The sequence below is a fragment of the Aulonocara stuartgranti genome, assembly GCF_965226115.1.
Source record: "Aulonocara stuartgranti genome assembly, chromosome: 2".
NCBI classification, from domain to species: Eukaryota; Metazoa; Chordata; class Actinopteri; order Cichliformes; family Cichlidae; genus Aulonocara; species Aulonocara stuartgranti.
Window position 1 is genome coordinate 10,528,681 of NC_138940.1, and position 50,634 is coordinate 10,579,314.

The 50,634-nt window shown below is 42.4% G+C and overlaps 1 protein-coding gene across 2 annotated transcripts; it reads right to left on the reverse strand.

Moving 5' to 3' along the window:
• Positions 1–10,949: 10,949 nt before the first annotated feature.
• Positions 10,950–42,787, reverse strand: LOC309687166 (TBC1 domain family member 2A-like). 2 transcript variants are annotated; one of them, XM_082501912.1, is made up of 18 exons: positions 42,511–42,787; positions 42,080–42,169; positions 36,148–37,153; positions 35,948–36,062; positions 27,611–27,731; positions 27,389–27,504; positions 24,069–24,328; positions 23,717–23,986; positions 22,084–22,212; positions 21,778–21,888; positions 21,478–21,650; positions 21,189–21,300; positions 13,351–13,551; positions 13,053–13,240; positions 12,845–12,965; positions 12,575–12,760; positions 11,829–11,950; positions 10,950–11,499 (listed from the first exon to the last, which is right to left on the reverse strand). In XM_082501912.1, the coding sequence occupies exons 2-18, from the start codon at positions 42,109–42,111 to the stop codon at positions 11,298–11,300; spliced, it is 3,465 nt and encodes a 1,154-aa protein (XP_082358038.1). In that variant the 5' UTR covers positions 42,112–42,169; positions 42,511–42,787; the 3' UTR covers positions 10,950–11,297. The 2 variants fall into 2 exon arrangements, with proteins under 2 accessions (XP_082358038.1, XP_082358037.1); XM_082501911.1 differs by lacking the exons at positions 10,950–11,499; positions 11,829–11,950; positions 12,575–12,760; positions 42,080–42,169 and having other exon boundaries at positions 12,785–12,965.
• Positions 42,788–50,634: the final 7,847 nt, after the last annotated feature.

Genomic DNA, 50,634 nt, shown 5'->3' on the forward strand with positions numbered 1-50,634 from the left:
AAACAGTTTTGAGGCAGCCACTTAAACTTACAGTTTTCAAAGGACAAATTAGTTGTAAAGTCAGCTGCAGGCCACACAACTGTACAACAATTAACTGCCCCTTTAGAACTAGTACATACAGCAAGTGGCCGCAGGTGCTTTATTAAATGCATATGACCCGTCGTTTCCAGTAACTTTGCTAGGTAGAGACGCTCTGACAAAACTTAAGATAGCAGTCATGCCATTCTTTTCTGGTATTAGCATTTGACCTTACAGCACAGGCCGAAATTGTGTAGGTTATGCAGTAACCACAGATAGTAAAATAATAGAAGCAAAACCATTTTCTTCTTCATGTTCTGCACAGAGCGCTGAGCTGATAGCTGTGATACGCGAAAGCTAAATACACAAAGACAAACTAATAAACATACATACAGACAGCCAGTATGTTTTCTCTGCTGTGCATCATTTTGCAAAAAATTTGGCATAACAGAGGAATGATTACACCAACTGGAAAACCGGTTCACCATGCCAACCTCTTACAACGCCTACTGACTCTTTCATTACTACAGGCAACAATTTTGCTGACAGAGCAGCAAAACAGGCGGCACAAACGGCAAACATCGCATTGATGGCAGTAAACACACATCAGATTCCACTGGATGTGTTGAAAAATGAACAAAAAGCAGCAAGCACAGCAGAGCAGGCAAAATGGCTAAAACACGGTGCAGTTCTGACAAACGACTTAATGATGTGTTATGGCAAGCCAGTGTTGCTAAAAATTCCTCCACAAAATGGCGGCATTAGTGACTCATGGCTGTACGCATTTGTCATCGGGGGGGAATGCCCTGTATTGTCAACTCTCATTTCTACACTATAAATTTTGAATCTTCAGCAAAACAATTTGTCAGAACGTGCATGACGTGTCAAAAATATAATGCTCAGGGTAATCTGCGACCAAAAAGAGGCCGTTTTCCAACTCCACCTTATCCTTTTCACACAATTCATATGGATTTTATTGAGCTAAGCGAATGCCAAGGGTAAAAATACGCCCTAGTGGTAATAGACGTGTTCTCAAAATGGCCGGAAATCTATCCAGTGAAAAAGGCAGATGCAATTTCAGTAGCAAAGTGCCTGTGCAATCACTTCATACCCACATATGGCATCCCAGCTTTGATACGATCAGACAACGGCACTCATTTTGTAAATGATGTCATCACTAAGGTCTCTGAAGCACTCGGTTTCAGCATAAAACACCACTGTGCTTATCACCCTCAGAGCGCAGGCCTTGTAGAGAGAACTAACGGCACTATAAAACAAAGGCTCAGGAAATGCATGGCAGAAACAGGAAGGCCGTGGCCTGAATGTTTGGGTTTAGTGAAAATGTGGATGCGCTTAACACAAGGCTCCCATAAACTAACTCCATTTGAAATCATTCATGGCAGGCCGTTCCCACTACCGATCACCAGTCAACCAATAGACAAAGCAATCAGAGAAAACACATTAGCAGAATGGATGTCTAAGCTATTGGAAAACAAAGAGATCATTGTACATAATCAACAACCTGATGATGTTTCTCCAGTGTCTTGCAGACTAAAGCCCGGTGACTGGGTTCTGATCAAGGTGCTCCAAAGGAAAAACTGGAGCACACCCAGGTGGGAGGGGCCATACCAAGTCCTCCTCACTACACTGACCGCTTGCAAAATTGCGGAACGACCATCCTGGATCCATCAGAGTCACTGCAGGCGAGTCAGTGAAGCCATCTAAACACAGCTGACAGCAGGCTTGCCCACTTGTTGTGATCTCGCCCGGTGGAGGGGTCAGCTTTCCTGGCCGGGGGGTCTACTCGCGACAGGAGGGTGTGTCCCGTCGTCATGAGGTGGTGGCTCTTAATAACTGCAGTGGCCCTGACCATGGCCGGGCTCCTCATCTTTGCTTCCGTGAGGGACAACAAGTCACGCAATATGAAGAAAAGGCAGACACTGAATGACAAAGGAAAGTACACCAAGTTTCCCCATGGCTACGCCACTAACTTCTGGTGGCAGTTTATGAACACTACAGCTCACTGGAATAATAAAACTGACTGCTATGCATGTACCCATATGCCCCTATCCTCGCAGACGTCTGGCCTGTGGCCGTACAGCATACCTGAAGATCGCAGTTGGTGTCTGTTGGGCCTGGCAACACATCCAGGGTACGGTACTCTTTGGTCCAAGGCCAACTACAGCATCCCAGCAAAAGCAACCTGGAGGTCATCATCACCCACAAATGTGAACTGTTCCGGACAGACCTACCTACTGACCTGGCCCCAAGTCTCAGACCCACTGCCTGATGTAATTCTACTGAACAAACTGAACGCATCACAACTGCCAGTATGTGTGATGAACAATGGATCGCGGGCAGTGGGGGAGCTGCCTACTCACCTATCTACCGGATGATACTACAAACAAAGACTCAGTACCAGACAGGATGTGCACGGACGGCACCAAGCAGTAAAGGAACCAGAGTTTCGCATCTGAGGAGGAGTGAAATTCTTACAGAGCTTGATCCCCGGCATTGGAGCTGCCGAGGTGCGGGATCATGTGGAGATCAACCGATATGCTCTGCTACGACACATCAACTTGACTAAGACCCTGGGACCGGCTTTAGCAGGAGAACAGAAGGCCATCAGAACGATGGTGCTGCAGAACAGACTGACTCTAGACCTGCTAACAGCATCACAAGGAGGAGTTTGTAAGCGGAGACATTTATGAAGCTTTGCAGAATTTGACCATTCTGCAGAAATATGTCACTGACCACACATCTGGAGCAGCTACACCGCCATGTCTAAGAGTAATGATTTCAAAGATGATAACAACTACAATGACTGCTTATGTTGCCGTGCCTCAAGAAGAACAGCATCCCGTTGCAATTCTGTTAGAGGAGAACTTGTAATAACTGCTAATGAATGATGTGGTGATTAAAAATGACTTGTCAAGTGATCATGCACTGATTAACACATTAGTAGTTTATGCAGGTACAATATAAGGTTTTCATCATTTTAAACATAAGGTTTTCATCCTTTTATTTTTTGTAGTTTTCGTTTTAAATATAAGGTTTTTATCCTTTTATTTTTTGTAGTTTAGTTTTATTATTTTTTCTTGTTTATTCCACTTGTTATTTCATTTACTATGATTTTCATTTACTATGATTTTCATTTACTATGATTTTCTTTGTTCTTTTTATTATTTTATTTTGTTTTATTCTTTAGACCAAATGATTTCCATTTCTGCTATGCTGACATTTTGAAAATTAAAAAATTGCTTAAGATACTTAATAAATAACCTTCACAGACAATTGTTGTATACATTTAAAATAAGTTAAAACAGGAGGGAATGTTACAGGAAAAATGATTCTATGTTTCTTTACCTTCTTTTAAATGTGCAAGCATGCCCTTTTGTCTATGGTTAGATTAGTTTAGAATTATCTTTTTAGACTTTCTCAGCAAAGACATACTGTTTTGGGACATATTGTTTTAGATTGTTTTATCTCTCACAGCTTTCTCCCAGCTCTCTGCTGACGAGACTAGCGCCACATATGGAGTTGTTTATTTTATCTGTTTTGTATTTTCTTATCCTGTTCTCACTGTCTTTCCTATAAAAAGTGCCCAGCCTCTGTACACGTGTGAGTTGTTCTTGGCAGCTCACCCGTGTACACGTTTGATAAAGAAAGTAACTTTGTCTCATTGTGTCTTTATTTCTCCTGGGTTTTTTTACAGAGTTTTCCCCCAACATTGTTATTGTTATTATTGTTGTTAGTACTGTTGTTGTTATGATTGATATTGTTAATGTTATGATCAGTTTTATTATTATTATTATCATTATTAATTTTTTAATACATTTGTTTATCTTTATTATTATTAGTAGTAATGTTGTTGTTTATGTTGTTATTGTTATTATTATTACTGGTATTTTTGAAACTATTATTATTATTTTGTTGTTATTGTCATTATTAGTAGAAGTAGTATTAGTTATATCATTTTTATATCAGCCTGGAGTGAACAACATGAAAGCATGGATCCATCCTCCCTCACATTCACAATTCAGGCTGCTGGTGTAATCGTGCGGGGGATATTTTCCTGGTACACTTTGGGACCTTTAAATGCTACAGTCTGAGTATTGTTATGACCACAGTGTACCCTCTTCTGATGGCTGAAAGTAAAAGGGGGTCCAGTACCGGTTCCGGTACCAGGCCTACTGACAATTTAACATAATGTAAAATGGTAACATCGTAAACATAATGTTACAATTTAACATAATGTAAAATGGTAACATTGTAAACATAATGTTACCATTTAACACAATGTGAAATGGTAACATTGTAAACAGAATATTACCATTTAACACAATGTGAAATGGTAACATTGTAAACAGAATGTTACCATTTAACATAATGTTAAATGGTAACATTGTAAACAGAATGTTACCATTTAACACAATGTAAAATGGTAACATTGTAAAAAGAATGTTACCATTTAACACAATGTAAAATGGTAACATTGTAAACAGAATGTTACCATTTAACACAATGTAAAATGGTAACATTGTAAACAGAATGTTACCATTTAACACAATGTAAAATGGTAACATTGTAAACATAATGTTACCATTTAACATAATGTGAAATGGTAACATTGTAAACAGAATGTTGCCATTTAACATTATGTTAAATATAACTAACGGATTTACTTTACCAAATGGACCATCCCGGCCTTGCCGTATTGGTCTATTTGATTCACCTTTGTTTTTATTGTTTATTTTATTTTCACTTGCTACACATAGGACAGACATGACTGGGGGAAAGAAAGGGGAGAAAGAAAGAGGGAAAGAAAAACAGCAGGGAAGAGGAATGGTGATAAAGGGCAAAAAACAAAAACCAACAAAACAAACAGACAAAAAATATATATATCAGTCACTTCAACTCAAAGAAGTCCAGACGCTTTTCTTTCCAAGCTCCTTTGACTGACTGTTAGGACAACTTATTTATTGCAAGCATGCAGTACAAGAATAACTCGATGTTTCTGACTTTGCATTACGAATTGTTTACCCACTGACAAACATTTCAAATGAAATTAAATTAAAAAACAATTTGTGGTAACCTGATTTTAATTCAAAAAGAATCATTAACAACACTTCTTGTAATGGTGTCAAAATCAGCCCAACTTTTATTTTCAAATGCAAAAAGTAAAAGAAAATGAGCCAACATACTGGACACATATAATTGTCAATATAATTGTTTATAAACAATTATACTGTCATCATTGTTACAGATATGGAAACTTTATTAACAATTTGTCCAAGTAAAAAATGCCCTGCTAATTGTTGGGGTTTTCTCTCCTCTAGCCCTTTCCTTTAAGCTCTTCTTTACATCCCCCCACCCCCACCTTTTCTTTTTTCTTAATAATATAACAATAAAAACAATTGGCTGCATTTTAAATGTGTCAGATCAATGTCTTTATTCAAGAATACAAGAAATGGTAATAGCTGCATGTGTGTTTGTGTGTGTGCATAATATGCATACTTTACTTGTTGGATCCAAATCCCACAAGGAATCAAATAAAACAAGAAGACAAATTATCCTTTCAAAAAAACAGAGATTGTGGATGCGTCTGGCTTTCATAACTGGATGCAGGATAATACTTAGGCACTGGAAGTCATCCAGCCCCTGTTCTCTCAGGGAATGGACTGAACAAATGTCTAAGATGGCATCATATGAACGGGTTATGTACAGAATTAAGGGGAGAGAAGACATTTTTGAGCAGGTCTGGGGTCCTTTTTTGGTGTACATCGACAATGTCTCCTAGATATTATGATAAATGTTCTTTTGGGGGGGGGGGGGGGGGGGGGTTTCATGTGTCATTGGTATTTTTGTTGTCTTTTTTTTTTTTTTTTTTTTTTTACTTTGAAAGTCAGTAGAGGGAAGAAATTGTCTTAATGTCATCAGTGGTCAAGGTTATGTTTTGTTTTTAGGCACCTGGGTGTTTTGCCCCCATTACTTTTGTTTTTGCTGATGTTTCCCAGGAGGCGGTATATCATTTTGTTTCTCCTGGGTTTTTTGTATTGTTTTGTTTTGTTTTGTTTTATTTGTTTGTTTGTTTGTTTGTCTGTTTGTCTTAGTTACTGTTAGTCCTTATTTGTTGGTTGTTGTTAAGAAACGGACAGAGAACTGACAGTATGATTATTCCAGTTGTATATTTGTTAACGTTTCTGTCCATCCAAAATATGAATAAAAAAAAACAAAAAAAAAAAAACAAGAAGACAAACAAAAACAAAACAAAAATATATTTCTCTCCCTTCCCAGGTCAGGTTCACAAAAGCATTGCAGCTCTTTATTCCTCTTGTACAGCTCCAGAGTCTGTCAGCCAAAAAGAAACTACTGAGGTTCCAACACCCAGTGTTTCTGTAAACACAGATGAAAATGAACAGTCATCCACATCTAAAAGATTTGTAGATTTGAGGGACCGGTATAATACATCTAGTACATCTTTGTTTAAACCTCAGAACACAAAAAGGGAACAAACCATTGTATACAGATTTAAAAGTGCGCAAAGCAACGAACAGTCACCCTCTGAAACAGCTGAGGTTATCACAACCATTGTTTCTGTAAATACACAGGAACAGTCACCCACCTCAAAAAGATTAGTATATTCAAGGGACCAGTGTATCTACTCTGGTCAAAAGAATCCATGCTTCGTACTGATGTCCACAATTCTTTTTTATTCCTCTCACAATCATGGAGCACCGTGAAAACTAGAAACGAGTAAAATAATATCAATAGCACATATGACATCCATCTCAGCCACTTATTTCTTTTCACAAGATGCACAAGTGCTTAACAAATAACAGCATAATGTTTTTACCGTGTACGCCTTGTAAAACCAGTAGTAGAAAAGTTGTAGATTCGTGCTCTTGTGGGGGAGACGTATGTTATCCACCACCTCGATAGCTAGCCGAGAGTTCGAGGGTCACTAGAGCCGCCGAGAACGCATGAACTACTTACGGTAGGACGTTTTGCCAAAGTAAGACGTTTTGTCAGAACACCGAGTCCTCAGGAGGATGCAGCCCATGAATTTGGACACGATCTCAGATGCACTTCTGGTGTTGTCATGGCAACCCACACAAACATTTCAGCGTCAGCTACAATGAGGCGGAGCCCTTACTGAAACACTGAGCTCAGGTAGAGTGAAAGACAACATTTTTCCGCATCCAAAACAGCAGCGCTGTTCCTGTGACCTCTAGTAAAGCCTCTACTTGGGAAAAGGGAGTCTTTCATCAAAGCATCCTGCAGAAGTTGAATAAAAATATGCAAATGTTTAAATGATGCAACTTAATGAAGGCTGACAGCAGTTGTACTATTTTACATTGCAGCGAACAGGGGTGACCATTATTTTCAACGTTTTTACAGAATTTTTCACATTGAAAGTGAAATAATATAAATAATGTCTCAATTAAATTGCGTTAATATTTAAAAATACAAAAACTACAGCTTTGTTCACAAGCCAATAAAAATGTACTTGGGCCAGTGGTAAATGAAAATAACACTTATTCAGCACCTGGTTGTTGCGGCTGCATCAGGACACCAGATGTTCAGCCTCCATCCTGTAGGCAGACTTATCCCCGTCTGAGAGGAGTCCAATAATGGTGGTGTCATCTGCAAGCTTAATTAATTTGACAGACTGGTGGTTGGAGGTGCGGCAGTTGGTGTACAGGGAGAAGGGCATAGAAGAAAGAACACAGCCCTGAGGGGAGCTCGTGCTGATGGTCCGGGAGTCCAAGACATTCTTCCCCAGCCTCACTGGTTGCTTCCTGTCCGTCAGGAAGTCAGTGATCCACCGGCAGATGGGATCAGGCACATTCATCTGGGAAAGCAATCCTTGAAGAAGGTCTGAAAGGATGGTGTTGAAGGTAGAGCTGAAGTCCACAAACAGGATCCTAGCATAGATTCTGCAGGACAAAGTGTAGGGCCATGTTGATGGCATCGTCTACAGACCTGTTGGCTCTGTATGCAAACTGCAGGGGGTCCAGGAGGGGGGCCGTGAGGGTCTTAAGATAGGAGAGAACCAGGCGCTCAAAAGACTTCCTGACCAGATGTCAGAGCCACAGGTCTGTAGTCTTTTCGTCCAGTGATCTTTGGCTTCTTGAAAGCTATATATGATATAAAAATTATATAAAAACTGTTAATCAGCAAAAGAAATGATATCATAGTTCTTATAAAGAAAGCCTCTATCAATCAAACACCAGCAGTGTAGCAATGTTGTTCACTTACACTGTATATAAAACACTGATTTTGGCTACATCCAGTTTTTACTGTATTATAAACATTTTTTACCATGAAGAGTAAAGTGTTTGGCATTTTTGTCATTGTTATTGAGCTCAGAGATCAGGCCCAGCCCAGTATCTACCTGGTTATGAGCAAGGAGCTGGAGGTGATAACTCAACAATAACCAGGCCATGCATGCATGGATGGATGCATGGATGGATCAGTTTGTAGGCTGTGTGTGGTCAGCAGCAGGCTGCTGGGTGTGGACCAAGAGGGAAAGCCCAGCATGTGAAACCCATCAGCAGAAGGCCAGAACAAAGGTGCACAGACAAACGCAGCCCAGACACTCAGGCAGGACGAGTAAAATAAATGGCAGCAAACACAGTATGATGTGGTAAAATGTGCTTTCTTTCACAAACAGATAGCACAAACAAGAATCACAAGAATCTCCTTTGTGGTTCTTGTTTTTCTTTTGAGTACATTAATAAAAAGTTGAAATAAAGTGGCAATAAAATTCATGCACTGAAGACCACACGAAACCCTAATTCACCCTACTACCTGTTGCCTTCACATTCCATTTGCATCCCTTGTCCACAGAATCAAAAATGACCCTTCTTCGCTAAAGATCGAACATAAAGCAATTGCATTTTAAATGGAAGCCCATTTTGCATTAAGAAACACTATCAGCAATCAGAAATTGTGTATATCAGAGTTCTCTGTTTTTACTGTCCTGAAAACTGCATTAATTCAGTGGATGCGGTTAGGTTCAAAACAACGTAATATAAGAGGGCAACCAATTCAATCTAAGAGGGATCCAATTTTTATCCATTCATGTACCAGCTACTGGCTTTTTGCTGTTATGTTCTCATATCGCGTGAGAGTTTATTTGCCAGGTGTCAGAAGTCTAATAATAAAGCTCCGGCACAACGTGGTCGAAGTTACCCGCATATCGGATCGCATCATGTCAGTGAAGATCGACGCCGACCCGACCGTCCTACGGATTATCTCCTGCTATGCACCACAGACCAACTGCCCCGACGAGGAGAAAACAGAATTCTGGCGCACCCTCGACGACCACCTGCAAACGATTAGCCCTGAGGAACACGTGGCGGTAGGCGGCGACCTAAATGGACATGTAGGCAAGGGGAGAGACGGATATCACCGATTCCATGGCGGCCAAGGATTTGGGACCAGAAACGACGACGGTTGCCGGGTACTGGACTACGCAGAGGCCCACGATCTTGCCGTGACCAACACCTTCTTCAAAAAGAAGCCGGCACACCTCATCACGTACTCCAGCGGCGGCAGAGACACCCAAATCGACTACTGGCTAGTCCGAAGACCCCATCTCAGCCTAGTCACGAACGTAAAAGTCATACCATCAACCAATATTGGCCCTCAACATCGGCTACTTGTGATGGATCTCCGACTCAACCTTGGCCAACGACGACGAAGAACACCAACCACGACGGTGGAGAAGATCAAGTGGTGGTGCCTCCCTGAGGGATCCAATTTTTATCCATTCATGTACCAGCTACTGGCTTTTTGCTGTTATGTTCTCATATCGCATGAGAGTTTATTTGCCAGGTGTCAGAAGTCTAATAATGAATAAAGTTCAGGATATGCTTAAAAACTCACCTCAGTATAGCCGTCATCAGAAGGAAGTGCGCTTCACTGACTCATCAACTTGTCTCAGGCTTTCCACAAAGTTTCACAGTTGACCTTAAAGTAAGATGCTGCAAGCTTACCTTGCAGTGTATTCCTTTTTAAGGTCTAAAGACCTTAAAGTGCGCTATAGCTTGAAGTGATTTGAACTGACAACAGGGCTAATTCAGCACTTCAAGTTAACATCAATAAAAGTTTTTAAATTTATTCTGATTTCCGTTTGTTTTCATTGCCTGTGCTATCTGTTATTTAGTTCAAATTGTGGGTAGATAATGCTGTGCTGTCATGTGACCTGTTCTCTCATGTGTGCCTTTCTCTTGTTTTGTATGTATTTCTCGTTTGTTATTTATTCCTATTTTATTCCTGCAATTGGTATGGAATTCATTTTTTTTTTAAATTGATCAGTGTTTTGAAATTAGATGTGATGAACATGTGACCTTAATTTACAAAATCAACATCATGTTGGATTCAATGAGACATGAAACTAGTGCATGAAACAGGTCTCAGTAAATGTTCTCATAGACTGCAATACACTGCCCCCTGCTGGTCATTATAAAGTCTGCAGATGTCATTTGACATGAATGTCATATTTGTGAAACAAAATAAAGGACTCTGTAAAATAAATGAAAATCAAATATTTATATACAGAATATTTATGTACAAATGCTGAAAAAGACATTTGAACAAGATGCACACCCAGTAAAATTTAAAAAAAAAAAGAAAAGTCAGTTTTATCATGTGACTATCATGCTGTCATTTCTGCACAATGCACTTTACACCAGATCAAAATAAAACACTGTGAGGTCGTTCTAACCGGAAGCCCAGAGAGCGTCGACAATGCAGCACAATGCCCTGAAGCATCAGCATCAAAATATACTTCAAGTACCAAAAAGTACTCATTGTGCAGAATGCCCTATTTTTGAATAGCTGGACATTTTAATTACTTTATCACCAGCTGTGACTACAGGTGATAATCAACCATGTTTCATAGGGATGTGACTACATTTAGAAATGTCACGCATTTTTAGGTATAAAGCAAAAGATGCAATGAAATAAATAAGCTATCACATATTAATCCAAATGAATTCACTGAAATACATCTGCACATTTCTGCAGCCTGACTTATTACACACGTGAACACAGTACACATTTGTTTACTGCAAGCTTGTTTCAGAGATGTGATGCAGTTAAATCTGTATGCGTCTGTTTCCTTGTAGTGTTAGTAGAGATGGTGAACCTGACACAATCCTGTGTTTAGTGTGAAGGAAACCAGTTAACAGCCGGTTTAGTAAAATTCTCTTGAACTCATGGAAAACTCATCGTCGTCTCGAAGTGAGCAGCTGAAGCGTCCCGTGTGATCAGAGGTCCTCGTCGTCCTCGCTCACCACGATGTCGAGCTCTTTGTCTTTCCGTACGACGCTCTCGGTGATGAACTCCTTCTGCTGCTCCTCCAGCTCACGCAGCTCCGCCTGCAGGCGCTCCAGGTGGAGCACTCGCCGGTTCCTCAGCAGCCGGCTGGGGAATGGGTTCATGTCGTTGAAGGCGATGCTGGTCAGCTTCCTGCATGGACACACGCAGGTGGAAAGGACTCGATCACCAACACAGAGGAACTGGAAACTGATCAGCTTGAGTGTTTCTGTTTTATGCTGCTTGATACTTCAGGTACTGCAGTTTGAGCAGGAAATACTGGACTGACTGGACCACATGTATCCGAGAGCTGCAGATACTTAAAAATCTTTAAATCGTTGTTACTGTGATCAGGGAAATTTAAACTTCTCACAAAATTTCAGTAAAAAGGGTTTGAAGCTCAAAGATTCAACAGCTACATCCGCTACACTTCTGAGAGTGTAACAGCTCGTAGATTAAGGCGGGTGGAGGCGAGTGCGTACCTGGCATTGGAGACGGTCTTTGTGAAGAAGCGTAGGTACTGGTAGATCTCCACGCTGTCGTGAATCTTCAGGATGTCGTCCTCTTTGTATTTGAACAGAGCCAGAGTGTATCTGAAGATCACCTGCAGCACAGACACGCATTTCATAACAGGACACTCACGCCACACAATTAATTGGAAACTTTGAGGAGGTGAGTCATAAAATTACTCTTTCAGTTGTGGTGCAGTTGGGCCCTTTACTCATTACAGCTCTGATCGATTTCCAATAAGCCACTTGGTTCCTCAGTTGCCAGATAATATTAACTTACTTGGTAGTTGAGCTTTAAGTTTAAATTAAACTTTTGGGTTGGATCTACGTGGCTGAAGCTGTTGTCAGCATTTATCCCTGTGTGGTATATATTTCTGTGTCTGAACTGTGATTTTATTTCCTGAGACAAACGATGTAAAAGCTGTGCTGCATTTGTCACATTGCAGAAACAAGCCCAAAGCCATTGTCCCGCTCATCGTCTGGATTTACGCTGCTTGTGGTAGACTGTGAGGTCGTTACTAGAATGATCTGCTTTCCCACTCCTATTTCATGTCACATGACAGTTCCCCATGCTTAGTAAACAATGTCTTATTACTCCTAAAATGTAAATAAAGACATCTAAAGGTGAAAACAAAATCATTTTTGTTTCCATGGACACTACTGTGGTGCATTCAAGTGTTGTCTGCATTTCTGTCATGGTGTGTTCGGGTGTATGGTACCTTGGTACCCTCATACAGGAAGGCGTCCCACAGAGGCATCAGGATGTCGCTGGGCAGACTCTCCACAAAAACCACCAGGAACCAGTTGAAGGTGACCAGAGAGACGTCAATGTTGTGATCCTCAAAGTGAGATGCCAGGCGAGGAAGCTTCTCCGCCATGAAGTCCTTCAGCACGCGCTGGTCCGCCTGAGCACAAAGACTCACAGAGATCAGCCTCACTGATCACTAAAACAGATCACAGCAGGCAAGCAGGTGAGTGTGTCTGCTGACCTGAGAGGCCACCAGATTCTTGGTGTAGTAGTCCTGAGGCATGATGGCTTCCACCACTGCCACCAGACACCAGAAGGCATCTTCTTCACTTTGGAGGACCAGCAGAGCGAGGGCCGCTAACCTGTGGACATTGATGGAAGGTGAGGTTCTGCCTGGAAGGCGGGTCCACATAAGAACTCAGATATAAAATTTATACTTTTGTTCTGACCTGTTTAGTCCCTGGCAGTAGCCAATGGCAGGGTTATGCCAGGAGAAGGCCAGAAGGATGCGGCGGAGCTGCTGGAGGGCGGGGCTGGACGGCGAAGAGAAGTGCTGATTGGTCGTCAGGGTTCGGTGAAGGTCCAGCTGGACCTGCCTGGAGGCAGGATTAGGAGCTGTCCGACTCTTCTCACACAGCTGGAAACAGAACAGGATTACTGAGTGCTCGCCAGCATTCCCAACAGGAAGAAGGAGGAGCCACCTGTGCTCAGGTGCGGATAAAGCACTCTCTCTCTCTACAGCTGTACCTGCTGATAGCGTTGCGGGTGGCGCTCTTGGCTTGTCAAAGTTCTGGCTCGGACCAAACAGCGCCACACTCTCTGCCGATACTCCCGAGGGACGCCTTCACGCACCAGAATTTTGAGCTCAGGTGTGATGATGAAGTCATCGTTGGACCTGCCTGCAAGGTACTGAGCCCAGCGGCTCAGCAGGGGGTGCTCTAGACACTCCTACAGGGACAAACGAGATCGCCAGTTACTGAACATCGTAGCTCTTGATCAAAACTGGAAAAAGTTTCTTTGTAGGAAACTGCTTTCCGGTTTTGGACTGTCGGTCGGCTCTGAACAGGACATGATGGGCAAATAATATAAAACATAATTAATAAATAGCATTAAACATACAAAATAATGTTGATTATGACTATAAAGACTAAATCTTTAATAGGGGACATGTAACCACGGTAACTTCTGACCCCACTTCCGCCAGTCCCTTTATTGTGGCGGGAATGAACCCTGTATAAGTTCCGGGTCAATCAGCTGCATGTCCCTGCTCCTCTGGCTGCTGTTGTCCCTGTGGTTGGCGTACTTGTCAGATATCGACAAATTTTACACTACAGACCAGTTGACAGCGTGCAATAACCCGGCCGATTCATCCATCTTTACACTACCTTACAATCGACGAAGTCTTCACCTCCTGCCGGACAGGTTTCCACTGACCAGCAAGGGGCACGACCGCGTCAAAGCCAGACTGGACCAACTCCAAGAGTATAACTCACAGCCCATGATCTCAACCCACCACAAATACAAAGGGTTGTTGTTGAGCATGTGGTCCGAAACCCAGACATAGGCACCACAACTTCACTACGTCTCCGTGCTTTTTCAGGAAGGATTCCTAAGCCAAGTAGTGAAGCAGATTTTGAATCATGGCGTTCCCAAATTGATCTACTGCTTGCCGACCCCAGTTTGTCAGCTCTATACGTCGCCAGACGTATTATAGAGAGCCTGTTGTCACCTGCTGCTGATTTGGTTAAAGGTCTAAGTCCCAACACATTGCCTTCAGTCATACTAAGTGTACTTGACTCCGCTTTTGGAACAGTTCAAGATGGTGAAGAATTGTATGCTCAATACTTAAATATTCTTCAAAATCCAGGTGAACGACCATCCGCTTACCTCCAAAGATTGCAGCTAACCCTCAGCACTGTTGTAAAGCAAGGAGGACTTGCAGCTGCTGACATGAATAAACATCTGCTGAAGCAGTTTTGTCGTGGGTGTTGGGATAACACTATACTAACCAAGTTACAATTAGAACGGCAAAAGGACAACCCACCACCTTTCTCTGACTTATTGTTGTCGTTACGGACAGAAGAAGACAGACAAATTGCTAAGGAGTCACTTATGAAAAAATACATCGGTTCATCAAAACAAAAAGCCAACATCCAATCCCAAAGCACTTGTTCTTGTTGGCATTCTACAGCCAATGAAGAGCTAAAAGAAATGAAAAAACAACTCCAAACCCTCCAACAGCAAATGTCCCAACTTTTGTCCCGAAAAAGTCCAACCGAGTCAAAGTTTAAGCCATGACAAAACAAGTCCAGTCATTCTTCACCTCAGTCAAATACCAAACCCAAGCCATGGTACTGTCTTAACTGTGGAGAAGATGGCCATGTTTCTTCCACCTGCAACAACAGAGCAAACTCCAGTCTTGTTGAACAGAAAAAGAACCAATTAAGGAAAAAACAGCAAGAGTGGGACGCTAGAAATACTTCATCTTTAAAGTAGAAGGAGCTTCTGCGGTGGGACACACAGGAGCTGCGTGCACTAACAGTCCCAGAAACCACAAAAAATTTCCATTGCTGCCAAAAGGGCTTGTGGGGACCAAAAGCACAGGACAAATTCAAATCAAGGGCAACCATTTCAACTGTCTTCTTGATTCTGGCTCTCAGGTTACTACCATTCCTTATTCCTTCTATAACACCTATCTTTCAGACCATCCAATCAAACCACTGAATGATCTGTTGGAAGTAGAAGGAGCAAATGGACAAGCCGTACCTTACCCGGGATACATTGAGATTAACATGACGTTCCCAGCTGATTTTCTTGGTTCATCCATTAATGTTGATACACTTGCTCTTGTCGTGCCTGACGTCCAGCAATCACCCCCAATGATACTTGTTGGTACCAACACTCTTGACGTTGCGTACAGCAAACACTGTGATACCCTCTCTGAGCAGTCATTCCTGCCAACTGGTTCCGGTTACATTGCAGTTTATAAAATCCTCCAGTGTCGCCACGTCCAGAATTCGAATGACCAGTATGCTCCTTGAAGTCAGACCAACCACATACCATTACTGCCGGCCAAACCACTGTCCTTGAGGGATGCCTGGTCACAAGGCTATTCCAAGGTGAGAAAGCAGTTATTCTGGAACACCCCACCTCCAGTTCTCTGCCTGGTGGACTCCTAGTAAAAACCTGCCTTGTGGACTTACCTAAACATCAGCCATGTTTTCTGCCTGTTGTAGTGAGTAATGAGTCTGACCATGAAATCCACATTCCAGCTCGAGCTATTATTGCAGAAATCAGTGCCTTCCAGGAAGTCATTTCCAAAGAGCAACATATCCAGTATTCAGACCAGTCTATAGAGTCGTTACCTCCATCTCAACCACAATACAACTTTGGAGATTCCCCTTTAACTCCAGACTGGAAAGAACGCATTGTTCAAAAACTCAACAGTATTCCTGAAGTATTTGCCAAACACGATCTGGATTTCGGCAGGACCGACAAAGTTAAACACCAAATCAAATTGTCCGATCCAACTCCTTTCAAGCAAAGACCCCGACCAATTCACCCTCAAGATCTTGATGCTGTAAGGAAACACCTGCAAGAACTTCTTGACTCTGGCATTATCAGAGAATCCGACTCACCATTTGCCTCTCCAATTGTGGTTGCACGCAAAAAGAACGGGAGTGTACGTCTTTGTATTGACTACCGCAAACTCAATCTGCAAACAATCAAAGATGCTTATGCTCTGCCTAAACTGGAAGACATCTTCTCCGCACTTGTAGGATCAAAGTGGTTCACGGTGCTAGACCGCAAGTCAGGTTACTACCAAATTGAAATGGAGGAGAAGGATAAGACAAAGACTGCCTTTGTCTGCCCATTAGGATTTTGGGAATTTAATCGGATGCCACAAGGGATTACCAATGCACCAAGCACATTCCAACGGCTGATGCATGGGAGAATTAAATCTAAAAGAAGTCCTGGTTTTCATTGACGATCTCATTGTTTTTGCACCAACTCTTGAGGAACATGAAGCTCGCCTGCTGAAAGTTCTCACCAGACTCAAAGAGTTTGGCTTGAAGCTTTCACTTGAGAAATGCATGTTCTTCCAGACATCTGTGAAGTATCTGGGCCATGTAGTGTCCCAGGCTGGTGTTGAAACTGATCCGGACAAGAGTTCCACACTCACTTCTTGGCCAGTGCCAAAAAACTTGAAGGAATTAAGATCTTTCCTTGGTTTTGCTGGGTACTACAGACGTTTTGTCCAGGGATATTCGGCCATTGTCAAGCCGTTGCATGATCTCACTGCTGGTTATCCACCTTCCCAGAGGAAACTGAGACGAACTGCAAAGCCAGAGAATTACCTCAACCCCAAAGAGCCATTTGGAGGACGATGGGCGCAAATGTGTCAACAAGCTTTTGAGTCCATTATTGACAAACTTACGTCTGCGCCAGTTCTGGCATTTGCTGATCCCCGGAAACCATACACACTCCACACTGATGCCAGTGCCACAGGTCTTGGTGCGGTGCTGTATCAAGAGCAGGATGGAAAAAACAGAGTCGTAGCATATGCCAGCAGAGGTCTTTCCCGGAGTGAGTCAAAGTATCCCGCCCACAAATTGGAGTTTCTTGCTTTGAAATGGGCGGTGACTGAAAAATTCCACGACTATCTTTATGGTGCTCAGTTTACAGTTGTGACAGACAGCAACCCATTAACATACCTCTTATCATCAGCAAAACTTGATGCTACCGGTTACAGATGGCTTTCAGCTTTGTCCACTTTCACCTTCAAATTAATCTACAGAGCAGGAAAGCAGAACTCGGATGCTGATGGTTTGTCTCGCCGACCTCATGGTGAACTGTCTGATGATCCTCTGTCACAGAAAGAACGTGAGCGAATCTGGAGATCTGCATGGCGACATCTCAATGAACCAGATCATGTCTCTATTGACCAGCATACCATCAAAGCAGTTTGTGACTGTCATCTGGTGTACAGTTCAAGCACTGATCCTGATCTTGCTCTGGTGTTATCCATGTCTGTCAATGTCAACAGTCTGCCTGACAGTTTCACGGACGACATCCAGTTCACCTCCATGGTACTCCCCCAAATCTCAACAGCTGACCTTGCAGCCAAACAACGCCTTGACCCTGTCATCCGGCATGTCATAGCTCAGGATGAGCAAGGAGAGTCACCACCACCATTCCTGAGGGAAGAACTTCCCGATCTACCTCTATTACTGCGAGAAGTAAATAAACTGGAGCTCCATAACACCCTTCTCGTCAGGAAGAGACAAGTGGGAAGTGACTTCACATACCAGCTAGTGCTACCCGAGGAATATCGACCAGTTGTACTACACCACCTACATGATCAAATGGGTCACATGGGAATTGACAGAACGCTGGACTTGGTCCGTTCCCGGTTTTATTGGCCTAAGATGACGAGTGATGTGGTCAATAAAATAAGACACTGTGAAAGATGCGTGAGATGCAAATCTCTATCTGAACGAGCCGCACCTCTCATCCCATGGAACTGGTGTGTGTGGATTTTCTCTCTGTGGAACCAGATCGTGGAGTCAAAGACATACTTGTCATAACTGACCATTTCACAAAATATGCCATTGCTGTGCCAACACCAAACCAGAAAGCCAGGACTGTTGCCAAATGTTTATGGGACAACTTTCTTGTGCATTATGGTATCCCAGAACGCTTGCACAGTGACCAAGGCCCTGACTTTGAATCCAGAATCATCCGAGAGCTTTGTGAAATGGCTGGGATCCACAAAATAAGAACCACTCCATACCATCCAAGAAGCAATCCTGTTGAACGGTTTAACCGAACATTACTGGATATGCTAGGAACACTCACAGCTCAACAGAAATCCCATTGGAAAGATTTCGTAAAACCCCTGGTGCATGCATACAATTGCACAAGAAATGATGTTACAGGTTTCTCACCATATGAGCTTATGTTTGGCCGCCAACCTCGCTTACCGGTGGACTTGGCCTTTGGACTACCCCTTGCCAAAGAAGGATCAACATCCCACAGACAATATGTGGAAAAACTAAAGTCCCACCTAGAAGAAAGTTACAAGCTGGCCATCGAAAACTCTGAAAAGGTGATGAAACGTAACAAAAACAGATTTGATAAAAATGCCACTGCATCACAGCTGAATGTTGGAGACAGAGTTCTTGTGAGGAACGTGCGGCTAAGAGGCAAACACAAGCTTGCAGATAAATGGGAGTCATCTGTGTACATTGTAGTGAAGAAAGCCGGCACTCTTCCTGTGTATACAGTTCGACCCGAAGGCCAAGACAAGCCCCTGAGAACTTTACATCGAGACCTCCTATTGCCCTGTGGGTATTTACCACCTTCTGAAAAGGAAAGGCTTACTAAGCAGAAGAGAAAAATGCTTGTCTTACCCGTGTCTCCTGTACGTGCTGATGATGCTGATGACAATGACGAAGAGGAACTCGTCTCATACCTACCTGTTCCTTTCTCTGCTGAACCGGTCACCTTCACAACAACCATTGACTTACCCAATACTCCGCAACCTGTTCCACTTATCAACCAGCCAGATGTCCCCGTAGTATTGGCTACAGAGTAAGAGAATGCTATTCTCCCAGAGGAACCTGTACCTGTTGAAGAGGAACAAGTTATTGCTAACGGAACCTTGGAAGCTGGCTTTGAGCCAGTTGATCTTGCAGAAACTTCTCACGATGAAGAAAGTCTGTCTTCTGATTCGGAAGCATCCAGAGGTAACTTGTCACAACACTCACCTACTGAATCAGAGCCTCTCAGTCCTGAGGCAGAACCACTCTTGAGGCATTCAACCCGCGCCAGGAATCCTCCTGATCGGCTGCAATACATCAAGCCTGGTAAGCTTCTGTTAAAGAGCGTTCAGACCTTTCTGCATGGGTTAAGTTCTGTCTTCTCCTTCGCTCTTCAAGACGATGAAGAAGAGGAGACGATGCCTTCACACCTCAGCCAACCAGTCATTCGGTGCCAGCCTAGTCCATGTACGAGGACGTCCATGAGATTGGGGGGGAGAGTGTAACCACGGTAACTTCTGACCCCACTTCCGCCAGTCCCTTAATTGTGGCGGGAATGAACCCTGTATAAGTTCCGGGTCAATCAGCTGCATGTCCCTGCTCCTCTGGCTGCTGTTGTCCCTGTGGTTGGCGTACTTGTCAGATATCGACAAATTTTACACTACAGACCAGTTGACAGCGTGCAATAACCCGGCCGATTCATTCATCTTTACACTACCTCACAATCGACTCAACGGTGAGTTATTTGTTTGTTTTGTCACAATTAATGAAAATGCGGAGCCGCGATCGCACATCCTAAAACGCCGGTAAGCTAATGCTAGGCTAGCGACAGTAAGTGCAATTACTAGTTTTATTTATTGAATATTGTTGTTTTTGTTTATTCCATTATGGCCGAATGTTGACTTAACGTATCTAGAGTTGAACGAGTGATTTGATTTTTGTAGTTTTGTCCGTTTTGGATGTTTTTTGTTACTTTTCTGATGAAATGCCAAAGCGGCCTATGAGATTTTGCATTGAGGTAAATTCCATTTAGATTATTGAATCTGTTGCGCAACACCTGTGATTAAATGAGTTTTGTAAATATATTTGATTAACTTTGGATAATGTTTATTAGCTTTATGGCTGATATACTTTGATGGGACCCATGAGAATGTTTTTCTATAATAGTATTTTGAATGAAATTCATTATAAGAGATGATGGTTTGTTGATTGTTGTGTGGAACATGGCATTAATTACTTGTCTTTGTTATTTATGGATATATGTATTTATTTTGTCACAGCAGTAGAATGCTGTTTCATTTTCTTCTGTGAATGATAATTTATGTTTTTGACCTTGTTTAGGTCAGGTTTTTTTTTTTTTCTCCCGCGATCAGCCCTGATCAGCGCAAGATGGCGAGCCACCTGACCACCGCTACGTTGCGGTAGGAATTGTGAACCTATGGACTGAATCACTGAATCAAACTGTTGACACATGACCTATCACAGGTCCATGGAACTAAAATAAATCACATACTGGACTACACCTCATTCAACCTCCTTTTGGAACCTAATAAGCTGTTTTGTATTGTCAACATTATTTTTGGTTGTGATATATATGCATATTCTTTTTTTTTTTTGTACATCCGTCTATACATTTCTCATAACAAATATATATATATATATATATATATATATATATATATATATATATATATATATATATATTTTTTTTTTTTTTTTTTTTTTTTTGAGCTCAACTTTGATTTCCTGTGTTTTATTCACACCCCCTCAGGCTCCACAGTCGAACCTTATTCTGATAGCTCATTGTCTATGAGGCTGCAGTCAGGCGCCCTGGTCCTTTAACCGCATTACAGACAGGTGGAGACAGATGATTGGCTCTGGCAACCCCCTTAAAGGGAGCAGCTGAAAGAAGGTTTGGGCTGATTTATTTATTTTTTAGCCCTGATTAGTGACAGCAGGCCCTGCTAGCCTGCTGGGGGGGTGTCGCACTGAGTTTATTTAACCTCCCCCGGATGAGCGGCTGTAAGCTTTGATTTCTCGGACCTGGTGCAGCAGGTTGTGGGAGCGAATCTCCAGTGCCTGGATCTTTGCCAACAGCTTCATGTCCTCTACCTCGTAGTCTGGGATGATCTTAAAGCCGTACTCATCATGATCCCTGAGGACACAGCAGATGTTTAACACATTCATCAGGTCTGGAGTAAACAGTGAAAAATTTGATCTATTTAGAGTTTCTTCTTCTGAGTTTTTAATTGTCATGTCAAGTGACTCTTGAATGAGAAAGAAGCAGGTTGTGTCTGTTATTTTGTCTACCCTGCTGTTCAGGTGCTCGTACCTGTGCACACTGAGCTTCGTGACTCTCTTCAGCTCTCCCTTCAGAGCGTCCTCGATCATTTTCTGCACGGCCTCCCGCTGGGCCGGATGCAGAGATTTGATCTCCTGCAGCCTCCGCAGGACTCCCAGGTAACGGCTCTCCACCTGACAGTTAGTGGCCTCCAGGAAAGCACACTGCAGCCAATCAGAGGGCAGGAAAAGGCATTAATCACTGTGCTGTAGGCTGTGGGCTGTAGCTGGCCCATAGCAGCTCTGTGTGGTGGTGGAGTGTTTAAATGAACAGAAATGGCATCAGACCGACCTTCACCATCAGGGTTTTCTCCTGCTCTGAGCTTTTCCTCCACAGTTTGGTCAGCTGGTAGATCTCAGAGTTCAGAAACTTGTTCTGAGTCTTATATGCCTCGATGTCATCCTGCAGACACAAACACAGACAACCTGGGAGGTTTAAGAGGTTTTAGACTCAGTAACGTAATATCGGCTGTTTCTTTACTGTTGATAGCTTCAGCTCATTTTGGAAGGTTTTTAAACTTTCTTTAAAACACAATCACTTACACTCTGTACCTTCAAGTAAAACTGTAATTCGCTGTAAGTTATCACTGTGCTTCACCTTGAGGTTGTTGTTCTCCTGCCGAAGCTGTCTGAGAGTCTGAGAGTTGATGCGGCCGGCAGAGGACGAGTCGGGGCGCCGCGGTTCTGACAGACACGCTGTCACCTGATCGGACAGCTTTATGATCACCTGACAGGAAACAGTCGCACAGTGAGTACAGCTGCAGATAGACTTCATGTTTTACTGTCACACAAAGCTCACAGGAAGCAAGAAAAAGTAAATGAGTACATTTACTCAAGTAGAAGTGCTTGTAACTCTAAGCACTTTCTATTTGTCTGCCAGCTGCAGGCGGTGATTCAACAACACAAAACTAGAATAAAGAATCGTTCAACTTCATTTCAGCCGTTCTCATGTTGCGTGGGTGCGTCCTGTTTTGGTTCAGGCAGGAAGAAGAAGCTGAGTCACAGAGCCAGTTACTGCCTAGATACGATACGTGACCACTGGGTGGAGCAGTTGATTGAGCTATATGGTCATAATGCACGCCACACATAAAACAGAATTAAAATGAAACCCTGACAGAGTCAAATATGCAGCCCGGAGGCCGGATTAGGCCCACCAAAGGTCCCAGTGCAGTCTTGGGTGGCTTTGAATGAAGTGAAAATTTAAAAGTTCAGATATCTGGAAAATAAAATCATCTCCTACTCGCGGTGTGAGAAAGCCAGCACAGGAGCAGAAGACTGCTCCTGTGCTTGAATGATAACGAAATGCTATTTAAACCTGCGACAGCAGAAAACTGAGTGAAGTTGTCTGTTTTAGACTTCGTAAGCAGCTCGCAGCATATTAAACATGAACCTTTTCAGAATGTGTTTGGACTTAAAAAGACATAATTTCTTTCTAAATATTTGTCTTGGATTCAGAAATCTGCAGTAAACTAATTTCACGAATTTGAGATCAAACTGCAGTGTATGTGGCACTCAAACTGACACAGCTGATCATTTTAAATAACTGAAACAACTCATGATTATGAAGGACGAGCTACCTAAAGAACCCTACTCTCAGCACGTTTTTTTTTAATTTTTTTTATCGTCAGTCATAACTCCTGCAGCCTCCTCTCTCCTCCTGATGAATTTTAGGAATTGAGATGTTTCAGTGTGGCGTACAACAATTCAAATCCAGGTCAAAGGTAGGCGGACGGTCCAAATAAGGAGGCACAAACTTGAAGAATCAGAAAATATTAAAAAAAAAAAAAAAAAAAAACACCTCCTGAAGAGACCTAAGTAACATCACAGAACACCAACCTGCCAACCGCTCTTTAAAAGTGAAGACACGGAGCTCGCTCAATGAGCATTTTGCTCTGTGATCTTCCTTAAACGTTCCCCTTTTTTGTTCTTTTGGCTACAATTCTCAGTTTTCCAACGAATCACATGGCACATCCATCATCTGGGCTGGTCATTTAGGTGAAGCGTTGAATGCACAGGAGAGGCCCTCTGTCTGATCTAATCAACATCCACCCACATTCGGTTTGTTTTGTGCTTTTTTTTTTTTTTTTTTTTTTTTTTCCTGAGCCAGCAGCAGCTCCAGGAACAGCTCCAGATCTCAGAGAAACTTTCAGTCATGGAAACAAACGTGCACAGTTTATTTTAACGTGACCAACCAGAGGTCAGTCTGACAGCAACCTCTGGTTTGTCCTCACCTCCTGTTTGGCGTTGTTCTTCTCCTTCAGCATCCTGTTGTTGTGCTGCAGCTCGGCGACCTGCATGGCCTTCTCAGCCAGACTCTTCTTCACCACCTCCACCTCCATCTTGGCCTCGTCGAGCCGCCCCCGGAGGTCGGCCGCCTGCCGCTCGCGGTGTCGGAGCAGCTCCAGACGTTCCTGCTCATCCTCCTCTGCCAAAAACTCGGCACAGGTTCGCTTCTCCAGCTGAGAAGCCTCCAGCGCTTTGTGGAGGATCCACACCAGCTCCTGCAGGAGGCGCTGTGTTTGTCACTTTTTTCAGTGGCAGCAGAGATCAATAAAACTTTATGATTACTGAACGACTGATCACCTTCTGAGCTTTGACCTCCTCCATCAGCATCTCTTTCTCCTGCTGCAAGCGGCCTATCCGGTCTGAGGACTGAGACGCCATGTCTCTGCGGCGGACAGGCAAGGTGGACGCGCTGCGAGCCTTCACCCTGCGGCTGCAACTCTCAAACAGTGATGGTGACTCCCTGCCATCTGTAGGGGGCGCCTGATCAGCGGCATTGAGCAATGGCAGGGGAGGGGAGAGGCTCGGGGATTCAGAGGGAGTGCTGAGGGTTGGAGAAGCTGAGAAGTGACAGAGAAGGATTAAAAGAAGTCACACGCCTGGATGCTGAAGCGGGTAAACTTCTTCACAAATAAAATTTTTATCATTAGAGAAAAAATTACCAATAATCATCCTACAGATGTAATATTATCTACAGCTACTTTTAGTACCATTGATGTTAAGTTAGACTCTTTTTCTCCAATTGATCTTTCTGAGTTAACTTCAATAATTACTTCCTCCAAACCATCAATGTGTCTTTTAGACCCGATTCCTACAAAACTGCTCAAAGAAGTCCTGCCATTTATTAATTATTCAGTCTTAAATATGATCAACCTATCTCTAATAATCGGCTATGTACCACAGGCCTTCAAGCTGGCTGTAGTTAAACCTTTACTCAAAAAGCCATCTCTAGACCCAGCAGTCTTAGCTAATTATAGGGCAATCTCCAACCTTCCTTTCATATCAAACATCCTTGAAAGAGTAGTTGTCAAACAGCTAACCGATCATCTGCAGAGGAATGGTTTATTTGAAGAGTTTCAGTCAGGTTTCAGAGTTCATCACAGCACAGAAACAGCTTTAGTGAAGGTTACAAATGATCTTCTTATGGCCTCTGACAGTGAACTCATCTCTGTGCTTGTCCTGCTAGACCTTAGTGCCACAGGGTTCAGTGCTAGGACCAATTCTGTTTACATTATACATGCTTCCCTTAGGCAGTATCATTAGAAGACATAGCATACATTTTCACTGCTATGCAGATGACACCCAGCTCTATCTATCCATGAAGCCAGATAACACACACCAATTAGTTAAACTGCAGGAATGTCTTAAAGACATAAAGACCTGGATGGCCGCTAACTTTCTGCTTCTTAATTCAGATAAAACTGAGGTTATTGTACTCGGCCCTGAAAATCTTAGAAATATGGTATCTAACCAGATTCTTACTCTGAATGGCATTACCTTGGCCTCCAGTAACGCTGTGAGGAACCTTGGTGTGATTTTTGACCAGGACATGTCCTTCAACGCACATATTAAACAAATATGTAAGACTGCATTCTTCCATTTGCGCAACATCTCTAACATTAGAAATATCCTGTCTCAGAGTGACGCTGAAAAACTAGTTATTACTTCCAGGCTGGACTACTGCAATTCATTATTATCAGGATGTCCAAAAAACTCACTGAAAAGCCTTCAGCTAATCCAAAATGCTGCAGCAAGAGTCCTGACAGGGACTAGAAAGAGAGAGCATATTTCTCCTGTTTTGGCTTCCCTTCATTGGCTTCCTGTTAAATCCAGAATTGAATTCAAAATCCTGCTCCTCACATACAAGGTCTTAAATAATCAGGCCCCATCTTATCTTAATGACCTTGTAGTACCATATCACCCTATTAGAGGACTTCGCTCTCGCTCTGCAGGCTTACTTGTTGTTCCTAGAGTATTTAAAAGTAGAATGGGAGGGAGAGCCTTCAGTTTTCAGGCCCCTCTTCTGTGGAACCAGCCTTCAGTTTGGATTCGGGAGACAGACACCATCTCTACTTTTAAGATTAAGCTTAAAACTTTCCTTTTTGCTAAAGCATATAGTTAGGGCTGGACCAGGTGACCCTGAATCCTCCCTTAGTTATGCTGCAATAGACGTAGGCTGCCGGGGATTCCCATGATGCATTGAGTTTTTCCTTTCCAGTCACCTTTCTCACTCACTATGTATTAACAGACCTCTCTGCATTGAGTCATCCGTTATTAACCTCTGTCTCTCTTCCACAGCATGTCTTTTATTCAGTCTTCCTTCTCTCACCCCAACTGGTCGCAGCAGATGGCCCCGCCCCTCCCTGAGCCTGGTTCTGCCGGAGGTTTCTTCTTGTTAGAAGGGAGTTTTTCCTTCCCACTGTCGCCAAAGTGCTTGCTCATAGGGGGTCATATGATTGTTGGGTTTTTCTCTGTATCTATGAAGTGCCTTGAGGCGACTTTTGTTGTGATTTGGCGCTATATAAATAAAATTGAATTGTAAAGAAACTGATGGTGGTAATTTACAGGACAAACACAGACTAACAAGCTCTTAATAAAAACCCGAGGACTGAAGCGGACCATGGCCCAAATCAGGTACAAAATACTCAGTACAGGTGAGTCACAGTTCAGGCTGATGTTTATGTGTTTAGTCTGAAGTCAAAATGAAAAAGTCCCAGTTCAAGTCCAATTTAAAGTCACAGGTAACTATAGATGCATCTTCTTCCTTCCACATCTGATGGGCACCGCAGGCCTCAACTTTATTTCTATATAACCCCAAATCACAAAAATGCTGCCTTATTATCTCAAAGTAAAGGCCTTACAGTATTAGAGAGACTTCAGTGATTACATGATCCTCCATGTGGAGCACTTTATGACAGAAGATGCCTTCAACAGAAGCAGGATCAGAGTGGGGCAGCAATCTGTCTCGACCAAATATGGGTGGAAACATTCATAACATGGTTTGGTTCACTGTCACCTGTCACCTACACAACACTAACTACAAGGTTTATTAAAAAGAGAAATCTAATAGGAAAAGTAGAGAGTGTTCCTTAATCCAAACTGGGGAGCTCGTCTGTTATATTCTGCAGAATTTCAAACAGCTGAAGGCTTTTCAACGAGCTTTAAGAACAACCTGACAATGAATTCCAACAGTCCAGCCTAGAAGTAGGAAATCTGTGAACTAATATTTCAGCATCACTTTGAGGCCATGTTCTTAATTTTGTTGATGTTGCATATATGAAACAAAAAAGGCCTACATATTTGTCTAATGTGCGCACTGACGGACATAAGTGACTCCGAGACTCCTCACAGGGCTGCTGGAGGCAAAGGTAACACCATTCAGAATAAGGATCTGGTTGGACACCAAGTTTCTGAGGTTTTTAGGGCCGCGTACAATAAAAAACTTCAGTTTGTGTGAATTTAAAAGGAGAAAATTTAACATCATTCAAGTCTTTAAGTTATGACTGTAGTTTAACTGATTTGCGTCATGTGGTTTCATAGATGAATAAAAATGGTATTACTGGTGTACTCTAAGCTCTAGCTAGTTACTGTAGTACTGCTGTAGTACTGTATATACATACTGGGGGTGTTGACTGTGTCGGCAATGTTCGGGGGAATCCAGGGAGGAGCTTCTACATGAAACACGCTCTGACTCCAGTCCTGGGATGACCTCTTACGCAGACAGTGGACTGAGTTTCTGTACTCAGAAAGAAGAAACATGAAGACCAACAACAAAACAAGTGGAAGACATCAGACTGTCTGAGCCGTTTAAATGTCTCAGATTTGTGGCCGAGGAGACTCACTGGATCTCGATGAGCGGATGCTTGAGCGACACGTTGGCGAGGGGAATTCGCGTCATCGGCACACTGGCGGCCCCCTCCCCGACCAGACCGATGGGGCTCTTCAACACTGGCAGGAAGTCATCTGCACAAACACACACAGACATTCAACACCTCAGACACACACACAAAGCCTGTGTGTTTTCTTCTAGCTGCTTATTTTCAATGAATGTGTGTTTGATGTTTAAATACTTTTTATTTGACCTTTACTTATACACTCTCTTATATAGTCTCATTAAGACTCGGTGTCTCATTTACAAGAGTGACCTGTGTCAGACAAACATTAAAATCGCAGCAATAGAAGAAACAATAGAATAGCTAAAATTGTCTAACGTTTACACATTCATGTCAAAAACAGGAACAAGTTCCCAGGGATGATTTCACAAAGTCATTTGTACGTCTTTTAAAGTCTACAAGTGACATCAGCTGATGTCATATCGTGTATCCCACAAAGATGGGGCAGAAAAAGAGGAATGCCTTCTTTCTGAGTTCTGTATGAACTGATGGTGACTGTAATAAAATCCTGAGACTGCAGACTATGACTAAACTGTTTGCATGATGTGTACTCTGATAAATAAGAAGGGAGTAAACCATACATAGATTTACAGATAAAATTATACCAATGAACCATCCTGCATATGGCCAGTGAGAGCCAGTCAACCAGAGAATATAAGTACAGTGGCGTGCCAAAGGTTTACAGCTGCTTGTAAATCTTAGTGCCCTGTGATAAACAGTCCATGAAATGGAGAGAAAGAGCAGAGGCATTCATCTAAATTTTATCGCTGTAATCCAGGAGGGGTTAACAGGTGGTAACAACGAGCCTTTTCCTTGCTGTGAAAGAGAAACACGATTGATTTTTGGAAAAAGAAGCCCAACTTCAGCCTCAGTTTCAGTAATTTTCACATAAACTAGTTTTTTTTCCTGCATTCAAAAGCAGTCTGAGCTGACACAGCTGTGACTGTATAAATTCAAAACACAATAAATAATTGTATCATCTGTGTAAAAATTAACCGAAGCATTAAGATTTTGTCCACAGCCATTAACATAAATAGTAAATAGTGCAGGCCCCACTACATAACCCTGGGGCACTCTCTGGAAGAGAGGCCACTGAGCTACATGCACTGCTGATGGTCAGAAAAGTCATTAGTAATACACCAAACTGCTTGGTCTGAAAGGCCTACGACCAGTAGCCTCTGGCATAAAATGCCATGGTCAATAATGCTAAAGGCTTTTGAAAAACCAATAAAAAGAGCAGCGCAGTAGTTCTTTGAAGGCTTTCAAGGCTCAATAAACATCATTAAGAACTTTTAAGAAAGCAGTTTCATAGCATTGCAATTTCCTAAAGCCAGACAGAGAAGGAGATAAAGAAAAACTACTATAATCCAAGAAACTCTAAGTTGATTATTTACCAGACTAAGATCCAGAGTTTGGAAACTGGTCTGTACTGTAGTTATTGACCATTGAAGAATCACCAGTTTTCAGTAGGGGAGTAAAAAAAAAGGCACACTTCCAAATCTCTGGTAAAGGGTTCTGTTGTATGGAAAGATCAAAACACATCAACACTGGCTCAGCTATGACTCTTGCGTCCAGGCAAAAAAAGAAAGGTGACAGGAATATAAAGATGTTCACTCTTTTTAAAACTGTTGAAAAAAAGCTCAGGCTAATTGTTTTACGAGTCTGAACCTTAGCACACTTCACTGACGGGTCTTAAATTGTTTAATTATTACACTGAACAAAAATATAAACGCAACACTTTTGTTGCTCCCATTTTTCATGAGCTGAACTTAAAGATCCGAAACATTTGCTACATACACAAAGGACCCATTACTATCAAATATTGTTCACAAATCTGTCTGAGGCTACGTCCACACGTACCCGGGTATTTTTGAAAACGCAGATTTTGCTGTGCGTTTGCACCTTTCGTCCACACGTAAACGGCGTTTTCGGTCACTGAAAACGGAGATTTTTTAAAAACGCCTGCCAGGGTGGATATTTTCGAAAGCTCCATTTTTGCATTTACTTGTGGATGAGGAAAACTGAGAAAACGCAGCGTCAAAGGTGTGCGCCATGTTATTGTTTCGGTGAAATTAATTTCTACAGTGGGGGACAAAATACTGTTAACTGTACTCTCTGCAGTGTTTAAATGCTTACACATACACACACAGTTACTATCCCTGCACACATAGGTTCTGCTTCTTTGTGCCATCTTTGTTTACTATTTCCCACCGAGGCTTCTAGACTTCTGATTGGCCAACATTTCTACACGTTTAGGAATATATCGCCACCTGTTGCTTTGGCATGTTCCTACCAGCGTTTTCCTTCACTTTTGCGTTTACGTGTGGACGGGATTATTTTTTAAAACGGAAACGGAAAATCTCCGTTTTCAAAAATATCCGTGTACGTGTGGACGTAGCCTAAATCTGTGTTAGTGAGAACTTCTCGTTTGCCGAGATAATCCATCCCACCTCACAGGTGTGGCATGTCAAGGTGCTGATTAGACAGCATAAATATTGCACATGTGTGCCTTAGATTGCCCACAATAAAAGGACACTCTGAAATATGCAGTTTGATCACACAGCACAATGATACAGAAGTCGCAGCTTTTGAGGGAGCGTGCAATTGGCATGCTGACTGCAGGAATGTCTACCAGAACTCTTGCCTGTGAAATGAATGTTAATTTCTCTGCCATAAGCCGTCCTCAAAGGCGTTTCAGAGAATTTGGCAGTACATCCAACCGGCTTCACAATCGCAGACCACATGTAACCACACCAGCCCAGAACCTCCACATCCAGCACGTTCACCTCTAGGATGGTCGACCAGGTGGAGACCAGCCACCCAGACAGCTGCAGCAACAATCAGTTTGCATAAAAAAGAATTTTTGCGAAAACTGTCCGAAACCATCTCAGGGAAGCTCATCTGCATGCCCGTCGTCCTTATCGGGGACTGGACCTGACTGCAGGTCGTCACATGACAGCAGTTTGTCACATGAAAGCGTGTTCCAGTTCCTGCTAATGTTCAGCAACTTTACACAAGTATTGAAGAAGAGTGGACCAACAGCCCACAATCAACAACCTGATCAACTCTATGCCCATTGCGCACCATTTGCCTCACACAGTGCAACACATCTATATGTTGCACTGTGTGAGACAAATGGTGGCCACACCAGATACTGACGGGTTTTGCGACTTCTGTATCATTGTGCTGTGTGATTAAACTGCATATTTCAGAGTGGCTTTTTATTGTGGGCAGTCTAAGGCACACCTGTGCAATATTCATGCTGTCTAATCAGCACCTTGACATGCCACACCTGTGAGGTGGGATGGATTATCTGAGCAAACGAGATGTTCTCACTAACACAGTTTAGACAGATTTGTGAACAATATTTGATAGTAATGGGTCCTTTGTGTATGTAGAAAATATTTCAGATCTTTAAGTTCAGCTCATGAAAAATTGGAGCAAAAACAAAAGTGTTGCATTTATATTTTTGTTCAGTGTATTTTTTGTCCCCCTTATGTAAAATTATTTGCACTTCTACCTCCATTATCTTTTTCTTTTAAAATTTTCCATACTAGATGTCCAATAATGTGATTAATGTGAATTCTAGATAGTTAGCTAGATTGCTAGATAGATAAAACGATAGCTAGTTAGTTAGATGGATAAGATAGCTCGACAAATAGGTATTATATGCACAACAGTGATAAAACAAAACAAAAAAATAAAAATACGTTTAAGTTAAAGAAAAGTAGAAAGCAAGACTAAAATTGTGAAAGAGTTGCAGATTGTAGTAATAAATAATGTTTAGACTATAAATAAAAGAAACAGCTACAAAAAGGTATAATCCAGAAATGTGTGTGCCTGAAAGGTGTTTTATAATATAATAGGAATGATTTACTGGAGTAGTTGAGTAATTCTGATGCCTAAACAACACAAACGTAGATAAAAACAATTTTAAAAAATGATTCTTTTAAGAAAGAAATTAAGAAATTTTGCGATTTTCACTGTATATATTGGGATGAGTCTGGGAGGATCTCCAGGCCATGTCATAAAGACCCTGCAGGGGGCACTGAAAGATCTCCACGCTGTCAGATTAGGCTCTGAACACCTACATGAAGGATAATTAAAAACAAACAAACAATGGAGCCGTCTCTGTGAGCTGAGCTGAGACGTAAAAGTGCTGAACAAGCTGGGACATGTACTGAATACCTGAGAGCCAGGTGAGCTGCTCCAGTAGTCAGACTGATAAACAGAGGAGGTTCAATGCTTGTTTTATACAAATTTTATCTCACGATAAAAAAATGAAAGAATGAAGCTCTGAGCTGTGCCACTCTGTTTTTTTTTCCTTCTAGCAGGTGTTTGCTCGCCAGTTTATATTTAGTCTGTGGGGGTTTCCTCTCATTCAGTCGCATGCAGCTGATCTGCAGTCAGAATCGCTTCCTGTCCAGATGATGATGTAACTGAACCATAACAGGAAATGATCCTCAGCTCCACAGGGCGACATCACAGAGCATATCGAGCACCACCAATATTTGGTGAAATGAGCCGTGATGGCCTCTTAAAAGTCAAATATTTTCAGAGGTGAAGTATTTGACTGCATGCTACATGAAGTACTTGGACTGATAACACTTTTTAGTACAAGCTTCATTCATGATTTCATTTAATGACATTTGCATAATTTTTGCTAAGTGAAGATTAAATTTTTAACCTTTTTAACCCTCTAATGCGCTTACTTGTTAATAGACAACAGTAGAGGCACACAACAGAAGTAAAATCACACTTTTTACTTCATCCGCAAAAGTATAATTTAAGATTAAGCCATGGGCGATTGTGGCTCAAGAGTTGGGAGTTCGTTTTGTAATCGGAAGATTGCCAGTTCGAGCCCCGGCTTGGACAGTCTCGGTCGTTGTGTCCTTGGGCAAGACACTTCATCCGTTGCCTACTGGTGATCTCAGAGGGCCTGGTGGCGCCAGTGTCCGGCAGCCTCACCTCTGTCAGTGCGCCCCAGGGCAGCTGTGGCTACAATGTAGCTTGCCATTGTGAATGTGTGTGTGAATGGGTGAATGACTGAATGTAGTGTAAAGCGCTTTGGGATCCTTAGGGACTAAGTAAAGCGCTATACAAATGCAGGCCATTTAAAAATGGTTTATTTGATCAAACACAGAAACTCAAAAGGCTGAAAGAGCTCATCAGAGTGCTTAATATTTTCAATTAGTTTGAGTCAGTGAACACTGTCACCAATTTTAACCTCATCTGTCAGTTGGAGGCTGTCCAGCATTGCACCTAAACACAGCATGACTGTGTTTACCACTGCTGTCATAGGAATGCTGTGCTTAGCTTCAGCTAGTCTCTGCCTGCTTAACACTGACGGATAACTGACCGTAGGCTGTCTGTACAAGAGGATGTTCAACTAAAAGCTGATCAGTGAATCCCGACATAATGCACAGAGAAATAAAACCAGACTGGATTCATGTTTAGTGCCTTTCAGTGGGGAGGGAGCGGTGAATTTCCCCACCTGCTCCTCTGCTTAATTTTTAATGGCCCTGCTGGGATTTTGATGATCTCCATCTCCAAACTCAGGTCCTAATTAGGATGATAAGGGTGTAAGAAGCACAGAGAGAGACCCTGTAAACTCCTTCATGCTGACCTAAACAAAAGAAAAACAGCCACATATATGAAGACACAATGAAAGGAAAAGCAGCTTCTTCTCTGTGACAAAAGTATAACCTGAAATATTTCTATGAAAAGAGGAACAAAACCAGTCAGTGCATGCTAAATGACTCGCTCGATCCTTTATTCTGACGCAATTTTAGACTTTCAGGAAACAGTGAGTCAGTCTGAGCCCCTCCCATGCCTCATGGAAGGATTTCCCAATTCTTGCTGGGACACAAAGGAGGAAGAGGAAGATAAATCACAGCAGTCACTCACTTCCTGAACATGAGAGACCAAACATGAACATGAGAGGGCCGATAAAGACAAAAGGTCTGAAGAAGCTTCTGGTGAGAGTCACGGGAAAAGCAAGTTAGAGACTGAAAGTCTGTTTCAACCACAGACTGGGTATAAAAATGAGATGGGAAACGCACAGCTTTGTAGCTTCTGCATTCTGAAGCCTCAACATTAATAGAGCTAGAAGTGACCACGTGTGGATGAGAGGCATACACTGTACAGGTGCATCACACAGACACAGAGATCAGACTTCTTCTGGGACCACAACTCATTTGGACAGCAAATGCTGAAAGTTTAGTTTTAGTTAGTGATGTGACGTTCTGTATCGAGGCTTCGAAGCTTGTGTCGAGTAATGGAGAGAGCGTTTCCGCGATGCGCGTATCGAGGCTTGCTTCATTTATGGGAGGAGCTGAAAATGATGACGTCCGAAGCCTCGCTGCCCGGCTGTACCACGTGACTGGTTCATGAAGTGGTTCGAACTTTGCCGCGAGATATGACAGCGATATAAACCCCTCAGACTTCATTCAAAATGTGGGTGTTTGATGGAGAGTTGCAGTTAGTGAGAGTTTGGAGACAGTTTGGAGGTTTATGAGAGTGAGGAGAGAAAGTCAGGAGAGAATGGAGCCAGCTAAGAAGAGGAGGATGTCCTCCCCTGTGTGGGAACATTTTGATCTTATTCCTCCCAACAAGGTATGTAAATTTCTACAGAAGATGTATTTTCATAATACTGATGGTGCAATACAATCAATATATGTTAAGCTGTCTTTACTTTTGTACAAGGTGAAGTGTTTGCTCTGTGCCAGGGAGCTGGGATATAACAACAACACCTCATCCATGCTTAGGCACAACAGAGCTTTGCATGAGAATAAGGGGGACACCGATTGTGGAGCAAGACCAGGTGAGCCATCAAATGTCATGATAATATAGCATGCAGTAATGTTACTAAATGATATAACAATATTATACAGCTGTAATAAGTTACGTGTGTGATATTTATATTTGTGCTTTGTCTTTATTGTCTTTCCTCAGGAGAACAATCTCAAATAGATGAAGACCTGGTTAGCATGGTGATTGAGGACTCCCAGCCATTTAGCATTGTGGAGGACAAAGGATTCAAAAGATTTGTTAAATCATTAAATCCTAGCTATGTTCTCCCCACTAAAGGTTATAAAAGCAGTGAAAATTTAGTTTTTACTGAATAAAATATGGGCAGGACTGAGGCCTCAGTGTGTAGCTGTCCATACCTCAACGTTACAAAAGCACAACCACTGTCCACACCCCAACCACACCTCACCTCACAGTAAATGATCATTTCCATTTTAAGCATTTCCAAATGATCATTTTCCATACTGCCAGTATAAATATACACAGTATACTGCCATCAATACAATATACATGTTTTACACACTCCTTTTGTTGTTGACATTTACAGGCTGTGTGCAAAAGGCCACACTCTTCAAATTCATGCCAACTAATATTTTTACGTCCAGTAGGTGTCCTACTAGAGCAAATGAAGCTTCAAGAAGCTTTGCGCTGGGGTGAACCAATTGGATGAAAAGCTTCAATGCTTCATGAGGCTTCATCTGCCCATCACTAGTTTTAGTCAACTGAACATCATCAGACTAGGAGACTAAATCAAAAGTTGATTCAGATTGGATCGCTGCCAAATTCGTCCTGACGAAAGTTATGATGCAAATTATGAGTTAACGAAATTAATAATATCTGTTAGCATTAAAAAGGCTCCCACAGCACAAACGCAGTCCACAGGTCCAGTTCAGGGACTCCAATTAGCTGAGGTGAATACTACTAGCTACAGCCACCTGGCAGTCATAAACGGATACGCCCCCTTTTTAAAAATCAGGCTGTAAACATGTTTTTCTTTCAGGAGTGACTCACTATGGCAGGGGTGGGCAATTCCAGGCCCCGAGGGCCGGTGTCCTGCAGGTTTTAGATCTCACCTTGGGTCAACACACCTGAATCACATGATTAGTTCATTACCAGGCCTCTGGAGAACTGCAGGAGCTAATTTAGCCATTTAAATCAGCTGTGTTGGTTCAAGGACACATCTAAAACCTGCAGGGACACCGGCCCTCAAGGCCTGGAGTTGCCCACCCCTGCACTATGGGGTCTGCTGGAGCCTCTAGTGGACGGTGGTTGAAGCTCACCAAACTGTAATTTACTGATATTTTCAAAATAAGATTAGACGAAGCAGATCTTCTGTCAGTGTTCAGGGCTTTTGTTTTAAATAAACTTTTATTGTTGCTCGCTGTAACTACATCCTGGAGAAACTTTAAAACAGTTAAGTTCATGTCTCAGCGTTCCATGTAGAAGCTCGAGCAGCAGCTCGCGCTGGTTTCTCACCTGCAGTGTTGTTGTTGTTGTTTGTTGGGTCTGAGCACATGGACATCATTCGGTGCTGCCAGCGCTTCACCTGTAGTTGCTGCAGCCAATAGAGCATCAGCTCCTCGGTCACAGCCTGGAGAGGGTGCAGGTGGATTAAGAGACTCCAAACACTTGCGACTCAAATCCAAAAATGCTTTAAGCAACATTTGGCCTCCTACCTTCAGTATGAAAGTCCGTTCAGGTGTCTTAATTTGGAAGGTACCCGGCTCTGACTTCAGTGGGTAGGTGAAGGTGGCACCGCTGAGCTCCACCCACCCGAGCGGCATCACGTCGTTTGGTGTGCGGTAGTAGAACAGCTGGTTCTTCTTCTCCTCGTAAGTGAACCAGCGCTGCTTCCAGGCCCTCAGAGGCCCACCCTGCTTCATCAGGAAGCCGCACAGTTTGGGCTCCCCGGAAGGAAAACCTGCAGGGCCGGGCTGCATCTGGTCACAGAAAGCCTCAATGGTGAGAGGTGGAGCTGGTGGAGCCAGGGCGGATCTTTTAGCTGGAGGATCCAAGTGTCTTTTCTGGTCTGCAGGAGAAGGGGGAGGAGACTTGTGGGTGTTTAGGTGAGGAGGATCTTGGAAATGCTGAAGCCTCTCAGGTTTTTTCTCCTCTATGGACTCAGAAATATGGAGCTTATTCTGGACATCCTTTTCATCTGTTAGCAAAGTTATAAATGAGTTTCTTTTCTCATCTTTAGTTTTCTGATCTGCACAAAAAAGATCTTTGTGGTTTTGACAGTCCTGAGAGTCACCCGGTTCTTGTTCATGTTTTGGTCTGACAGAATCTCCAAGGTTCCTCTGATCTGCCCCCAAACCAGAATCTGTTGATTCAGGAAGAGGATCTAGTTCGGTTTGGTCTGGAAAGAGGTTTTCTGGTTGTGGTCGATCTGGTTTTGATTCATTTTTTGAAGAAGTTGAATCTTTAGCCTTTAGCCTGTTTGTCTCTGGAGTATTTTCTGAGGTTTTCTCCGTGTGAGGATCCCGCCGGTCTGTTTTCTCTTTAGCCTGTTTGTTCCCTCCTGGCCTCTGGTTCTTCTGTGACCCAGGCACACTGGCAGACTCTCTGCTCTGGTGGTCCTTCTTCGGAGGCTCTGTCTTCAGCGTCCCCTCGTTAGCGTGGGCAGGAAGTGAGCAAGACGAGGCAGAGCTGGGATTTCCTGCTGAGCCGCTTCCATTCATCCTGCAAAAAGAAAGACGGAGGAAGGAAATTGAGTTTAATGATGTTTGTGAGGAGACGTTTGGCGGTAAACCATCAAACTGGATTCTGAGAATTTCAAATCCAGACTAAGTGCCTTTTTCCAGACAAGGAGTATAAATAAAGGCTGCATTTGGAAAAAAGAAAACATAGCCAGCAGGAGAAGAAATGCAGGGACACAAATTCAAAGTAAACCAGTTACACATTCAGATACACATCAGTTTGTGTTGAAATATGCAATATCACCTGTATGCAGTAAAATCATGTGGACAGCCAAGGTTCCTCAAACTCATTTATTTATTAAATGATTTTTTAAAATTGATTTGCTTACTTTCTGAGTGTTTACCTTATATAGACTGTAAATAAAAGATGACTATACCCACCTTAATGCCACTCATTAGTTTTAGTATCTGTCTTCAACCTCAGAGATAGCATATAGACCATATCTGTATGACAGGGTGGAGTGTTATGTTATGCTAGCTAGCTTGACTGTCAAGCTGCATTCACAAACAGTACAACAGCATCACACAGACACATACCTGCTAATTACTGCACAGTAACATCTAAATAAAAGTTTAAGTTTAGAAATGGACTTACTGAATGGTCTGTTAGTACGATTACGCACACAGCAGCCATATTGTTGGCTAGATAATAATAATAATTATTAAAATGACAACAAAAGGCTCTAACAGCACAAACATGGCCCTGAGGTCTCCAATTAGCTGAGGTGAAGCCTAGCAGACAGCTAGCAGCTGCAGCCACTTCTGTGAACTATGGCTGTATCTCATTTAAGGGACGCATTTCGAGCAGCCTTCGAATTGGGACAGCCTTCATCGCGTCGCGGTGACGTAATTGGCCTTAAAATGCGGCCTTTAAGGCTGCAGACCCTGAATTGGGATACAGCCTTTCTGCAGGTCAGCCAAAGAGGCCACACCCCTTTTGAAGCACGCTGTAATCAAGAATAACATGGGAGTCTATGCTGTAGCCTCTAGTGGACATTAGAAGAACTGCATTTTTTTTCTGTCTTTTTTTAAAGCCCTGGGGTTGGTGATGAAATTCTATTGGTTCTATTTCGAAGTTCATGCTTTAATTTGTAAAACTAAAAACCATTTAAAGAGAAAAGAATCCATAAATAGTAAGAGCGTGCTGCAAGCGGACAGAAAAAAAGAGAGTTGTATTGTTATTTCTAAGTGCTGGGCTGACAGTTGAACATTTTCCTGTTTAGAGAAACATCAGCTTTGCTTTGGGTGTGGATTTTGTTGTGCGTGCAATGGCAAGCGTAGTCAGTGTCTTAATGTACAGTATAGTGCCTACTGTATATGTATATGAAGGTATACAGTCTGTGGATCATCATTTTAAAATTCAGCTGAGAATGCTAAAAGTTTTTTCTCTACTGAGAAATAAAAATCAAATAGGACCAAACCTGTAAATAATTATTTTTCCATTCTTTCTTCTTTTACTGAAGTCACGTGTTTGTATATAGTCTAAAATGTGTGTTCGACTCTTTATTCACCCGTTGGTGGTCCAGGAGCAGAGCACCATGATGCGTGAAGCTCTAAAAACACGTTTTAGTGTTTTTTTCCCGCAGTGGAGGACCTGAATCCTTCTTCTACTGAAGAAAAGCACCAAAATAAGCACAAATCTGATGAGTTCTAAAGTAATGGGACCTAATTACAGGAAGTGGTTCAGGTCCAGGGAAGCAAAACATCTAAATGACAATCCATATCTCTGCATCTCTATACACACAGATATGAAGGGGGAAAGCCAAACTAGAGTAGCGGCTCTTGACTGGTAAGCGTGGCATGACCTTCTCATGTGGCAGGTCAGCCCACACGTATTTGTGGAATATCCAGTTCAGCTTAACTGCAGACCTGTGCTGTGCAGATCATGCATGTTACTGACTGCTGTTATATTCATGGATTTTTCCAGACAGCCTTCAATGAGTTTGGAAGGAGGCCGCGTCCTGTATGGACTGTTGGCTTTCAGTTAAACGGGTTTCAGATAGGAAAACCAGCTGCCCTTTAATTTTCTATTGACTACTAGACTCATTTTATTCAAACAGCTGAAAGGGGAAGATGGTAAAGGTTCCCCACATTCTGCCTTTGTCTGACAGTGTTTGTAGAGCATGTGCTTCCAGTTCGAGGTATTTGACATTTAGTTTGTGTAAGCAGGGGTGCGGCATTTGGTGTCAGCGCTGATTCACACTCCAGAGACTTGAATTCATTCAAAGAAGCACTAAGTTCGGAGATTTTCCTTTCCTTTAATTTAGTCTGACCGATCCCATCATTTAATGCCTTCCCTTTCCTCTGTAGGTGTTTCAGCTACCTGGAGGGCAGGGCTGACTGGGTTTTCCAGTCTATAAAGCTGTTGCTAGTACTTGCTCTGAGTTAGTTCTTTGTTTTTCTTCCTTGCACCTCTCACAATCCTGATTCTCCCAACTTTCACTTTTGTTGACTTACCATTCATTTAAGTTACTTCACTTTGTTTAATGTGTAATATTTTTAAAATGCTTCAGAATAGTGTGTTTGTTTTTTATCATAACTTTCTGAGAATCACTGTGACAGACTGAAGATCTTTTTTTAAAACAAATTCTATTGTGTTGTCACACTTAGTGTCAGCTGTTTATGAACACCTGCTTGGGATTTTGTGGGTCATTGTACGGAAACTGATCTAACTGCGCTGATTCAGAGTGTGCTTGATGCAATCGTCATCATGGGACAATGGCTAACACTAAAGTGTGAGATGGGTTGGAAACCCTTAAAAACCACAGATTTAAAGCAAGAGTGCTCTGTGGCCATTTTAAAAGACATTTAGCTTCTGGGGGGAGCTTTTCCCTCAATGCTGTTTTGTACATGTCAGGTTTTGGATCCAGTTCCAGATGAAACTACCAGGCTAATATTAGACTGGCAGGAAGAGTAAGAAAGCTGAAAAGGTTAGATCTGCATGACACTAAAGGGTGAGAAAAGAAAATTGCTTGAAATCAAATTAAGTGTTCAACAGGGGGGGAAAGGATCCAAGCAATGCTAAAGAAGACGTTCATGGGAAATTCTTCACCTAGGACAAATTCCTTTCAGCAGTGGTGTGTCTCATGCCTGTATTTCCTCTCATGCTATTTAAGTATTGGTGTGTGTTCAGAGCGTGCTAACTGGAAAAGCTGAGACAGTGCTGATTTAAAAGCCTAAGCGCTGCTTCCAGGAACGTAATGCAAGCATTTTAAGTGCTGAAGAAAAAACAAGCGATGGTCTGCACGTGACTTGTTTCAGTTGGGGCTGCTCCGCTGCAGGTGTGACCGCTTTTAGAGTTCACCAATATGTCTTGTTATCTAAATGTTTGTTTGACTTGGAAAAGTTTTGGCATTCTCACAGCTCACTGCACTGCCCCCGAAGGCCCAACCCAAAGCCAAACCCTCAAGCACGTCAGAGGTTTATGACAGTTTGAGCCTACTACTCATTAAGCTTATTTTACTCCTGTTGCTCTATCCTTTGGTAATGACTTACAACTGTGAGATATTTATGAGTGACTCCATGTTATTTCATCTAACAGAAACAACAGACACTGTCACCTCTCTGTGTGGAAGTCATGTATATGATGTTTATCCATCAGCGTGAACAGTTACGCCATGGCAATCCCAGGCTGCAAAGGAAAAATCAATATTCTCTGATTGATTTACAAGTGGTTGCAGAAAGTTGCTGTTGCAAGGTGAAACTGCTTTGGTTGCTGACAGATTGCTGCAGTTGCCTGTAGTTTGGGTGGAAGATGCCATCTTGTTTGCAAACATTTGACAGCTGCTAGCTAAGTTAGTTAAAACAAAGACTGTGCCTTCAAAGTAAAAGTCATTCATGTCTTGTGGAATGAGTCTGGCAATGAGGCCCAACCTTTACTTTGAAAGTTATCTGTTTCCTGTTTGGTTTGCACTACTGCTAGTGGTTAGTTAGTGAGTGTTTGCAGACAAGTGGCAACCTTGCACGCAAAATATGGGTGACTATGGCAACTTCCTAGTAACCACAGCAATTAAAAGGAGTTTTTCTGGTGCAGCACCCTGTTTGCAACCAATATCACCCCAAAACGGCCAGCAACCTCTAGCAACCACTGTAAGGCACCAGGAAGAAGTGCTAGTGGCTCTTGTCTAATTTAATGTAAAACTACAAACTTAGCCAACCTATAGAGCACCCTCTGCTGGTTGATTTATTAATATAATTCTGCCTGTTTACTGGTTTTTAGCCATGCTCAACTGAGATGCTCTGCAGACAGGTGTTGTGCCAAAAACTGATTTCCAATGTTTCCGTGTGTTTTTTTTTTAATGTGTAATATCATTATATATGTTGCTAAATAGACTTTGGTGAACAGGTATTACAAAGGGGTGTATATAAAATAAAAAAAATACCTGTGTTATTGTACTTACATTATAATCAATCAGCTCCCTTTTGTCCACTTAAAATATGTTTACAGAACTATTTTTGCATTTGTTGCAATTTCAGCTGTCCCCTTGGCCCGATTACTCTTGAAAGAGATCTTTTTAAAGTCAACAAGAATTTTTTTAACTGCATAAATAAAGGATACAAAAAAGTCACTGCCAAAAACTGATTGCGGCTTCTACCTTGTTACAGGAATGTTGTTTGTTGCTTAAGATGACTTGATATCATTCATGAGGGATACATTTGACATATGTTTCACATATTATAGACCAACAAGTTATTTATAGCAGTTTAAATACAAACAATCAGTTTTTGGCAGACAATCACTTTTTGACACAACACTGGCTCTGACTTCGGGACATTTGTTTCATTTGTCTTCTAGAAAGACTTTTTGTTTTATGACGTTAGTACAAACAGCTCGTCATAACTGAAATCAGATGTGTTTTTCTTGTTCGTTTTGGAGGTGGATCTCTGACTGATGAAGAGCATCACTGACTTTGCTTTTTGAGCATGAAGTGATGGAAACATGAGCAGCAGGCAGGAACGCAGTTGATCCGGTCACAGAATGCAGCACAACACCGGCAGCCTGATAGGAAGTGAGCAAATACTTCATGCTTTTAGGAAAGCTGCTTATGCTCACTGATCCCATTCTCTCTCGCTCTCTCTCTCTCTCTCTCTCACACACAAACACACACACACACACACACACTGGTAATTACTGCAGTACTTCATACAAAACTGTAAAAAATACTTTTAAATCGTCCTTCCTCTCAGTACAAAGTCTCTACACGTGTCTACTCCCGCTCATACTTACACACACATTAAAGTAATTTTTCCACTCAGCGGAACTCCACTGTTACTTTGATTACTTATTATTACTTTGATATTTAAGGACTTCTGTAACAGCAGAAACAGTTGAGGGTTTACCTGAAGGGGCGGGGCCTGAGCCCACCTGGCGGGTCTGTTCGTGTTTGACTGACAGCCGCTGCAGCTGTTAAAGAAATCACACTGAGTCACTCCACCAGCTCCTCACTTCTTCTCCTCTTCTGGACTTCTCCCTCTCCTCGTTCCTCTCCTCCTCCTAGTCTTCTTCTTCTTTTCTGCTTTACGTCCTTTTATTCTGACTTCTCTTTCTTCCGGCTCCTTGCCATCCACCCCTGCGGCTGGGAGCGCTCCTTTCAGCGCCACGGCCCAACAACACGGAGCGAAGACGTAACTTCCGGTAAGACATTTCAAAATAAGACCAGTTTTGGAAAAGTTCCTGTGATCTTCAAAATAATGTGTACTTTTGTAACATCAAAAGAATTCACGCTACTTAATAGCTAGACGAGGAACTTTTTAGGAACACTTGCACTTGAAATATTTTATTTCACTTTTTTAACTTCACTAATTACAGAACTGTTTAAAAAGTTTTAAGCCGCCCATCATTTTTTTTATTTTTTGCTTCCAAGCGTCCAGACCTTCTTGAGCAGTATTTCTTCATACTTTCTGAAGAACTGTCAATGCTTTTCTTTGGACATTGGCTCCTCTTTCATTCATTTTCAGTACACCTCCTGTACTAGACCATTTTAGAGCAATGTTTTTGGTTTGTTTATAAGCAACTTCAATGCTCACCTATGAGTCATTCAAACATAAAAAAGGCAGATAACGAGATGAATCAGTGTTGTGTCTACACACAACTTAGCAAAGAGCTAATTTTAAACTGTGTCTTTAGGCAGCCTGTCATAAAATATATCATTTGTTCCATTCCTTTGGTTACATCTATGAAAAATATCAAAGATTAGACAGTTTGACAGCATAAAATTGTATTTTTGAAACGACAAGGCGAATCCTAAAAAACTATTAGCTGGCTGTAAGGAAGAGGACACCCTTACTATATTTATTGGTCCATCTCACTGTGTTTCCAGCCGCTAAGGGCCGCCCTGTTACACTGGCATATCTCAGCATGGTGTGCAGTGTGTCTTTAAAAAGATTGACACAGGACTTGAGAGAAGCATCTTGACCTTCAGGTAATCCATCTACTGATCACTGAAGTCTCATCAGGCTGTCAGGAAGTCATTCTTAATGAAAGGGAAAAGGGAGAAGGGGCTGCAGTATGTCAAATTCCACAACAAACTCATCTGAAGATCAGTGGCAACGGGTCTGATGGAGCAATGAATCCAATTTTAAAAAATTTTGTTCAAATCACCAGTAAGTATGGAGTGGGTTAGGAGAGAGGTACAACATGAACACTGTTTAATTTATTTTACCGAACGAATCATATGTGCATACATGTCATAGTCATAGCATATAATCACACTTATTATTTCCACTACAGAAACTAAGCCTGACTAAAAACAGAGAACATGAAGTTAAAGTTTGTCTCCATCTGCTGGCAGCAGGAAAAACAACAGTGTGGGGGATCGCATCCACAAAGCAGTCTTATCTAGATCCCATTTTCCCAGTAGAGGATGGGGAGCCAGGCATAATTTTATGGAACACAAGAAAACTTAAGAAACAAACATGTGAATGATAAAATAAAATAGTCTGGAATCAGGATCCAGTTCTGGCAGTAACTGAGACACCTGTGATCTCCTTTCAATCTGCTGGTTTTAAAGGAGGTCCTACAAGCTACTGAATCAGGAGATGTTTTTAGTTTGTCTGTATAAAGACCTGTGACAAAGTGAGAAGTGATCTCATCTGCACCAAAGCTGCATGAATTTATTTTGTTCTTCATTGTAAGTGTGTTTTCTTAGATATGAGCCTTAAGCATAAACAGCTCTTCTCCTCTGCATGGAAGCTGTTAGATGATTTGTTTCTATTTGGTTTTGATGATGATGGATGAAGGATGCATGAGCAGCTCATTCTGTTCTACAGAGGGCACAGAGGAGGGAGTCCATGACTAACTATCCATGACTTCTGTCCATGTCCGAGCCCCACATTCAGATCACTCCACCTTCATCATTCACAGCCAAAGTTTGTTGTGTTGAAGAATAAAAGCGGTGGCACACTTTTCAGTCTGCTGGACCTGGAATTAAAGCACCAGCACCAGTGTGGCCATGAAGAATCAGTGGGAAGAATAATTTGGTTATTCACATTTCTAGTTCTTGTCTCGTCTCTGTCTTGTCATCAGCATCTCTTTTGGAAGTCAGTTGTGTTCCCGGGATCATTTCTCTGTGTGTCATACCTTTGTCTGTCATGTCTGTTTGTTGTCGGTCCCTGTGTCAAGTTCACACGCCTCAGTGTGTGTGTGCTACTTTTTACAATCCCTCGGCTCGTGTGTGTGATGTTCAGCTCTGCCTCCCCTATCTCATCAGTTAGTTGTGTTCAGCTGTGCTCCCAGGTGCGTCCATTCTGCTCTAGTCTCCGTCTGTGTCTCGCTCTGTTCTTTGTCACGTCCTCCCTCATGCATTTTACTGCCTTTGTCATAAAACTAATTACTGTAGTCCAAGTGATGCATGAGCTGGTTTTGCAGCATCACTCTGAGACAGGATTCTGATTTCAGTCTGAACAGCGCCACATTAACACACCTACATCAGGAAAATCAAGAGTAACAAACTACAATTTTGTTTCAGTAGCATTAGAAATTTAATGAAGACATACAAAATTTTACCTTTATCTTCATTTTACATGAAAACACAATTATTTTTTATTAAAAATCAGCAAGAAAGTAAATTTTGCATTCATTCCAAGACAAAATGCTCACTTTTTCTGTACTCTGTACTCCAGATGTTTGATCTATTTTCTGATGATTTACTGAAGAAAACTTCAGAAAGTGCATTTTCAGGTAAATGTTCTATGCTCATATCAACATGTGAGATATATGGCAGCTCAAAACAAGTCAGAGCATATGATGGGTCTCCTTTTTACACGAGGATTATCTTTTAGCTCTGAGTCATATTTTCATCCATCCATCTTCGTCTGCTTATGCGGGGCCAGGTCGTGGGGGCAGCAGCCTAAGCAGAGAAGCGCAGACCTCCTTCTTCCCGGCCACCTCCTTCAGTTTGTCTGGGGGAACACCAAGGCGTTCCCAGGCCAGCCGAGAGATGCTCTCCACCGTGTCCTGTGGGACATGCCCGGAACACTTCACCCAGGAGTCATCCTTGTCAGATGCCTGAACCACCTCAACTGGCTCCTTTCGATGTGAAGGAGCAGCGGCTCTACTCTGAGCCCCTCCCGGATGGCTGAACTCACCCTATCTCTAAGGGAGAGGCTAGCCATCCTTTGGAGGAAGCCATTTCTGCCTCTTGTATCCGTGATCTCATTCTTTTGGTCACTACCCACAGCTCGTGACCATAGGTGAGGGTAGGGACGTAGATCAACTGGTAAATTGAGAGCTTTGCTTTTACACTCTGCTCTCTCTTCACCATAACAGACCGGTACAGCGTCTGCCTCACTGCAGCCGCTGCACCAATCTGTCTGTTGATCTCCCGCTCCCTTCTCCCGTCACTTGTGAACAAGACCCTGAGATTCTTAAACTTCTCCACTTGGGGCACTCCACCCTTTTCTAGATACATGCAAATCTTATTATTATTGTGAAACAGAGAAACACCAGAGATATTCACATGTTCTGTATAATATTCTGGACAGATCATATTGATCAAACAACCTTTGCATGCAAGAATGTTTTCCAACTACTTGAAGGGCATGGATCATTTGGATTTGCTTCAAATAAGTTTGGCTGTAGTTTTTAATAGAGCTATCTCCTGTGCTTTTGTAGTTATGATGGAATTACCTGATTTTCTAACAAATGAAAAGTATTTCGGCAGCACGGTGGCACGGTGGTTAGCACTGTTGCCGCACAGCAAGAAGGTCCTGAGTTCAATTCCACCATCAGGCCGGGGTCTTTCTGTGTGGAGTTTGCATGTTCTCCCCGTGTTTGCGTGGGTTCCCTCCGGGTACTCCGGCTTCCTCCCACCATCCAAAGACATGCAGCTTGTGGGGATAGGTTAATTGGATAATCCAAAGGTGTGAATGTGCGAGTGAATGTGAGTATGAATGGTTGTCTGTCCTTGTGTGTTAGCCCTGCGACAGACTGGCGACCTGTCCAGGGTGTACCCCGCCTCTCGCCCCATGACAGCTGGGATTGGCTCCAGCACCCCCCGCGACCCTGAAAAGGATAAGCGGTAGCGAATGGATGAATGGATGAAAAGTAATTTAAAATTGCACTAAGGGCGACCATGGTTCAGGGGCTTGGGATGCTCATCTTGTAACCGGAAGGTTGCCGGTTTGATCCCCAACTCTGTCTGTCTTGGTCATTGTGTCCTTGGGCAAGACACTTCACCTACAGCCTACTGGTGTTGGCTGATGGCGTGATATGGCAGCCTCACTTCTGTCAGTCTGCCCCTGGGCAGCTGTGGCTACAACTGTAGCCTCCACCAATGTGAGAGTGAATGAATAGTGGAATTGTAAAGCGCTTTGAGGGTCCTGAAAAGTGCTATATAAATACAACCCATTATTATAAAACAGTGTGAAAATCTTCAATTAACTTAAATAAAATAGAAAAAAGAAAATGTAAGGATTTTTAAGAATGGGATTTTACGTTGTCTCAAATGTTTTTACAGAACACTTAAACTCGTAACAAACAAATAAAACAAATAAAGAAACAAATAAAAACTGAACTAAAACTCATTCTGGAAACTAAACTAAACATACAACCATTTAGTGATAACTGTTTTGTATTAACGGTTATTTATATGTTGTGAAACCATGACATCTCCCTGTAAGAGATATTACAGGATGCGATGCTCTGAGTGAACAACAGGTGGCAGCAGACTTTTACGTTTCTCTGCAGAGCGTCTTTAGGTTTGCTTCTCCAGAACAACAGACGATCCTGTCCACAGGTGCAAGAATAACAACCTCAGTACTTTAAACAGGAGTATGAGAATTAAAAGTCAAACATCTAAAATCTTCACAGTAAAAACAAAAACCCCAACAAGAAGTAAAACTGAAGAAATCAACTTTCTCTCTGCAGGGCAGGAAAAGTCTCCTGTATTGGTTACCTGTGTCCTCTGGGCTTCGCTGCATGTATTTACTGATCTCATGCGAACATGAGGATCAATTATTGTCCCGTGTAGGCCCCTGTAGCTTACTGAAGCAGAGAAAAACGAATTAAAGAGGCGAGAAGAAGCTGCCAACAGGAACAGAGCCGGCGGGGCGATGAGGCCAAACAAAGAGGATGGATTTCGGACTGAAGCCTAAACCTTCCTAAATCAGTTAGTCCTGAGCCCATCCTGACCTCTAATCTGCTCATCCGGCCTTTGAAGCGTGCACTTCAGGGGGAGGAAAACCGATCAGCCAAATGTCCCACTCTTAAGTGACAAAATGCCCTGAGGTGACACACACACACACTGTGAGGCAGCTGGATGAGGTAGAAACACTCCTGACTTTGTCTGTGATGTGTGGACAGCTGCAGCGAAGAGCAGCGCTGTGTCTGATCAGACCACCTCAGTCGAGTTCAACACAAGTCCAAGAGCAAGTATGATGACCGAGTGTCAGCAAAGTCAGGAGGCTGGAACGCACGTTTACAGGCTTTTCATTTCAAATGTCAAACACAGACAGACTGAGTTTCAGCTTTTACGAGACTAAAACAGAGTAAGGACATGTTGGGAAACCAATGGTGGTCCATCAGAACTCAGTGCCACCCACCAGACCCCCTCACAGTCAGCTGAGTAGTAAATTTAATGAAACCATACAATAAATGTTTCCACCACACTTTCAGTAATTTCAACAGTAACAACGTTAATTTAGAGTTTTTTAACTCAAATCATTTTTCCATCATTTTTTTAGCCTTGAGATGTATGCGTGTCATTTTCAGGACTGACATTTTAGCTCTTGAAGATGATCCTGGTTTATAAATGTAGGTAAAAATTCAAAGCTTTGTGTCTTTTCTCCAAAAGTGAGGAAGAACATATTTAATGAATGAATGTGTGAAATTTTTACTGACAGTGTGCTTCATTAGTTTTCCCTTCTAATCAGATCCTGGAAATCAGCTAACAGGTCTCAGAAACACAGGCACACATGTGCTACACATTTCTATCCCCGCAGGTAGTTAGTTAAATGTACCTCCTAAGAACCTAAAAGTGATAATGCCTTTGTTTTTGAGGACCAAAAGAGTTAAAATCTGCACTGTTTCTCCTAGATTTAAAGTTGTAGGATCGGAAGACATTGTGTATTTGGGCAAATACAAAAATAAAACAGGTAAAACATTAATTTGATCTTTAGATTTTAGTGTATGCTGAAGTTACCAGACGATCAGTACTGGACAAACACGGTCTGCCCCTATGATGGGGGTTGCAGAGGAACCGCCACTTCTGCACCTCTCTGGACCAGTTTTCCTGGCTCTGCTCAGACTCCAGCAGGTCTTGTTTGGGTTCAGGGAGGATGGTAGTGGTTTATTTTTCTCCAGAAGAGTCCAAAGAGATGAAATTACATTTGCATTAAAGCAAAAGCTGATCTCTTTCTAACCAAACCAGCAGTAACAGGGTTACAGCCTTTACAAGGTGTTAGAGTGTTATTACTATAAGTATGAACCACTTTGCACTTAACTTGCTTGCATTTAAACTGAGGCTTCAAAATAACCTCCTGGATTTGTTCCAAGATGGCTGCCAAACAGGACTTTGTGGACATCCATAACTTTAAGTTCAGTGCTACTGAAGGTGCAACATTTCCTTTTCGAGTCTTCTTTCACGCCTTCAGTAAACAGCCTGTAACTCAGAAAGTTGTGGAAATGTTTTGGGGATTTTGTTTTTAAAGTTTCACTGCTTTAGTTTTTTTTTCTCTTCTTGCTTTATTGAAGAGAACGAGGACAAGCCCCGACAAGAGCTTAGAGGATTAAGTTCATTCTCACTGCCAGCCTGAATGAAAAAGCATCTGCACAAACACACTTCGCTCACGCGCACATTAATTCAAACACACACATACGTGGGGGGGCCTCAGGACTGAGCCCAGTCAATGGAAAGACCTCATAAGGATGGAGATCCTGCACTCGTGTGTGTGTGTGTGTGTGTGTGTGTGTGTGTGTGTGTGTGTGTGTGTGTGTGTGTGAGAGAGAGAGAGAGATCCAGTCCAGTGAACCCTGAAACATCCTGAGGCGTCAGACTGCAGCCAAAACTGAAACTGAATCTGCTTCGTCTTCACGTCCACACCCGGCTGCGTTCACAGGTTCAGCAGAGTTTGCAGCAGGTTCACTGAAGATGGAGAAGCGCTACCGGACCTTCTGCTCTACTCTTATATGGGAGAAAAGTATGGAAACTTGTTTCCACCTCTGAAAAAAAAAACATGTTTTTGCCATCCATAACTCAAAATTTCAACCAGAACCAGAAAAAGTAGGTGCACTGTTCCCACAGACTGTATATCAAAGATGGACACTTCACATTCAGAACCCTTGACTATGGAGCTTGTGACATCACCATGTAAGATTTTTGTTGTCAGAAGTGATGCAAGGGTGGAGTGATGCTGTTACTAAGCGTCAGTAACATCCAAATAAAATCCTAGAATTTCACTCACCAAAGCAAGTGGTGAGAAAATCAAGCTGGAGGTGGTGGAGGGGTAAAAGGCAGAAATATGGAAAATAGTGGGAGGCAAACAGGGAAATACCAGAGGTACCAGGAAAAAATGAACAAGGAAACACGAGAAAGAATATTAATTAAAATCTAAAATCTAAATAAATTTCTCTATAAACTCTACCAAAGAACCCAAAACTGTGACAGCTACAGACTTTCTGTGCTGTGTGTCACATGTGAGAAAGGAAAACTGTGAAAATATCCCAAAAGTAGTCATTTGAATACCTATGTAGCCACCATAACACCATCCACTATTTTTCTATATTTTTAGCCTTAGCGTTACCATTTTACACCATGCTAAGTGCTGAGTAACCTCCAAGTAAAATCCTGGAATTTCACCAAAACTGGAGCCCAGACTTCTTAAACGTTTATTTGTACAATTAACTGCCCAGCAGGCACATTATTGGTCAGATAATCGCATCAAAAGGCTCCAACAGCACAAACACGGTTCAGAGGTCCAGTTCAGGGACTCCAATTGGCTTAGTTGAAGCCAAGCAGCTACAGCCGC

Coding starts and splice junctions, on each gene's coding strand:
- LOC309687166 (XM_082501912.1), bottom strand. CDS start 42,111: ATGTTTCCATCACTTCATGCTCAAAAAGCAAA. Junction 27,505..27,610: donor CATCCGCTCATCGAGATCCA/GTGAGTCTCCTC, acceptor TTCTGAGTACAG/AAACTCAGTCCACTGTCTGC. Junction 23,987..24,068: donor AGGAGGTCAAAGCTCAGAAG/GTGATCAGTCGT, acceptor CGCCTCCTGCAG/GAGCTGGTGTGGATCCTCCA.